Source organism: Mus caroli, unplaced genomic scaffold (genome assembly GCF_978045245.1).
Source record: "Mus caroli unplaced genomic scaffold, Mus_caroli_1 scaffold_3, whole genome shotgun sequence".
Lineage (NCBI taxonomy): Eukaryota > Metazoa > Chordata > Mammalia > Rodentia > Muridae > Mus > Mus caroli.
Window position 1 is genome coordinate 124,278,093 of NW_028227258.1, and position 70,598 is coordinate 124,348,690.

At 43.4% G+C, this 70,598-nt stretch overlaps 1 pseudogene; it reads left to right on the forward strand.

The window, feature by feature from the left end:
• Positions 1–36,415: 36,415 nt before the first annotated feature.
• On the forward strand, positions 36,416–36,515 carry LOC115030792 (small nucleolar RNA SNORA17; annotated as a pseudogene).
• The last annotated feature ends 34,083 nt before the right edge of the window (positions 36,516–70,598 follow it).

The following is a 70,598-nucleotide window of genomic DNA, read 5'->3' on the forward strand; positions in this document are numbered from 1 at the left end:
CAGGATTTTCCAATACACTGTGGTTACCAGTCCTTTGCTAGATAATTGGCTCAAAGCCCTTTCTCAATCGGTGGCTGTGTCTTTTGACAAAGGGCCTTACTTTATTTTCTTGATTCTGTGGCTGTTGCCTTACATGGCAGATGTTTACTTTTAACAACTTTACCTTCTGAAGTAGGAATAAGGTCTGCTCCACTGTAATTCTCTTCTAAGTTCCGGTGGGGAAACTTGCCTCCTTTTATATTGACCTCAGATTCTCTACCGTATCTTTGTAAATCTTGATGCCAGAAATATAAACAATTCTTCATCAAGATTCCTTGCTTTTTATATTTTTCTGTGAGTCTTGTAAAGATATTACCAACTTTAGCCTCCTAAAACAGACCAGACCTTCACTATAACATTGACTTTATAAATGAATTCAGCAGAATTCAAGGACTGAATCTTCTAGTCCATAAATGTGGCATTTAGTTAAGTCTATTTCAACAGTTCTCCATATTTAAAAGTTTACCAGATAGCAACATTGTATTGCTTAGCGACATCACTTTTCTGTTTCTTGTGACAACAGTAAATTGTAGTTGAGTGCTCTGGCCATCTCTATGCTGAATGATTCATTAGGTAGACTCGAGAAAAAGTACATGGTCATTGTCATGGCCACAGATTGAAACTACAGATGGGTATAAGAGAAACTCAAGCACATGAAACAGAGTCCAGGAGTCAGCGATTCTCTCTGAGGATTCTCACAGGGGATCCCTACCGCTCAGCAGTAAACCTTGAAGACATACTCAAAATCTGTGCAGCAGGGAAACTCATTAGAGAATCAGTAACTGCTGTGTGTCGGTCTCAGTGCACATAGGTTACAGCAGTGCATGCATGGATTGCATAGAACATACATAGATTACAGCAGTGCATGCATGGATTACAGTAGTGAATATATATGTATATATATTATAACACTTCACATATACATTATAATAGGGTATATGTGCAATCTTGGATTTTCTGATTTCCTGATGGCTTTCTTGCAGTAGAGAATTTTCATCTTTCCTTCAGCGGGGTTAAAAACAGCACAATGATTTCATCCAACTGTCATTTCCTGTGTGCTTTGGGTGTCAGGTACAGTATGGGAAGGGTCAAATATTTCTTTCCTCTTCTGAACTTACTGAAAAGGAAGAAGAACTATAGACACTCAGAAAAGCAAGCACACTGCATGCCCTACTGGGCCCCACACAGCTGGGTATCTGTAAGCAGAGACCTGGGCACAATCCTTCTAAATTTGGTTTGCAGCCGCTAGTAAATGTTCTCATCTCAACACAGATTGAGATGCCTGTTATTGACAAGAAAAATAATCTCTCAATCGCTCTGTGTGTGTGTGTGTGTGTGTGTGTGTTGTATGTACCTATTATTATGAGTATGAGCATATGTGCATGGTGTAAAGGTCAGAGGTCAAGTTATAACATCTTCCTTCATCACTCTTCATCTTATTTTTTTAATTATATTTGTGTGTGTGTGTCCCCCTGTGTGTGTGTGTGTGTGTGTGTGTGTGTACACATACAATGGAAGCATGAACAACCTCAGCTGTTATGATTCAGGTGCTACCCACACTGTTTTTGGAGACAAGGATCTCACTGCCCTGGCACTCAGCAATTAGACGTGCACACCAATGAGCCATGGGGATCTGTCTGTCTGCAGCTTCCCAGTGCTGGGTTTTTATGAGAGTTATGAAGTCATCTCCCCTAACAAGGTCAGCATTTATTTTTCTTAAGCCCTCTTATTGTCAGCCCTTAACACTCACCTTATTCTTTCTTGGTAATGTTTTTCTTTTTAAAAAGTTAACATTATTGGCACAAATTACTCAGATATCTTACACGGGTAACATAAACCAGCATAGCTAAAGTAAAAGGCAAGTTGTTCCTATGTAAGAACAGGATGCGTCATGTAGCTGACTTAGGAATTCTGGAAGCCATGACAATTCTCCAATCCCCTTCCTTTGCCTGTCTCCATGACTGCCTTTCTTTACCCTCTCATACCCAACAAAAGCCTCTCTCTAGCTGGATGGTACACATGAGTGAACATCTGGCCACCAAATCTCCTCTGTTCTAGTTTTTTGGGTTTTTTGTTTTGTTTTGTTTGTTTGTTTGTTTGCTTTGTTTTTTGAGATTAGCAGCCATTGGAGGGTTATTCACCTGTTTAGTCTCCCAAATAAGAAAAACATAATCTGTCAACAATCTAAATCATTGTCTAGCATAAAGCTAATCCTCATGCAGGTAGCTATCAGGATGAATGGTAGCAGTGGCCGGATGGAAACCTATGGCTATGTCTGTGACCACTTGTGAATGTCACCAGCCAGTTTCACCACAGGAACCCTGATCACAATCAGCTTTAAGATCCTCATACTAAAACCACCAAATGGGAAAGAGAGCTCTCCCTGTGATATGGCTTAAGAACTCAATGTGGCCAGGCATGGGAGCACACTCCAGTAACGGAAGGACTAGGGAGGCTTAAGCAGGAGGCTCACCACAAGTTCCAGGTCGTCCTGAGCTATATAGAATCACCCTGTCTCAAAACAAAGAACTGAAAGTGGCTGCTGAAAATTTTCAAAGCATAAAGAAACATACCCTTTGGGGTATGGACAAAGGCCAGTGGAACTTCTTTCCAATTTTGGCCAACAGGGAATTCCTGTCAAATTCCACCACAGGTTTCAGATATTTCTAGTTCCTATGAAGCAATCATTGATGTTATTTTAAAATACTCCTAGGCAGCCAGGTAGTGCAGCACTTGGGAGCAGAGTGGGCAGAGCTCTGTGAGTTCCACGCAGCCTAGGATACATACTGAGTTCCAGAACAGCCAGAGCTGCATAGTGAATCTTTGTCTCAAGAAGCAACCTGAGATTCCGTCTTCCTTTCCTCCTGCTAAGTCTACCCCAGAAATGGATCCAGTCTCAGAAACGTATTCTCTTGTCTCCATGTGTGAGTGGGACTCCTTAAAATAAGCCATCACATACTTGGGAGATAGAGGCAGGAAGATCGGGAAGCCAAAGTCATCCTCCACTACCTTGTCCCAAGCCAGCCTGATCTACTGGAGACCCCATTTCAAAAAGGAAAACTGAAATTACACAGAGCAGATGGGACAAACTTTATTCCTTCCTTCATGTTGATGGATGAGAAGGGGAGAAAGAGTTAGTCCAGCTGATACAGAGCCTCAGAATAGACAGCGATCTTTATTTTATTCCCCCCCCCCCGCATTCTGTCACAGAAGACCCCTCAAGTCCTTGTGTTGTGCCTACCCCGGGGTTAATCCCACATGAGATAAACTTGGGCAGTTTATAGCTCTGCTGGAGGTCTGGAAGGAAGCCCTTCCCCAGGGAGTTCTCAAGGTGAGATGTTTAAAACCTGATCCTTCTCAACACACCCAAGGTCATTTGGATGAAAATTCCAATATCCAAGCCAAGGGGATAGGATGGCCCTTAATCCTTCGGTGGGGTAATCATTTGATCCCTGGAAGTGTTGAGGAAGGTATCAAATGTTCTACAGGGCACAGCTCAGCAAACAGGAGGAGAGCAGAGAAAATTTGTCCTTGTTTTTAAGTTAGCCCATGATTCTGTGAAGAGACTTCTGTCACCTGAAGATAATGCTGGTTATCACCGCTGCTCATTGGCATCAAACCCACTGTACTTTAATGTTAAACATTTTATTAATAAAGTTGAATTCCGTTAATAGCAGCTTTTGCACTGTCAGAGATCTTCCGGGAAGGCTCAGTTTTACCCTCCTGCCTTCCACATGGCTCCTCACTGAAGAGCTATGTTATAAAATAAAATGGAAAATGAAGGAAACGACTTGGTGTGCTCAATGTTCTTTTTTTTTATTATTATTATTTTTATTACATATTTTCCTCAATTACATTTCCAAAACTATCCCAAAAGTCCCCCATAGCGCCCCCCACTTCCCTACCCACCCATTCCCATTCTTTTGGCCCTGGCATTCCCCTATATTGGGGCATATAAAGTTTGCAAGTCCAATGGGCCTCTCTTTCCATTGATGGCTGACTAGGCCATCTTTCGATACATATGCAGCTAGAGACAAGAGCTCCGGGGTTCTAGTTAGTACATCATGTTGTTCCAACAATAGGGTTGCAGATCCCTTTAGCTCCTTGGGTACTTACTCTAGCTTCTCCATTGGGAGCCCTGTGATACATCCAATAGCTGACTGTGAACATCCACTCCTGTGTTTGCTAGGCCCCAGCATCGTCTCACAAGAGACAGCTATATTTGGGTCCTTTCAGCAAAATCTTGCTAGTGTATGCAATGGTGTCAGCGTTTAGAAGTTGATTATGGGATGGATCCCTGGATACGGCAGTCTCTAAATGGTCCATCCTTTCATCACCGCTACGAACTTTGTCTCTGTAACTCCTTCCCTGGGTGTTTTGTTCCCAATTCTGAGAAGGTGCACAGTGTCCACACTTTGGTCTTCATTCTTCTTGAGTTTCATGCGTTTAGCAAATTGTATCTTAAATCTTGGGTATCCTAAGTTTTGGGCTAATATCCACTTATCAGTGAATACATATTGTGTGAGTTCTTTTGTGATTGTGTTACTTCACTCAAGATGATGCCCTCCAGGTCCATCCATTTGGCTAGGAATTTCATAAATTCATTCTTTTTAATAGCTGAGTAGTACTCCATTGTGTAAACGTACCATAATTTCTGTATCCATTCCTCTGTTGAGGGACATCTGGGTTCTTTCCAGCTTCTGGCTATTATAAATAGGGCTGCTATGAACATAGTGGAACATGTGTCCTTTTTACCGGTTGGGACATCTTCTGGATATATGCCCAGGAGAGGTATTGCTGGATCCTCCGGTAGTACTATGTCCAATTTTCTGAGGAACCGCCAGACTGATTTCCAGAGTGGTTGTACAAGCTTGCAATCCCACCAACAATGGAGGAGTGTTCCTCTTTCTCCACATCCTCGCCAGCAACTGCTGTCACCTGAATTTTTGATCTTAGCCATTCTGACTGGTGTGAGGTGGAATCTCAGGGTTGTTTTGATTTGCATTTCCCTGATGATTAAGGATGTTGAACATTTTTTCAGGTGTTTCTCTGCCATTCGGTATTCCTCAGGCGAGAATTCTTTGTTCAGTTCTGAGCCCCATTTTTTAATGGGGTTATTTGACTTTCTGGAGTCCACCTTCTTGAGTTCTTTATATATATTGGATATTAGTCCCTTATCTGATTTAGGATAGGTGAAGATCCTTTCCCAATCTGTTGGTGGTTTTTTTGTCTTATTGATGGTGTCTTTAGCCTTGCAGAAGCTTTGTAGTTTCATGAGGTCCCACTTGTCAATTCTCAATCTTACAGCACAAGCCATTACTGTTCTATTCAGGAATTTTTCCCCTGTGCCCATATCTTCAAGGCTTTTCCCCACTTTCTCCTCTATAAGTTTCAGTGTCTCTGGTTTTATGTGAAGTTCCTTGATCCACTTAGACTTGACCTTAGTACAAGGAGATAGGAATGGATCGATTCGCATTCTTCTACATGTTAACAACCAGTTGTGCCAGCACCATTTGTTGAAAATGCTGTCTTTCTTCGAATGGATGTTTTTAGCTCCCTTGTCGAAGATCAAGTGACCGTAGGTGTGTGGGTTCATTTCTGGGTCTTCAATTCTATTCCATTGGTCTATTTGTCTGTCACTATACCAGTACCATGCAGTTTTTATCACAATTGCTCTGTAGTAGAGCTTTAGGTCCGGCATGGTGATTCCACCAGAGGTTCTTTTATCCTTGAGAAGAGTTTTTGCTATCCTAGGTTTTTTGTTATTCCAGATGAATTTGCAGATTGCACTTTCTAATTCGTTGAAGAATTGATTTGGAATTTTGATGGGGATTGCATTGAATCTGTAGATTGCTTTTGGCAAGATAGCCATTTTTACAATGTTGATCCTGCCAATCCATGAGCATGGGAGATCTTTCCATCTTCTGAGATCTTCTATAATTTCTTTCTTCAGAGACTTGAAGTTTTTATTATACAGATCTTTCACTTCCTTAGTTAGAGTCACGCCAAGATATTTTATATTATTTGTGACTATTGAGAAGGGTGTTGTTTCCCTAATTTCTTTCTCAGCCTGTTTATTCTTTGTGTAGAGAAAGGCCATTGATTTGTTTGAGTTAATTTTATATCCAGCTACTTCACCGAAGCTGTTTATCAGCCTTAGGAGTTCTCTGGTGGAATTTTTAGGGTCACTTATATATACTATCATATCATCTGCAAAAAGTGATATTTTGACTTCATCTTTTCCAATTTGTATCCCTTTGATCTCCTTTTGTTGTCGAATTGCTCTGGCTAGGACTTCAAGTACAATGTTGAATAGGTATGGAGAAAGTGGACAGCCTTGTCTAGTCCCTGATTTTAGAGGGATTGCTTCAAGCTTCTGACCATTTACTTTGATGTTGGCTACTGGTTTGCTGTAGATTGCTTTTATCATGTTTAGGTATGGGCCTTGAATTCCTGATCTTTCCAAGACTTTTATCATGAATGGGTGTTGGATCTTGTCAAATGCTTTTTCCGCATCTAACGAGATGACCATGTGGTTTTTGTCTTTGAGTTTGTTTATATACTGGATTACGTTGATGGATTTCCGTATATTGAGCCATCCCTGCATCCCTGGGATGAAACCTACTTGGTCAGGATGGATGATTGTTTTGATGTGTTCTTGGATTCGGTTAGCAAGAATTTTATTGAGGATTTTTGCATCAATATTCATAAGGGATATTGGTCTGAAGTTTTCTATCTTTGTTGGGTCTTTTTGTGGTTTAGGTATCAGAGTAATTGTGGCTTCATAGAATGAGTTGGGTAGAGTACCTTCTGTTTCTATTTTGTGGAATAGTTTGTGAAGAACTGGGATTAGATCTTCTTTGAAGGTCTGATAGAACTCTGCACTAAACCCATCTGGTCCTGGGCTTTTTTTAGTTGGGAGACTATTAATGACTGCTTCTATTTCTTTGGGGGATATAGGGCTGTTTAGATCATTAACCTGATCTTGATTCAACTTTGGTACCTGGTATCTGTCTAGGAACTTCTCCATTTCATCCAGGTTCTCCAGTTTTGTTGAGTATAGCCTTTGGTAGAAGGATCTGATGGTGTTTTGGATGTCTTCAGGATCTGTTGTTATGTCTCCTTTTTCATTTCTGATTTTGTTAATTAGGATGCTTTCCCTGTGCCCTCTAGTGAGTCTGGCTAAGGGTTTATCTATCTTGTTGATTTTCTCAAAGAACCAGCTCCTTGATTGGTTGATTCTTTGAATAGTTTTTCTTGTTTCCACTTGGTTGATTTCACCCCTGAGTTTGATTATTTCCTGCCGTCTACTCCTCTTGGGTGAATTTGCTTCCTTTTGTTCTAGTGCTTTTAGGTGTGTTGTCAAGCTGCTAATGTGTGCTCTTTCTAGTTTCCTTTTGGAGGCACTCAGAGCTATGAGTTTTCCTCTTAGAAATGCTTTCATTGCGTCCCATAAGTTTGGGTATGTTGTGGCTTCATTTTCATTGAACTCTAAAAAGTCCTTAATTTCTTTCTTTATTCCTTCCTTGACCAAGGTATCATTGAGAAGAGTGTTGTTCAGTTTCCACGTGAAGGTTGGCTTTCTATTATTTATTTTGTTATTGAAGATCAGCCTTAGTCCATGGTGATCTGATAGGATGCATGGGACAATTTCAATGTTTTTGTATCTGTTGAGTCCTGTTTTGTGCCCAATTACGTGGTCAATTTTGGAGAAGGTACCATGAGGTGCTGAGAAGAAGGTGTATCCTTTTGTTTTAGGGTAAAATGTTCTGTAGATATCTGCCAGATCCATTTGATCCATAACTTCTGTTAGTTTCACTGTGTCCCTGTTTAGTTTCTGTTTCCATGATCTGTCCATTGGTGAAAGTGGTGTGTTGAAGTCTCCCACTATTATTGTATGAGGTGCAATGTGTGCTTTGAGATTTACTAAAGTTTCTTTAATGAATGAGGCTGCCTTTGTATTTGGAGCATAGATATTCAGGATTGATAGTTCCTCTTGGAGGATTTTACCTTTGATGAGTATGAAGTGCCCCTCCCTGTCTTTTTTGATGACTTTGGGTTGGAAGTCAATCTTATCTGATATTAGAATGGCTACTCCAGCTTGTTTCTTCAGACCATTTGCTTGGAAAATTGTTTTCCAGCCTTTCATTCTGAGGTAGTGTCTATCTTTTTCTCTGAGATGAGTTTCTTGTAAGCAGCAAAATGTTGGGTCTTGTTTGTGTAGCCAGTTTGTTAGTCTATGTCTTTTTATCGGGGAGTTGAGTCCATTGATATTAAGAGATATTAAGGAAAAGTAATTGTTGTTTCCTGTTATTTTTGTTGTTAAAGTTGGCATTCTGTTCTTGTGGCTGTCTTCTTTTAGGTTTGTTGAGGGATTACCTTCTTGTTGTTTCTAGGGCGTGGTTCCTGTCCTTGTATTGGTTTTTTTCTGTTATTATCCTTTGAAGGGCTGGATTCGTGGAGAGATAATGTGTGAATTTGGCTTTGTCGTGGAATACTTTGGTTTCTCCATCTATGTTAATTGAGAGTTTGGCTGGGTATAGTAGCTTGGGCTGGAATTTGTGTTCTTTTAGTGTCTGTATAACATCTGTCCAGGATCTTCTAGCTTTCATAGTCTCTGGTGAAAAATCTGGTGTAATTCTGATAGGCTTGCCTTTATATGTTACTTGGCCTTTTTCTCTTACTGCTTTTAGTATTCTATCTTTATTTAGTGCATTTGTTGTTCTGATTATTATGTGTCGGGAGGTATTTCTTTTCTGGTCCAGCCTATTTGGAGTTCTGTAGGCTTCTTGTATGTTCATGGGCATCTCTTTCTTTAGATTTGGGAAGTTTTCTTCTATAATTTTGTTGAAGATGTTTGCTGGTCCTTTGAGTTGAAAATCTTCATTCTCATCCACTCCTATTATCCGTAGGTTTGGTCTTCTCATTGTGTCCTGTATTTCCTGGATGTTTTGAGTTAGGATCTTTTTGCATTTTCCATTTTCCTTGATTGTTGTGCCCATGTTCTCTATGGAATCTTCTGCACCTGAGATTCTCTCTTCCATCTCTTGTATTCTGTTGCTGATGCTTGCATCTATGGTTCCAGATTTCTTTCCTAGGGTTTCTATCTCCAGTGTTGCCTCATTTTGGGTTTTCTTTATTGTGTCTACTTCCCTTTTTAGGTCTAGTATGGTTTTGTTCATTTCCATCATCTGATTGGATGTGTTTTCCTGTTTCTCTTTAAGGACTTCTACCAGTTTGGTTGTGTTTTCCTGTTTTTCTTTAAGGACTTGTAACTCTTTAGCCATGTTCTCCTGTAGTTCTTTAAAGTCCTTCTTGATGTCCTCTACCATCATCATGAGATATGCTTTTAAATCCAGGTCTAGTTTTTCAGGTGTGTTGGGGTGCCCTGGACTGGGCGAAGTGGGAGTGCTGGGTCCTGATGATGGTGAGTGGTCTTGGTTTCTGTTAGTAAGATTCTTACCTTTACCTCTCACCATCTGGTAATCTCTGGAGTTGTTATAGTTGTCTCTGTTCAGAGGTTGTTCTTCTGGGGATTCTGAGTATCCTCTGTCAGCAGACCTGTACAGACTAAGTTCGGCGGAGTCCCGGAGCCAAGATGGCGCTCCCTGCAGGGCAGGTCACTGTTCTCCGGCTGGGAGGGTGTCGGATGTCTGCGGCCCCAAAAGGGTGCTGCCTCAGCGGTTCTGTGGCTCCCGCCTGTCCCAGAAGCTGTCTGCCTCTGTGGTCCTCACTCTGACCTGTACAGACTAAGTTTGGTGGAGTCCCGGAGCCAAGATGGCGCTCCCTGCAGGGCAGGTCACTGTCCTCCGACTGGGAGGGTGCCGGATGTCTGCGGCCCCTACAGGGTGCTGCCTCAGCACACAATTCCAGATTCTAAGTGACAACTTGTGACATTGGTTACCCTTTCCCCCATGACTGTAACAACCAGTGAGTTCAGACTGATCAGTCTGGTGACAGTCTGCAAAGAAAACACACAGCCCTGACTGCACAGGGAGGCGAGGAAGCCCTTTCTTCCTGGGTCCAGGGTGTGTGTGAACATGAAGCCAGTGCAGGGTCTGTCTCCATCATCCTTCAGCACGAGTCAGTGACTTCCTGAGAGAGGAAGGGCAACTTCCAGACCCTCAGCCAGTGTGGGACCAGCCAGCCTCACAACCTGCAGCTCACCACTCTGGCCCTCCTACAAACTGCCTAGTCTGATCCCTAAAAGCAGTGGCTGGGCATACTTATTGGTGTCTAATCCATAGCTGAAGGACCTCGCCTTCTCCCATTGAGGAGCAAGGAGGATGCTGACAGACCACAGGGCAGATAAAAGCAAACGGACCTGGGAGATCTCAATGGGCTTCCTCCTCATGGCTGGGAAGACAGCTGTCGGTACACACAGGGAAAATGTTAACCGTGGAATCAGAAATTAAAGTCTTGTCATTTCAGGATAAAAGGTACACAGTACCCCATCATTTTTCTCAAGTTTCTGTATCTAGAATAAACATTTTTAAGTTATCAGTCTCATGCTTTAAATTACATCAGACTAAATTACCAATCCTGAAAGGACAAGTTCAACTTTCAGCATAAAACCTTAGAACCTTTCATTAAAATGGATAGTTTTCTACCAAAGAAAAAGGCAGGGGTGTGGGGAACTAAGGTGAATTGATGGTTCTCTTACAGACTTGAAAACACCAATATCAAAACTTTATCTGCATATGTGATTTCTACCAGACTCTCAATGATATTTGCATTTTAAGCCTCCCCTGGCTCCAGAGGAATCTAGGAGCTATTGCTAAATGCTGAGGCAGGAAAAGATGATGCAGCCGACCTCATGCCAAACTGTCCAGATGTTTCAGGAACCCACAGTCATCCACCCCCACCCCCCACTTAACTGGTTCTCATAATCTTCATTCTCTTGTACTTGATATTCAGTAAAATATTTAAATATTGTTATTTTTTAAATATTGTTTTTTATTAAATGTTTTCTTCATTTACATTTCAAATGCTATCCCCTTTCCTAGTTTCCTCTCCAAAAATCCCCTATACTCTTCCCCCTTCCCCTGCTCCCTAACCCACTCGCTCCCACTTCTTGGTCCTGGCATTCGCCTATTGAGAGACATCTGGGTTCTTTCCAGCTACTGGCTATTACAAATAAGGCTGCTATGAACATAGTGGAGCATGTGTCCTTATTACAAGTTGGAACATCTTCTGGGTATATGACCAGGAGTGGTATTGCTGGATCTTCTGGTAGTACTATGTCCAATTTTCTGAGGAACTGCCAAAATTTCCAGAGTGGTTGTATTAGCTTGCAATCCCACCAGCAATGGAGGAGGATGCTGGGGCATAGAGTCTTCACAAGACCAAGGGCCTCTCCTCCCATTGATGGCCAACTAGGCCATTCTCTGCTACATATGCAGCTAGAGACACAAGCTCTGGGGGTACTGCTTAGTTCATATTGTTGTTCCTCCTATAGGGCTGCAGACCCCTTTAGCTCCTTGTGTACTTTCTCTAGCTCCTTCATTGGGGAGCCTGTGTTCCATCCAATAGATGACTGTGAGCATCCACTTCTGTATTTGCCAGGCACTGGCATAGCCTCACAGGAGACAGATATATCAGGGTCCTGTCAGCAAAATCTTGTTGGCATATGCAATAGTGTCTGGGTTTGGTGGTTGTTTATAGGATAGATCCCTTGTGGGGCAGTCTCTTGATGGTCCTCTCTTCAGTCTCAGCTCTGAACTTTGACTCTATAACTTCTTCCATGGATATCTTGTTCCCACTTTTAAGAAGGAAGGAAGTATTCACACTTTGATCTTCCTTCTTCTTGAGTTTCATGTGTTTCGCAAATTGTATCTTGAATATTCTAAGTTTCTGGGCTAATACCACCTATCACTGAGTGCATATCATGTGTGCTCTTTTGTGATTGGGTTACCAATAACCCTACTGAAAAATAGGGTAAAGAGCTAAACAAAGAATTCTCAACCGAGGAATACTGAATGGCTAAGAAGCACCTGAAAAAATGTTCAACAATCATCAGGGAAATGCAAATCAAAACAACCTGAGATTCCATCTCACACCAGTCAGAATGGCTAAGATCAAAAACTCAGGTGAGAGCAGATGCTGGCAAGGAGAGGAGATTCGGGTGGGATTGCAAGCTGGTACAACCACTCTGGAAATTTTGGCAGTTCCTCAGAAAATTGGACATAGTACTACCGGAAGATCCAGCAATACCACTCCTGGCCATATACCCAGAAGATGTTCCAACTTGTAATAAGGATACATGCTCCACTATGTTCATAGCAGCCTTATTTGTAATAGCCAGAAGCTGGAAAGAACCCAGATGTCCCTCAACAGAGGAATGGATACAGAAAATGTGGTACATTTACACAATGGAGTACTACTCAGCTATTAATGAATTTATGAAATTCTTAGACAAATGGATGGATCTAAAATATTCATTTTTAAACCAATGAAACAAAGTAAAAATGGTTAACAAAATATACTTTGTATTCTATCCATGACAATAAAATATGCGCTTGCTGAGAAGTATAGAACGAATGCCTTCGGAATGAGGCAAGTCTTCTAGACTCGGTCATATAAGCCTGCACACTGGCACTGCACGCTGTGCTCTCACAGGAAGCAGATGGACTACTGCTTGTTCATTTCATATTCAGAAGCATTTATTAAATACCTAGTGGTTACTATGAGAACATCCACAGCGCAGACCATTTTACTGGAGCTGTCTCATAGTCATCTGCCCCGTGTACTCAAAGAGCCCATCATCTTAACAGATGTTCTGTAGGAAAAACATTATCAAACAGGAAATACATGTGGGCATCAAGCAAGCTATACCACATCTTTTTTTAAAGGACATAAATGATGTAAAGGTATGAGTTACAAGTTAGAAAATATAGGGTTTTTTTTTTTTAAATAATATCACATGGGGCTAGAGAGAAGATTCCATGGTTAAGAGTACTTATGCTCTTGCAGAGGTTCTAGATTTTGTTCCCGGCACACCGATGGTAGCTCACAACCACCTGTAAATTCAGTTCCAGGATATCTGATACCCTGTTCTGGCATCCATAGGCACTAGACATGCACATGTTATGCATACTGGCATTCAGGCAAACCCTCATACCATAAAAGATAGATAGATAGGTAGATAGATAGATAGATAGATAGATAGATAGATAGATAGATAGATAGATAATACATAAAATAAATAACAGCAAGTTTGACTATCTGAATGACCAAGTTTTCTGAAAGAGATTCAGAAAACTTCGTAGGCCCTCACCACTGACACGAGTCCCCTGATCCCAGTGAACTAGGTGTAAGCGTCCCCTGATGACTCTGACTATCACACACCCTACCACACAAGGTGCTGCACATCTGTAGCACTAACAAATGGATATTATGCAACCTTATTACCATAGAATTTAATCCACTGAGAACAGACTCCAACCATGCATTATAAGGAAGGCCATGGTCACAGATAACACAGAGGATAGGAGGGCAGCTAATATCAGACAGAAGAAAACACTGTCACAGGAGACTCACCAGGACCCACAATCCCTTGGCTGAACACTGAAGGACACTTAGAAGCCTAGAATCTGCAAAGTGAAGACCGACAAATGAAGATTTCAAAGCCTGTGGACCAAGCTAGACTCAGAATCAATGAGCTGATGATCCAAGGATCCAGGTCCTGGGACACATGTGCCCCACAGCCAAGATCCTGGGCATCTATCTCCATAGCAGGTGTATCCATCAATTTCTCGTTGTTGTGAGAAAATACTTAATAAAAACAACTTAGGGAAGGAAGGATTTATTTTGGCTGTAGTTTGAGGGTCTCGTGCAGCATGCGGGGAAGGTACAGCATCAGGAGTGTTAGGCGGCTGGTCACATGGCACCCCACAGTCAGAAAGCAGGGGGAGATAAGTGATTCTGCACAGCTCCCTTTCTCTATTTAGTCCAGAACTCCAGCCCAGGAGAAGGTGAATCAAAGCAAGTCTTCTCTGCTCAGACAAGCTTCTCTAGAAACACCCTCTCGCACACATCCAGAGACATGTTTACAAGACGGCTCTAAATCCCATCAGTTTGACAATGGAGATCCATGGCCGTGCTATGTCCTGGGGAGAACCTGGAATGCAGAATTCTTCCAGTCCCTGGACACCAGCACAAAGAAATGCTAAGGAAGTAGGAGAGCAGAATTAACCTAGGCTTCCTTACCCAGCTGCCCTCACTACGTTAAGGTTAACTCAACTACGCTGCTCCATCAGCTTGAGCATAGCATATTGCCCACAGAAGAGAACAGTATCGAGTTTCACAAAGAGCCTACATTGGTAAAGATGTAAATTGTAATTCATGACAAAGGGAGAAATATTGGCAGCCAGAGAAGACTAAGAAATCGTGGGCATAAGCAGAGGAGTGAGGGGACATATCTAGCTAAGGGCAATCCAGGGGCAGAGATGGGGTTACATCTCCCATGTACACTCTCTTCTCAGTATATCCACATTGGTTCTCTTAGTTTCCTTTCCTGTTAATTCTGGCTCACAGTTCAAGGGTACAGATTATCATGGCAGGAAGTCAAGAAGCAGGAGTTCTCCTATGACAGAGTATTTACAATCGGAAAGCAGACAGGGATGATCACATGCTGCTGCTCAGCCCCTTCCCTCCCCCCACCCCCACTTTCTCCATTTATACAATACAGGATGCTGGCCAGGGAATGGTGCCGCCCACATTGGGCATGCCTTCCCATCTTAAATAGCATAATCAAGACAATCCACCACAGGCGTACCCAGAAGCCTGTCTCTGGAGTGATACTAAATTTTGTCAAGTTGAAAATTGTCACTAACCATAACATCTTGTAAAATGTTCTGATGCTGTGTAAAGTGTTGCGAAGAGTCCCCTTCCCAACTCCAAGGCTTTATCTCAGTTGACCAAACTACCAACATATGAGGGAGCTGTCTTCATCAATGGATTAATCAGCCTATTAATGAGCTGGACTGGGATATTAGGAGGTAGGACCTGGTTACAGGAAGTAGGTCACTGGAGGCATTTGCCTTTGAAGGGGACATCATGTTCCTAGGTCCCAGCCCCTGTTCCCTCTTATTCTTACTCTTTCCAGTGCTCTCTCTTTTCTGGTCTCCATAAAGCAATCAGCTTTCCTCTATGGTATCCTTCCATGTGATGTTTCTGGCTTGTCCTGGGCTAAAAGCAATGCAGCCAATGAACCATAGAGAGGGATCCTTGAAAGCATGAGGCAGAGTAAATCTTTCCCCCTTTAAATCAACCAACTTGGGCATTTTGTTAGAGTGACTGATGCAGAAAATTAAATACGCTATTTCTATTAATACAGGTCAAGCTGTGCTTATAATGAAATCTGTTCCACATGGAAACTAGTCACACACCTTCATATATGTTCTACATTCACATACATAAAATAGATTAGCTGGACAATCAGAAAACATATTTGCAAAGATGACTAAGAATTTCTCTGAGAAAAGAAGGACGTGAAAAAGACACACTTCAAGCCCTGACATATCTCTGCGATCACAGAATACATGGCACACTGTTACGGGTGAGACCTGCACTGCATCTCCTTCAGTGTTCGTTACCTTACTGATATTTCCGTTTTCAATGAGGAGACTGAGATGTAGGGAGGGTGAACAGGAGAGTAGCTGAACTGAAATCACACAAGGGACAGGGTGCCAGATGATATGACTAGAGGCAGCAGAACCCAGACCCTAAGAAGAAGTCACTGACAGATAACTCAGGGGATGCAACTGAGATCATGCAAGAGGAGCAAAAGACAGTCCCACAGATAAATCTCACAGGGAAAGGAGATAGTCACTGAATTCTCTGCAGTATTTTGGAAAGCCTGTCCTTCACGCTGAGTTCCACATGCTATGTACAGAAGCATCATGAGGCAGAAGTGACGAGAAGCTACCACCAAAGCATGCTGACTTGCCAATGAAGATCTATAGAGAAGAAACAGCACCGTGTGTTTATAAGGAACAGATAGATACATGATATGACATGTGTTCCATATGCTCGTGATGATGGTCCTGGTTAAGAAGGAGCTGCCTTCCATGGCAAGGGTGGCTGAAGAAGAGAGGGGGCTCAGCTTGAAGGACTTGACAGCCCAAGTGGAAAAATCACTTTAGAAAAGGGTTCCCATCCCCCCCCCCACATAAATTCATGATTAGCATGTCTTTCAGGAGCTCTAGCCAGGAGTCCACCTATTCAATCCATTTTAGAAACACCTGACATCCTCCATGGCCTCCTACCCCTGAACACATATTGTATTTAGAAACTGTTTGTCTGTTTGTTGGTCTGATTGTTATATGGAACATATTTTCCTGAATATTATTATATGATATGATTTTCCACAATCCAAAATATAATGCTGTCAGCTGCAAGCCCATAAAGTCATTGTTTTTGCACCTAAAGTCCACATCCATCTTTTTAAAGATAATGTCTTTAATCATCTTAATTAGTCTCTGCTGGTGTGTGATATTTTTAAGTGATTAATGCGGATTTTGTCCCAAACATCTCAGAATTCATTCAGTAAATCTTTATCAAATGTTTAATTGGTCAATGAACTGTAAAGAAGATTTAAGCAATAAATACAATTCATGCAGAAACTTAGAATCTCACAATTTAGTCAGCATGTCCTCTAAAGCTCTCGTAGGCAAAGCATAATTGTTTATAATATTTTATAATACTTATATTTGCTTTATGTGCATGCACATTCTGCCTGTGTGTGTGTATGCACCACAAGCATGTAGTGCCCACTGGAGTTCCTGGCAGTTGTGGAGTGTCTTACGGTGCTAAGAACAGAATCTGGGTCCTCTGTAAGAGCAGCCATTGCTCATAACCGCCGATCCAGCTTCCAGGGCCCTCAGGGAACCAATTTTTTAAAAAAATTAGCAAGCCACTTTTTCTGTCTCTAAAAGGTGATTGTTATTCCTTAAAAAAAAAACTTAACCATAATAAGAAATCTAGCCTATAATAAGACTTCTATTTCTATGACAACGGTAAAAATTATGCCTGATATTTTTTACTTTTTACTTTCTAAATGCAGCAATGATCTAAGTTTCTAAGGGGGAGAAACAATAACGGGAACACTTGCTTTTATGCTTTTTATTTTTTTAAGTGAAAATGTTACATTGTTGGTCACAATTTCCGTGGTGTCAAGAGCCCACTGGCTGGCATGTTCCACACTGACTGAACAACTCAAGTCTTTAAACCCACTTACTACAAAATGGAAATGTCTGTTTCTTCTTTCAGAAAAGAAACCACCACCCTGTGATTAAAACTCCCCACAGTTGTTCTTAAAGAGCTTTAACTGTTTTCAAAAAAAAATTTTTTTTCTATTTTTACCAGAAATTGTCCTCTCCACAGAATCACGGTGCCAAGCTCTATGAGCAGTTGGCAACTGAGTGACCGAGAGTAGTCAACCCTTCTCCCCTGCTTTTTCCTCTCTGTCCGCGAGGATAGGGGTGGATCGCTTTGAAGATTTCTAGTCTTTCCATAGTGACCTCCTTTTCAGCTGTGGCTTCCCTCAAAGGAAGTGACTGCCCAAAACATCCTCTCAGCCATGTAGTCTTTGCCATAGAATACTGAATTTTAGCTACTCTGACAACAGTAGGAGAATCATGAGTTCAAAGACAGCCTGAACTAAAGAGTAAGACCCTAAGGGCAAGGGTTGGGGAAGGGAAGCAGAAGGAGTGAGGGAAAGAGATATCGAGGCCAAAGAATCCCCAAATGGCTACAAATCTAAATTCTAGAGGCAGACGAATCCAAGACTGATGTCCTCAGCAAACAAGGGGCCTGTGCCTGTCTCAGAAGCGTTTTCTTCTCCTTTGTGTTCTTGTTGGGACTGGTCTGATGGTAACAGTCCCACTATGCTTCACTGTTGCAGTTAACCCCAAAGATGTGAGAAGAACGATCACTGACCCAAATCATCATGGCCAAATTAACGAAAGCAAGCAACTAGTTTGAGCAAACATTTTCATTCTTGTAAACGGGTGGCCAGATTTAGACACAAGGAAGACCAAGGTTTTTATACTTCAGAGGTAGGGGGGTTTGGTGGGCAAAATAGGCAGGGTCACAGAAGCAGAACAGAAGCCCAAGTCAGTCATAACCACCTCCTGATACAGGGACATGATTGCAAGGTGGCCCCTAACAAGGTTGTCATAGCAACAGGTAGATAGTCATAACAATAAGCTCCTCTTATAGGGGATGGCTTGAGCTTCTATTTGTCTCTTTGGAGAGGGTGTGAAGGTTTGCAATTAATTGTTCAGAGGCTGCCTATATGAAGCTTTACTCACTAAATCAAACACAGCAAGTCCAGGAGCCACTCTCTGCTGCCACTTCTTCCCTAAGTGAGAAAGAGCCAATGTGTTAGTCCAGATCCTATAACCCAGAGTTAGGACACAAAACTCAGGCTGAAGCAGGAAATCTGCTTATCATACCATTAGAGGCACACTTTAAAGTGCATTTACCAGCCTGTCTGATGCTTCAGTCTAGTGGCCAGTGATAACACCCCATTACACCTCATTAGCCAGAGACTTGCTGGAGAATCCTAGGACAAAATGATTGAGGCTGAAGGTTCCTCTGTTCTCCTACCTGCCTCGGGAGTAGTGAGTCCCAAAAATAAAATGCATCTGAGATCTAAGTTGGTATTTCCTAACAGAATCAGGAGGGCAGGAACACATTTTAATATCCAGCTGACACGGCAGCATAGTCTACAAGCACCTAGACAACAGCACATGCCCCCAAAGTCTATAACTGACCTCTGCAATCTCTTGGTCTTGTCTGCTTTCTGTATGCTAGCATTGCTACTGTCTGTGTAACACCTGATCCAGAAATTCATGCCACTGCTCTGGCCTGCCAAAGGCCCTGAGATGCCCATGCCACGGTTCAAAATATTTCCTCTTGGTCAGTGAGATGGCTTGCTTGGTAAAGTCACTTGGCATGCAACTCTGGTGACCTGAGTTAAATCCTTAGAACCTATGTACACACGGAAGGAGAAAACTGACTCCACAGAATTGTCTCTGACCTCCATGTGTGCACATATACACATATGCCTGCTCTCCTACAAACATCATAAACCTGGGCATGCACAGTTTTTAAACAGTTTGGTCTTTCTTCTTTTTTTCTTTTTTCTTTATTTATATTTTTACACTCCATATTTTATTCCCTGTCCCATCCACCTTCCAACTGTTCCACATTCCATACCTCCTCCCTACCCCCCTGTTTCCATGTGAATGTCCCCATCCCCCACCCCACCTGACCTCTAAACTCCCTGAGGCCTCCAGTCTCTTGAGGATTAGGTGCATCATCTCTGAATGAACACAGACCCAGAAGTCCTCTACTGTATGTGTGTTGGGAGCCTCATATCAGCTGGTGTATGCTGTCTATTTGGTGGGCCAGTGTTTGAGAGATCTCGGGGATCCAGATTAATTGAGACTGCTGGTCCTTCTACAGGGTTGCCCTTCTCCTCAGCTTCTTTCAGCAAATTGTTGGGTTTTGTTTACATATCCACTCTGTTAATCTATGCTTTTTAATTGGGGAGTTGAGTCCATTGATATTTAGAGATATTAAGTGAAAGTGGTTGTTGCTTCCTGTTATTTTTGTTGATAGAGGTGGGATTATGTTTATGTGACTACTTCTTTTTGGTTTGTTAAAAGATTATTTTCTTGCTTTTTCTAGGGTGTAGTTTCCCTCCTTGTGTTGGAGTTTTCCATTTATTATCCTTTGAAGGACTGGATTTGTGGAAAGATATTGTGTAAATTTGTCTTTGTTATGGAATATCTTGGTTTCTCCATCTATGGTGGTTGTTGGGTATAGTAGCCTGGGCTGGCATTTGTGTTCTCTTAGGGTCTATATGACATCTGTCCAGGATCTTCCAGCTTTCACCATCTCTGGCGAGAAATCTGGTGTAATTCTGATAGGTCTGCCTTTATATGTTACTTGACCTTTTTCGCTTACTGCTTTTAATATTCTTTCTTTGTTTTGTACAGCTGGTGTTTTGATTATTATGTGAAGGGAGGAATTTCTTTTCTGGTCCAATCTATTTGGAGTTCTGTGGGCTTCTTGTATGTTCATGGGCATCTCTTTCTTTAGATTAGGGAAGTTTTCATCTATAATTTTGTTGTACATATTTACTGTTCCTTTAAGTTGAGAATCTTCACTCTCTTCTATTCCTATTATCCTTAGGTTTGGTCTTCTCATTGTGTCCCGGATTTCCAGGATGTTTTGGGTTAGGAGTGTTTTGCACTTTGCATTTTCTTTGACTGCTGTGGCAATGTTTTCTATGGCATCATCTGCACGTAAGATTCTCTCTTCTAAAACTTGTATTCTGTTGGTAATGTTTGCATCTATGACTTCTGACCTCTTTCCTAGGATTTCTATCTCCAGAGTTGTCTCCTTTTGTGATTTCTTTATTGTTTCTACTTCCATTTTTAGATCCTGGATGGTTCTGTTCAATTCCTTCACCTGTTTGATTGTGTTTTCCTCTAATTCTTTAAGGAATTTCTGTGTTTCCTCTTTAAGGGCTTCTCTCTGTTTACTTGTGATCTCCTGTATTTCTTTAAGGGAGTTATTAAGGTCCTTCTTAAAGTCCTCTATCAGCATCATGAGATGTGATTTTAAATCCAAATCTTGCTTTTCTGGTGTGTTGGAGTATCCAGGACTTGCTGTTGTGGGAGAACTGAGTTCTGATAATGCCATGTGGCCTTGGTTTCTGTTGGTTAGATTCTTGTGCTTGCTTTTTGCCATTTGGTTATGTCTGGTGTTAGTTGGTCTTGCTGTCTCTGGCTTGAGCTCCCCACCACCACAACCCCTGTGGGCCTGTAAGCCAGTGTCAGCACTCCTGGGAGACCAGCTCTCCCCTGGCAGGACCCATGCACAGAGGGCTGCAGAACAGCCCCAGCTCCTGGGTGCAGATGAAGGCAGGAAGGACCCTGTCGCTGCTGCTCCACAGCTCCCAGCAGGCTATTTCAAAGTCATATTTTTCCCCGTTTCTGGACCAATTATGAGAAAGAAGAGGAAAAATCCCTACCAAGTTTCTGTTTCCTGAAAGGAACTATGTCCCCATAGGGTGCATAGGGACAGACAGGTGGCAGACAGGTTGGGGTTTCTCATCTTTACACAGATTCAGGACTAAAACCTTAAGATACATCTTAAGTATGTAATGTGGACATATTTGAACAAATGTCCAGTTTCCTTCATGTTCTTCAAAATGTATTTCTAGATGAGAGGGAAAGTCCATGAAGCACAACAGGAGGAAAGAAATTTTGTTTCTAGGGACAAAAATAGAGATGACTCAAACTCATTCAGTGTGCAAGTACCAGGCCAAAATACAGCTCAGGGAAGAACACTTGCCTAACATGAGCAAGGTTGTAAGGTGGACCTCAAAACCATATAAAGTAGTTACGCTAGCACAGATCTGTAATCCCAGCATTCCAAAGGTTGAGAGTCCAGAGAGGAGCTTGAGTTCAAAGTCATCCTCAGGTACACAGTTCAAGGCCATGAAACCTTTATCAGCCCCACAGTACACGACCCCCAAGGAGCAATATGAAGGAAACCATGGCAAGTCCTGTCCTTAAGGAAGGTGAATGGTTTTAGAGTAACAAAGATTCCATCCAGTTTTTACTGAAGAGTTTCTTGATAATAAAGTCTTTCTACAAATAATCTGTTCTGGCAACACAGTCACGTCTGAGAAGCAGGACAGATGGCCACAGGCTGTGGAAGGTTCTGGTAAAGAATGCTGCTCTTTGTGATTGAGAAATGAGGTCACTTTGAAATAAGTAAATGTCCTGAAATGGGGCTATTCAACAAGGAGGTATGGTTTTTTTGGTGTGTGTGGTTTGTTTTTTGGTTTTTGGTTTTTTTTGGACCTTCCAGGGTGGAGTCGGGGTTCTCTAGATTAATCTTTCTATTTGCTTCCAGAGGATTCATTTAAAAGTTGACACTTTTGTGCAAAGAACATCCTGGGGTTGACTGTGACAGGCAGGTGGCATTTCGAGAGATTTAGCAGCAGGCCATCAACCTGTGGGAAAGAGTCTGTGGCTGGTCCAGCCCCTTGCTAAGCCCAGCAATCTCTCCTCGTCCCCCACTCCCCCAAATTGGGAAGCTTGGAGCTAAGGGGAAAAAAAGAAAGGCTATGTAAAGTGTGAGAAGAAAGTAGAACAACATGGAAAATAAAAGACAAAAGCAGATGGGATATGCCAGCCAGCCATCTGCACAGCTGAAGGCTTTCTCGGCATTAAAAAAAGAAAGAAAGAAAAAAAAAAAAAAAGGGCCCCACTGTTCCTGAATCAATTGCTTCCTATTCACAGGCTCACTGTACAGGCTAAATTCAAAATGGCTCTTGGGAAATGCTTGCCAATCCTGTGGTCTCCGTGTAGGCCTTATTTTTCCTTTTCTTTTTAAGGCCGGAGGATGTAAGTATGCATCCACGCTGTAAACCTGCCAGCGCTCACTGGAATGAGTCAAAGAGACCTGGCATTAAATCACAGAGATTTGAGCTGCTAATAAATGCAGCAGGCCCCATCCATTGTTGATTAATTCTGACTGGAATCTAAACAGCAAACAACAATCCCTCCTCTGAACGGCTCTGGTACCCATTAGCTTGATGTGTTTATTAGACAAGGCTGTGTTCCTTGGAGCTTATTAACAACGGATTAAAAAACTGCAAACAAATCTAGGTTTCTTATTATGATTTAAGTGTGGGTACCACGTACTAACGTTCTTAGGGTTTGACAGTAAAGACAAACAAAGCTAAAACTTACCATTACGACAAACTAAGGTCTTGGTACAATAGTTGAAAGGTTATTGTTAATGCCCGACTCTCAGCCCTCAAACAAATAATCAAGATTACAGTTTAATTTTATAGGTTTAGAATTGCTACTTTTTTAGATTCATTTTATATCTATGAGGTTGTCTGTCTACATGTATGGGGGGGCTGTCTGTATGTCCACCAAATGCATGATTGGTGTCCTTGGAGGTCAGAAGATATCAGATCACCCTGAAACTGGAGTTACAAATGGTTGTAAGCCACCATGTAGGTGCTGGGAACTAAAGCTGAGTCCTCTGCAGGAACAGCCAGTGCTCTTAACCATTAAGCCACTGGAATTGCCACTTAAGAAAAGCAAAACCCAACAAACAAAAACTACCCTCCATTCTTGAGCAGGAATTTAAGCACCACAGTAGGCTTGGAGGTAAACTCTTTGCAAATAATACAATCTTTTGCCCATGTTTAAAAATTATATGGGGCTATCGAACTGTTTGCACTTCATTAGAGTCACCACAAATCAGAATCCCCACAGAAGAGTCTCCAGTGGAATGGCCATGGGCCAGTGGGATCTCTGTATGCTGCTTCCTTGTGATTATTTTGTATAGGCTTAGTTTCAACTAAGGGTTTAGTTTACAATACAGTGTGTGGTGATAGCCTGAGTTGGCCCCATAGTAAGAAATCAGGGACCAAACACAAGTACTAGCATTCAAACCTTTCCTTTGAATCCACACTGACCACTCAATCCTGGTGGACTCCTGAAGCCTGGTAGAAGCTATGTGCATCCCAATGGGTCTTTGAGGGCTGTATGTTTCAAATGACACAAAGAAACAAAGATGCAAAAGCGTATGTGTAACCCCAGGAAAACTCTCATAAAAGTTACTGGCCTTAACTCAAGCTACATAAAGACTATAACTTAATTATTCTGACTTATAGGTCATTATAACCAGTAACTATGTATTATAGCTATGTAAATTTCATATTCCTGAGATTTTTTTAAACACTGTTTAAAGAATATGTGAAGAGAGAAATTGTTCATATTTTGGCCAACTTGGAAAATTCTCATCAAACCTGGAAGTTTAGAAGACCATGGGTCTACTGAGGTGACATCTTGATGGGTACCTTCCCAGGTCCAGCCCCATCCCCACCCCTACCCCTGCAGCCCAGAGCTGTGACTTCAGCATGGAAGTACTCCCCAGAGCTCCTCCCAGACCAGAGCTGTTTCTTCAGCATGGAGGTGCTCCCCAGAGCTCCACATGACATTACAAAGCAGCTCAGTGGCTCTGAAATTAACTCATTCCCTCCCTCTAATCCTAAGCCATATCCCTTTCTGCAACATGTAAACTACTCAGCTTTTGTTCCTACCTTTGTCCCTCCACACCCCCCAGGAAAGCATTAAAACATTGATAGTGAGGATAAGTAAACAAAAAAAGTGAGTTATAAACCTCCACACAAAGATTTCTGCAATTACAATGATATTCATGGTCATAACTATGACTCATAAGCCAAGAGGGGTGTTTGATTTTCATGATGTCTGTTAGCTTTTTGTCACTGTAATGGAACAGAGAGGGGCAAGTAGAGAAAAGGAAAGATTTGGTTTGGCCCTTGGTTTCAGGGCTTTGGCCATGGTCAGCTGACTCTTGCATCTGCATCAAAGTAGGGCCCCATGGTGGCAGAGGGAGGAGGGGTCAAGAGCAAAATATATCAACCCAGGACATTCCATAATGACCTGCTTCTTCCCACTAGGCCCAACTCATCAAATCCGTTGATGAAGTTATAATTTCTATAATCTGGTCACTTCCAAATAGTGCCACCATCTAGGGACCAAGTCTTTTGTAATATGTATTTAGAGTGACATTTAATATCTAAAATGTAACAGAAAATCTATAAATGAGTCCTTATTATCAAAAGAGCATTATATTTAAAACACAGATTGTATGAAGTATATAGTATTATATCTTACATGGCAAATGTCAACAACTTCATTTAAAATTTGTTCCAAAAATAAAAATCATCATTTGATGTTACCATGAAAACTTATATTCTAAAAATAAAACTGAATAAATCAATAGAAACAGAATTAATAAATGCATGTCATCTACCAAAAATTAAGTCATGATGATGTAAATAACTTAAACAGGCCTACTCAAACAGTGAACTAAAAGCTGTCATTAAACCCTCCACTCAAAGAAAGCTCAGGACCAGACAGGTTCACGGCTCATCCTGTCAAGCTGTCAAGGAAGACCTCAGCCCAGTTCTTCATAATGTGTTCCATACAATAACAGGTGAAGAAACACTACTAAATTCATTTTATGAGGCCAGTATTCTTCTAATGCCAAAACCAGGGAGGGAGAGAGAGAGGAGAGAGAGAGAGAGAGAGAGAGAGAGAGAGAGAGAGAGAGAGAGAGAGGATAACAATACAATGGGAAGATGTCAAACTATCTCTATTTGCAGATGACATGATTCTTAAGTTATAAGGCCCAACTGAGTCTACTAGAAAACTCTTGGACTCAACACAATAAAGTTGCAGGGTACAAAATCAATATTTAAAAAGTAGCTTTCATTTATAGCAACCATGTACTCTCAGTGAAGGAAATTAGGGGGAAAATCCATTCAAAATGGCTTCTAAAAATTAAGTATTTAAGAATATATCTAGGGGCTGGAGAGATGGTTCCGTGGTTAGGAGCACTTGAGTGCTCTTCCAACGGTCCTGAGTACAATTCTCACGTGGTAGCTCACAACCACTTATAACAGAATCTGACTCTGCATTCTGATGTGCATGAAAACAGAACACTTGTGGTACATAAAATAAATGAATAAAGAAATCTGGGGAAAAAGATTAGGTAAAATCTATTTTAAAAAGGAATATATCTAACTAAAGAAGTAAAAAGAGACCATAGAAAATCCTAGACGATGGAAAGATGTTCTGCACTCATAGGCTGGAAAAATTAATTCTGTAAAAATGATCATACTGCAAAAACTAAGTTACATATTTGATGCAGTACCTATCAAAATTCCAATGTCATGTTTCACAGGCTTGAAAAGAATACAAAAATCCATTTAAAACCACAAAAGACCATGACTAGCCAAAGTAATCCTAAGGAGAGAGAACACAGCTGGAGATGTTACAAGACAGGACCTAAAATTTTACAACAGAGTTGCAAGGAGAAGGGCAGTCTTGGCAAGGATAGAAAACACTAAGGAAAACCAGTGGAGTAGGATAGACGATATGAAAAGAAAATGACAAAGATATTCCCACTTAATTTTTTGAATAAACGAAAAACATATATGGGGCAGAGAGGACAGTTTATCCAACAAATGATCCTGGGAAAACTTGATTTCTACCTGAGAAGAATAAAATGAGACTCTCAACTAAGGGGTAAAATACCTTAATTTTAAATCTGAAACACTAAAACTTCTAGAAGAAAACACAGTGGATACTTTCAAAGACATCTGGGGAAAGCAAGAACTTTTTGAATAGAATACCAATAGCACAGAAACCAGTCCCAAATATCAACAAATAGTATTTCATGAAAATAAAAAGTTTCTGTATAAGCTAATATCCAGGATTTAAGAAGAATTATAGAAATTAAATACCAAAGAAAGAACTGCCAATCAATAATAAATGGGCAAATGAACTGAATGGACAGTTTTCACAGAAACACAAATGGCCAATAACTATTTTTAAAGTGCCCTCTATGCTTTTGAGAAGTCTGAACTATTTAGAAGTCTCTCTGTCTCTGTCTGTCTGTTGATATCGAGAGAGAGAGAGAGAGAGAGAGAGAGAGAGAGAGAGAGAGAGAGAGAGAACCATGAGGAATAAGACAGGGAGAGTAGGGGCTTCTCTTACTAGATTCTGTCTTTTGATTGTTTCCATTAACTTAGCTGAAGTGATAACACCATCAGAGGCTTACAGCCATAAAGGCCTGAGTTATTCCCCAGAATCCACATTAAAAATGTTCTTAATTAAGAACAAATAAATAAACAAGCATAGTGAAGCACACATATGATCCTAGCACCAGAGACAGCAGATCTCTGAGGCCCAACTAGACTACTTGATAAGTTCCAAAAAAAAAAAAAAAAAAAAAAACAAGTAGATGACCCCTGATGATGACAGCTGAGATTGACCTATGTCTCCCACATGCAGGTCTCCCACATAGGACAACATGAACACTGATAGAAGTCTCCATCACATCCCCAAAGCACGATACTGCAAGCTAAGTCTTCAGTGCTTAGGCCTGTGGAAAGACTCAAGGTCCAAAGGTCCAACCCAGAGTACTTTTTCAATTGTGGTGCTATTCCAATAATCACTGTAGACTCTAACAACACATACCCCAGACAGATTACAGTCAATAACACAACGCAATCATAGACTATGTTCTATATTCTTTCAACAGTTGCCATGGAAGTAAAAATCCAGTATTTTCCTCTCACAGAGAGTGTCCCTGGAGAAAAGGCTGTGTTCTGCTAGAAAAGCATCTGGCAGCCATATTCCCTATGAGAACAGAAAAAGAACAGTTACTATAATGGAAATGAGAGTAAAGGAGGAGAGTCAAATAGTTAATAAAGCTGCGAGAAAAGTTGGAGTTCTTTAATAAAGATAAATTTGGTTCTAATGAAAACAAGAGGCCTTTGGGAGCTATTTTGGTTGGCAAAACCTTTTAAAGTGCTGATGCATAAATTGGTAGACTGATATCCCACCCACTCCCCATGCTCCTTTGGACCAAAATGCAAATTAACACACCCTTATGGCCATTAGGAGAAGACATACTACTATTATGCTGCTAAACGACAATAGCCAGAAGACAACTACAATTGGCATATTGCAACTCCCATAGATGAGAACATTATTCGGTTCTCAGAGAAACTGCTTCCTGCAGTAGATGGACATTAACATAGAGATCCACAATTGGACAATGTGCAGAGAGTGAGAGACTTTGGAGCATTCAGCCCTAAATGTGATGTCTTTATCAAACTCTTCCCCCCCCCCCAAGGCTCAGAGATCTATGAGGAAGAGGAGGCAAAAAGGCTGTATGAGCCAGAGGTGGTGGATGACTCTAAAGAGACAGTCTGTTCCAGACATGGCAGGAATGATGCACACATGAACTCATGAGACCGTGGGAACATGTCCCAGACCTTCACAAGTTCAAGCCAGACAAAAATCTCAGTACAGAGGAAGAGATATAGACAAAAATTCCTACTCATAGCCAAGAATCTATTTGTAGTTGATAGCTGCTAGGAGAGGAAAATCAGTTTTCGTCACTAGAGTAACACTGGGTGTAGCAAGCACACTCCAGGGCAAGCCACATGCTCTGAAGTAGTTGGCCAAGACAAGTCAGTCTCTGTTTCATTGTGCTACTTGCTTCTTCCTCAGAGAGAAAGAACATGAGTTTTGGAGGTGAAAGAGCATCAGGAAAGAGTTGGGAGAGGTAAAATAATATAATACAAATATATTTTATGAAATTCTGAAAGAATAAATAAAAGCCATGGCCTGGCCATGAAGACAAATAAAGTTTTTGTCCCCCAAGCACCTGAGTTCAAGCTCCAAAACCCATATAAAAAAAAAAAAAAGCCAAGCATGCATGGTGACACACAGTTGTCATCCCAGTGATGGGGACCTGTGGAGACAGAAGGACCCTGGAGCTTCCCGGGCCCCTAGTCAAACTACCAGATAAGTACCAAGGCAAGAATCCCTGGTTTGGGGGTTTTGTTTGTTTTTGTAAATCCCTACTAGGTTCTGGGATTGCAAGTACCCCGTGTAAGTTTCCTTTTGTTGCTGTGATAAACATAATGGCCAAAGTCAATGTATGGAAGAGTTTATCTTGGCTCACAGTTCCACAGGGGCAGTCCAAAATTCAGGGCAGGCATGGCAGCCCGCACACAGAGCAGGAAACAGAGCGATCACATCTCAACCACACAAAAGAAGTAGAAAAAATGAACTGGACGTAGAACCCAGCTATGAACTCTCAAAGCCTCCCAACAGTGGCACTTCCTCCAGCCTCCATGTTCTGGAACAGTGGCTCTCAATCCCAGTGGTTCCTTGTGTTGTGGTGACTCCCCAGTCATAAAATTATTTTGTTGCTACTCCACAACTGTAATTTTGCAACTGTTATGAATTGTAATGTCAATATGTAATATGTAGTATATTAATATGTGACCCCTGTGAAAGGGTAGTTTTACCCTCCAATGGGGTTGTGACCCCAAGACTAAGAACCACTGTTCTAAAAGTTTCATAACCTCCCAATGCAGTACTGTCAACTGGAGACCAAATGTTTAAATACAGGTGTAAGCTTATATTTTTCAAAACCTACTTTAATAAGTGTACTTAAATGCTTTAACCTCCCTTCTAGCCCACTATCCACCAGAGGTCATGGAAAGGAAAGGTTAATGGGGCAAAGGAAGATGTGTACCTGTTTAGAAATAGTTCTTTGGGGGCGATTCCAAACTCCATTGTCAGGATATCATAAGTTCAGTTCACACAAATCAGCAGCAGTAGCTTGATCCACTCACAAACACCATTCACAAATCAACTGAGAAGAAATGACAAGGTTCTGCCAATTGGCCCAAGTTCACAGAAACAGCAAGAGGCCACCAGAACACCATCAGAAGTTCTTTGGTGTGTTTTTCTCTAAGAAGTCACGACAAATGATGACCAGCAAAGAATTGCAAGGCGAACCAATACCACACAGTACTGCCCACTGTCTGTTGGGTTATACTTACACCCTTTCCAAACATCACATGTCCTTTCAAGCATCCACTTGAGCAAAATATCACATGCCCTTTTTCCAAGCAGCTTCCAGAAAAACACCACATGTCTGTTCCCAGTAAAACATCCTCCCACATGTCTGCTTTAGCAAAAACATCCTCTCATAAGACAGTTTAAAAACAAACAAACAAATAAACAAACAGAAAACAACAACAAAAAACCCATCACATGACACAACTGATTCTCCAAAGAAACCAGAGATTTCCATTTTACACGCAAGCCTATAGAGGTCTCATTCAGAACTCCACAGTCCCTGTAGTGGCTTGCTTATATGGTGTAAGGTCATACATAGTCCATCTCATTTGTCAGTGTTAATTACTTGTTGTTTTAGTGTGGCTATGAAAAACAAATCCTATCACAACTAACTGGTTATACATTGCCATCATAAATCAAATATCTATGCATAGTGTGCATCTCTCTGTCTTACTTTTTTTTTCTTCTTGCTATGATAAATATTCTGATTAAATCAACTTAGGGGATAAAGGATTTATTTTGACTTACTGTTCCATTTCTGGTCACACTGCATCCACAGTCAGGAAGCAGAACACAGGGAGTGAATGCATGCAGGTCTGTGCTCCGCTAGCTTCTGCTCTTACAGAGTTTAGGATCCCTGCCTAGAGAATTGTTCCACCCACATAGGTAGACTCTCACAGGCTTGCCCACAGGTCAACCTGACTCAGGCAATCTTTCACTGAGACTGGAGTGATTCTCCAGTTTGAAGTTAATAAGTAAAACTAACCACTACAACTTGTAAGCCATTCTTTCTTTCCATCCCATTCTTGTATTTGCTATATTTCTATGAGTATACTAGACTCACTCAACAATAATAGCTTTATAATAAGTTTGGTGTGTAGCAGAGCAAATCACCATTGGCACTTCTATATAAATATTAGAACCAACTTGCCAAATTATAAATAATATTCTGGAGCCAGTGTACAATGGCTCAGCATGTAAAGACAGGCACTTGTCACCTGATGATGCAAAACTCACAATCTGAGTTGGATCCCTGGAACCCACATAAAAGTGGAAAGAGAAAACTGACTTCTCAAGGTCATCCTCTGACCTACATAAGTGCACTGTAGCACATCCACGTGAATGCACGTGCAGACTCATGAGTGTGAGCGTGTGCATGCGCACACATACACATGATAATGAATACAAATTTTAAAATAATAAAAAAACCAAAATATTGCAGTTGACTCTTTTAATCCTTAATATTAATGTCTCATTTCATTAAGATATATGACGGATTTTTTACATAAGTCTATGTTTCCTTACAGTTCTTAGTGAAGTTTGTTAAGATATTTCTAGGTATCTGGTATTTTCAGTGTCACTAAAGGACATTTTGACTCCATTTGATAAGTACTCAACCTTGGTTGAGTTGTTACATATTTTATTGTGTGTGTACGTGTGTGTGTGTGTGTGTGTGTGTGTGTGTGTGTGTGTGTGTGTGTGTACCTGTGGAGGCCAGGAGTCCACATCAAGCATTTTCCTCAGTCTTTCTCAACCTTAATGTTTTTTGGGGTTTTGTTTGTTTGTTTGTTTGTTTTGAAACAGAGTCTCTCAGCAAACCTAGTAGTTCCCAATTTAGGGAGAGAAAGCAGTCAGCAAGTCCCAGCTGTCTCTCCCTCCCCAAGGCTGCGATTACAGGAGCACACACCACACTTAGGAGTGTTAGAGATGTGAACTAGGGTCCTCATGCTTGTACATCAAGTTCTTTACCAACTGAGCCATCTTCCAGGCCTCCCACCAAACAATTAATCTCTTAAATGATTTTCTATCCAGCTATCTTTTTGCATAATACTTTGTTAATACTTTGGGATTTTGCGCATGTGTACAACCTGTTTGGCTCATATTCACCAGCTCCTCCTCATATTCTCCCAGCTCCTCCTCCCATGCTGTAACCCACAGAGTCCAATTTAGCTGCCTATACATTGTCCATAGACTCATGCATGTAAGGGTGTCACTGGAGATCCACCTATCAGGAAGCACATCAAAAACAAACAAACAAACAAACAAACCTGTCTCCAGGTATGGCAGCAAATGCTTTTTATCCCAGCACGTAGGAGGTGGAGGCAGGTGGATCTTGATCTTGTCAGCTCTACACACATTTGGTCTACATAAAGAGTTCTAAGATAGAGCTACCTAGTGAGACCCTGTCTGGAGAGGGGCGGGGAGGGAGAGAGAGAGAAAAAGAGAGAGAGGGAGAGGGAGAGGGAGAGGGAGAGGGAGAGGGAGAGGGAGAGGGAGAGGGAGAGGGAGAGGGAGAGGGAGAGGGAGAGGGAGAGGGAGAGGGAGAGGGAGAGGGAGAGGGAGAGGGAGAGGGAGAGGGAGAGGGAGAGGGAGAGGGAGAGGGAGAGGGAGAGGGAGAGGGAGAGGGAGAGGGAGAGGGAGAGGGAGAGGGAGAGGGAGAGGGAGGAGAGGGAGAGGGAGAGCTGAGTCTCCTTCCCCTAGAAGCCATCCTCTGCCTGAGGTTCCTGGGCAGGCCTGTGTACACCTCCACTGCATGTGGTATCCAGCAATCTTGAAACGATTATCTGTGAACTCCTAGATTTTCCTAACTCATGCAACCAAAGCATTTTCCAAGCACAGCTCATTTTTACCTCCTTCCAACCTCTACAAATTGCAGTTCTTAGATGAGGGATATCTCTTAGCAAGCACAAGGCCCTGGGTTGGATCCATTGTATTAAGATTATAAAGCAATGTTAAAGTAATCATTTTCTTATTCTAAGTAGCTTTGGGATTGTCAATATTTCACAATCTAATGTTATAGTTAGTGAGTTTTTTTTCCTCAAATATCCTTTATCAATATTATGCCTTTAATTTATAAATCACTAAGTGCTCTTGCCATGACTGGATTCTGAAGTTCATCAAAGGCCTTTCTTTTTGAATTGATGGCTCTTGGCTTTGACCTGTAATCAGAAAAACAGAAATTCAACGTGGCCACAATTTTTAAAAATATATTGTTGAATTTGATTTAATTATTAATTCTAAAAATGTGTCATTTGAATTTATGAACTTTAAATATGTCCATTTGGGAGGGGTTTTGCTTTGTTTTTGTTGTTCACTTTCTGGTTTTTTAAATTTTTGTTTGTTTGTTTGTTGTTTAGTTTTGTCTTGATTAATCAACGATGTCAGAAACACAAAGTGAGTAACTGGTTTTCCTCTTTGTATGTTTTGGAGTAAAATGTGCCCGATCTGTATAATAACTTCAATGTTTGGAAGATTCTTCAGTTAAAGTAATCCATTCCTTAAGTTTTCCTTGTAGGAAAATGTCTTAGCTACTGGCTCAGTGTCTTTGATGGTTTTGCCACTACTAAATTTAGATTTTTTTTTTTTAAATGGAACTTAAGAAGATTTGGCCAATACTCCATCTGCGTCTATAATATGAGACACATGACCACAGAAGGATTTAAATTCTTTTATTCTCTCCTCTTGTGACACACTTAATAGCCATCTACGGCAGCCCCATGCCAAGACACCTGTGTCATAAGGGGCTCTGGTTACAGAGAAAGGGAAGCAGGTGAAAACGGAGTGTTTCTCTTGGCTGGGACAGCTGCTTCCTGTCACTGCCATGTGGCATGTCATCTTCCTGCATCTCCTCGCCTGATGCCACAGTGGTTATGAGCAATGGATGTGGGTTTCCCTTCCCAGAGACAGCAGGACCTCCTCAGTGTAAGGCATCACTCACTAACTCCCACCATACAACCTCCTAAGGAATGTCCACCTGCAGATCTTCTGCAAGCGCTGCTGTTGTGATGGCGGCAGACACACACCACAGAAATGCAGACTCTCTGCTTACAAGTCACACAAGCCACCCCATGTGTTGCACATCTCAGGAGGGTGGGACCTGATCAGTTTACCCAGTCCTCTAAACCTCTGCCGTGTTCCACTGCCAGAGCCCAGAATTGCCATAAAACAGGTTGATTTCAGCCTGGGTTGTGCTGGAAAACCGACATTTTGAATTCTTATTGGCACTTTGCAGAGAACATAGTCTTCTCCAGTTATTGTGCTCCTAGCACTAAAATATTGAGAAATAGACTTTCCATATGCAGTATAAGAAAAATAGCTAAAACCTAAGATGTATTCCCACTGCCTGTAATTTTTATTAGCTTTTTAAGAAACCTCAGTGCCCATCAGACCCAGCTCTTGTTATTTTTATTGATGCCGTATAGACAATCCATAATCAAAACCATGGGCAAAACTGTTCAGCCCCTCTGCTGCTGCCCCGAAATTGGCAGAAAATTCTCATTTAGAATTTGTAAGAAAAACCCAGAGGAAGCTTGCAGAAACCCTTTATGCCATATTTCCCAGCAATGGAATATTTTCCTGCCTTTGAAAGAGCAATTAAATTTTACTTGAGCAGAAGTGTAAATCCAGGTGGTGCGTGGGATACCATCCCCCTCAGGTTCTCCTTACAGACACAACAGCATGCGCATTTATAATAAGCAGGATCCTTTGTAAAGCATTGGTTTAGTTTTGTTAGTGTGTGTGTTAGTGTGTGTGTGAGTGTGTGTGTGTATGAGTGTGTGTACTAGTGTGTGTTTGTGTGAGTATGTGTGAGCATGTATATGTGTGTGAGTTTGTGTATTTCTAAGTGTGAGTGTATGTGTATGAGTATGTGTGTGTGAGTTTGTGTGTGAGTATGTATGTGTGTGTGTATGAATGTGTGTGGATGTATGTGTGTCTGTGGATGTGTGTGTGACTGTATATGTGTGTGTGTGCTGTGTGAGATGTGTAAATGCTGATGTGCATGTAACGAAGTGGGAGTCAGAGAGCCACTTTGTGGAGTGAGTCAGTTCTTTCTTTCCACCTTTCAGCTGTTTCCAGGAATCGAACTCAGGTCACCATCAGCCTTGAGCAGCGAGTGCTTTACCCACTTGAGCCAACCAGTCAGCCTAGTATCCCTTTCTAACCACGCTTTCAAATGTGAAGTCAGAGTCTGTGACTATAAAACACCTTCCTGTGGAGCATGAAAGGAAGAAGGTTTGGAGTAGAGCCAGCTTTGCAAGCCAGGACGGATCTCAGTGTGGCCTGGTACTTCCAGGACCCTTCTCTCAGTACTGCACTGGGCTGTGGGCAAAAACCACAGGACAGTTCAAGACACTGAACATGGCTCAGAATTACTTCCTGCAGGTGGATGGGGGAGGGTCGATGGCCCCATTTGGTCTAAAATCCAGATCTTCTCTCTCCACCTTGGGTTATGTGAGCACTGCTGAGTTGACAGAGTAAATAGACTGCAGCATCAGACGGGAAGCTGGATTCTTACCGGAAGGAACTGGACGTACAACGTAGAGATGCTCACACCTCGGAAACAGAGTGCCTTTGCCTGTTTAAGTAAAGACTGCACTTAAAAGTTATGCCCCCAATAACTTTTAAGCAAACATGAGAATATAGCATGGTTTGAAATTCAACTGTGAATCCTTTAAAAGGTCCCTTGGCCTCAGCGAGTCACGTGACCAACTTCTGGGCAGACAGCTTTACAAATGAGTACGGGATGTTCTGCGGAGGCACACGGAAAGTGGCGACTGAACCCCCACATTGTCCTTATGAACACAGGGGACATACTGATGAAAATGAAAGCCATATGCCTTTAATCCCAGCACTTGGGAGGCAGAGGCAGGCAGATTTCTGAGTTCGAGGTCAACCTGGTCTACAGAGTAAGTTCCAGGACAGCCAGGGCTTCACAGAGAAACCCTGTTTCGAAAAATAATAATAAAAAAAAAAGGAAGGAAGGAAGGAGAGAGAGAGAGAGAGAGAGAGAGAGAGAGAGAGAGAGAGAGAAAATGAAAGCCATAGTTTACAGGGAAGATGACGTACTTTAGAGGTTGGCAGGTTCATCTGCCATGAGTCTGGTATCTGAGCCCTTAAGAAGTGAGAAGACAGGTAGGCCAGAAATGCAAGCCTAGGAATGATGAGGGAAGGCAGACAACAGTATACCGGGGAGTAAAGAGGAAGGGAGGTTGTGAGGGAACCTCCAGAAAGGGGTTCGGTGGGAGAAAAGCAAAGAAGGGCTTTGTGGACCAGAAAGAGGGGGACCTAACACCTCATTCTCCAAACCTAGAGTCTGCCTTCTCTCCTCCAAGGTAGTTTTTACATGAAGAAAACCAGGGGAGAGTGGGCTAAGGAGAGCCCAGAACCCTAGAGGCATCATTGCAGAATTAGCATATGAAAAGAAATTTGGTCAAGGAGAAAGGTAGGAACCCAACAACCCCTCTCCCCTACACCACACTAAGGCCACACTAGGCCAACTAAATTGTTCTTTGCTGGCGTCAGTGAGGTACCAGTCTGTCTTCGACAGATATACATACATTTTACATATATATATTTACAATTGTGTTGGGGCCTCCTGCTGGAAGTCCATACAGAGCATAGGCACAGAGGTCCTTTGGTGTCTGAAGGTGACCTGTAGCTTATTATAATATTCAAACACACATCCCTGGGTGGAAGTTTAAGATGCTAAGAACATGTATGTAACAGACAAAGCAAGAGAGACAAAGTTTTGCAAATGACCCAAAAGCTTCCCCTCTGTGACATAAAAGCCCCAACTCATTGTACTATGGACCAATTCTGACGATAAGCTGTCTCTCTTTCCTCCAAACTGCTTCAACCCCTTGCTTGGGGAACTAAGAACCCGGAACACTGCCAAGGTGCCACCAAACCCCAATATAAGCTGATGTCAGAGGAATTCTCTTACTTTCCTTTCCTAAACCATCCCACAAATGCCCCGAGCATAGCACACTGTGGACACTAAAGGAGCCAATATCTACTACAAGTTAGTACCTATGATGCCGGTGACTAGCTGGGGCTACAAATCAAATTAGCTACCTCCTCCTAGAGGAGTTACAGGTGTGGCTGCTGCACATCAGAAGGTGACAGAGAAGAGAGAGGCTGTGTCAACACCTGAATGAGTAGTAGCCTAACACTCCCTGACAAAAGCAACCACCAGTCCAGCACTTCAAAGGTCTGACTGACTCAGAGGGTGGGGATCAAGACAGAGACTAGAAGAACCTCAGGTGGGTTCACCGGCCCCAGGCAGGAGAGAGCCCAAGACAAACAATTCTTGCATGAGGCGGCCTCTCAGGCGGGCCTGAGTGAGGATCGAGTTCTAGATAACCTTACCAGACCGGCACCGAGGGCCTGGACAGGGAGCTAGCCTGAGATAAACACCAATCTGGTGCCTCTTAGGCCTGCAGGGGAGAAGGAAAGGAGAAAGATGCCCAAGATGCCCAGCTCCATAATGTATGAGTGGGGCATAGCACTCCTGAGACCACTCCTGGGATAACCCCAGACTCTCAGAAACTCCAGGTGCCACTCAGAGGAACACGTAAGTGGAGGAGAAATGGAAGAGAAAGAGAAACAGAAGGATGTGGGCACAATGAAGAGAGACAGAACTGGAGACTCAAAGGTAGTGAGGAATAGCCTGATATGAGTAGCCAGTGATACCACCTAGAACCATAGTGGGGCCCTGGCCTGTGATGTCACTGGGGACCACATCTGTGTCCATGATCCTGCAACAGCAGGGGTGTGCTACCACCAAAGGCCAGCCCAGACTATGCTGCCACCCTAGGCCTCTGAAGCCTGTGCAAAACTGGCTCCACCCCTCACATGGGCATCATGGGAGAGCTGGACCTGAGGTTGTGAGAGAAGAGCGGCCCCACCCCTAACTACCCTAACTAGCTGCAGTACTTAGAAGAGTTAGCCCTGAATATTGCAGGAGCTGTGGGTGATCAGGCCCCAAGGATATGAGTGTGGGAGAGTTGGCCCTGCCACTCATCTCCTATGTGTTGGCAAGGATGAGAAAGAGAGAGCTTCCTTCTCCCTCTACCTTCAGCACCTGTGGCAGATAGGAGACCTGGCCCTGGACTCGTGAGAGCAGGAGAGCTGCCCCTGCCCCTCATCCGCGGCAACACTGAGGAGAGCTGACCCTATACCTCGCCTAGGCAGCAAGTAGATCTGCCCCTGGTATAGGGGTTGTGGGTCAGTCTACCCCCAGGGTGTGAGCATGGGAAAGCTGGCTCTGACTCTTGTCCATTGTGTAACAGCATTGGCAAGGGAGAGCTCACCTCCTCTCCTTTTGGCCACACCACCTGCAGTGGATGGGAAAGCTGGCCCTGACCACATCATGAGAGAAGGAGAGCTGTCCCTGACCCTCACCACCTGCAGCACTTGAGATAGCAGTCTCTGTACCTCATCATGCGCATCACAGTAGCGCTGGCCCTGATTGGGGGGGGAGGGAGGTGAACCGTCCTGAGGGTGTGAGCATGGGAAAGCTGACCCCAAAACTTGTCTGCTGTGTGATCATGTGGAGAGATGCCTTTGTCCACCCTGCCTCTTGCCACCTTACAGCTGTCTCTGGTGCAGCACTCAGGAGAACAAGCTGCACAGCACAATAGAGCTTGCCCTGGTTTAGGGGATTGCTGGTGACCAGACCCCAAAGGGCATGAAAGCAAAAAGAACCAGTGGACTGACGAGCTCAGATACCTCTCAGGCCCAGATCCAGGATTTTGAATTGGCCCACCCCAACATCTACCCCATCAATGAACTGCTGGGGTGCATGAAGGGGCTGGTCCTACAGATCTTCATGGCACAGGGTAACAACAGGATATCCAAGAGGAGTCCCAGTGAGGTTCCAGTATTGATAGAGTAACAAAAGTCAGAAGCCTTGCACCAGACCAAGGAGTCATTGCAATAAACTTTGCAAGCAAAGAAGTGTGGGCAAAAGGGTGTACTGTGGGACACATACTGTGGTACACTACAGCTTCCACAGTGAGGATTTTTCCCTCTCTGTTAGGGGGGGAGTTTGCAAGGGTGAAGAATGGGTATGAATGGAGGGGGAGGTGAGTAGGATTGGGGTGCATGATGTGAAATTCACAAAGAACCAATAAAAAGATTTTTAAATGGAATTTGATGACCAGTAAGTCAAAGGGTTAAAGTTATGTTGTCCCTATATAGCAATTAGTCCTCACTGTCAACTCAACTGGCTTTAGAATCACCCAGGTATTTACAGAGAGGCTTAACTGGGGATGGCAGACCCACCCTGAATGTGGACGGATCACGGACCAGGGACCTGGAAGGCAAGAAGTCAGCTGAGCATCAGCAATCATTTCTCTCTGCTTGCCGACCATAGAGGAGCACGCCTGCTGCCACCAACAGCCATGGTGGACTGGACCCTTAACAAGACTTTAGCAATGGCTCCAGTACTTGTCAGCATTTTCAACTGCTTTGTTTTACTCTGTAAAGTTTTGAAACTGAATCCACGTGAGTCAAAGCCGATGGGAGCAAGAGTAAACGTGAGCTGATGCACAGAATTCCAAATCTCCCTCAGTCCAACCAGAATAACATACAGCTCCCCACCCTCCCAGGTCCTCCCTCCTGTTCCCCTCCCCAGGGCTGTGTGCTGCTAACACTGGGTTCTTATCTTCTTCCCACACGACAGAAATCCTGACCCCTGGTTTCACAATTGCTGGTTGCATGGTGCACTGCCCTTCGAGGGTTGATCCAATTATCACTGATTAATTCAGCAAATTCCTCTAAAGAGGATTAATGTTATCCTGGATCTACACATAACCACAAACTGATTGCTTAAAGGAAAGAAAAGAGCCAGGCAGTTAGGCACCCAGTTATCTACCTGGTGACATACAAATGGGTTTTGGTCACAGGAGAAGGGCTCATTTCTCTTTCCACTATTTTTGTTTTTTGGTTTGTTTTTTTGGTTTGTTTTGTTTTTTTATTTCATTGGATTAACTCAGAATTGGGATGTCACAGAGACACAGACTGACAGTAAAAATCACTTGTCTAAAGCTCTTATAAGAGGAGCTGAAACTGTGACCCAGTCAGAAAACTGCTGCATCGGCAATGAGGACCAGAGACTAGTCTTCAGAACTCTCATCAAAAACACAAAAACAGGTACAGAAGTGCACACCTACACACAGAGACACAGATAAACAGATACTACACACACACACACACACACACACACTTATCCAAGACACGAGACCAAGCACCAGCGTTTGTGACTGTGTATCATGGTCTGACCCACCATCTCTCACAGCATTGCCCAACTGTAGTTCAAATAGTGTTGCTCTGGCCATTGTTCTGAACAGAGCAAATGATAGACCTTGGAGGTAACCCTCTAACACTAATTCTGCAGGAACACAGAACTTGTAAGTGATGGGGCCACAAAGGGCTCTACCCTCATGTCAGAATATTGCAGAGAGCCTAGGAGTTTAGGCAGAAAGTGCTACAGTGCCAGCTGCCACAGCAAGTCCCCATTAAGGCAGCACGGGGAAACTGGGTTCCCTCTTTTGTGTTCTTAGTTTTGTTAACAATGGATTCAGAGGGAACAAGGAAGGCCAGCTGAAAATCTTGAAGTCATATCCTTTGGTAAGCACCTACATGGCAGACAAGAGGGGGAAGAAAGAGCACGGAAGCCCAAAGTGTTCAGGAAAATATGCTTAGGAAAGAAAAAAAAAAAGAAATGGGAAATTATACTTCTCTAAATTGGGACTCAGGAAAGTGGGCAAGCCACATGGCACTACGTGATGGAAACTCGGTACACCACCATGTCAGGATAGGAAAGGTACATCTCATTAAGGGGATAATTATTCCTCCCTCCTTTGAATGACAGTCTCCTTGAAGGATGGTCTCTTGCCAGGTGGTTGATTGGCCCAGGTAGATTAACTCTTAATGGAAGACACAATGGTATGTAGTGTTCTAATCTTTGGAGAAGATCAGAATGCCATGTCTCTACCCAGGGCCAGGGGTAGATTCTATTAGAGGGGGGTTCATCCTCGATGGTCTTTAAGGCTCCTGTAACAATACCTAGTGAAACAATCGCAGTAGGAGTATGCCAAGATTCCAGAACTATAAAACCACCAGTTTGCAATGGCTGGGCAAGTGGAAGGCATGAGGTCCCAGCCCCAGAGCTGAAGCACACAGCAAGGTCAGGAAAACTATGAATTTGGAGCTTTTTGGGATCTGGAACCCAGTCCCTTCTCCCAGTGTATACCTTGTAGCTCGTGGACTGGAAAAAAATCTTTCTGGGGTCCTAAGATTTAATGTCTGCCTTGTTGAGGTTTGGTCTTGCATGGAGCCTCTCCTATACCTGCTGTGTCTGTCCTGTGCCTGACCCAATGCTGTATTTTTTCGAGCAATGGACTTTGCTTTGATCTCGCAAGCTCACAGCTGGAGAATAACCATGCTCCAGTGAATCATGCTTGAGTGTCTCCCAAGTCTGACTTCCCCTAGAGTCTGGTCTCTGGACATTTCAGTTGACTCTGAAACAAGTTAAGATTGGAGACTATTGGTTTAGAATGGATGGTTTTTACAAAAGAATGTGATAGAAGATACAAACAGACGCTACAGTATGTGTCCCAAGGGTTCACGTCTTACAAGTTTAGTCTTCAGTCCACGGTGTGGGGAGGTAAGACATTCTTCAGTTGGTTAGGTTATGAGGACTCTGCTATCATGAATGAACCACTACATCATAAGGGTTGGTTCATTTAAAATGTGAGTTAGGGGCTGTGAGATGGCCCAGAGGGCAAAAGGTTTTTCTGCCAAGATGACCTGAATCTGATTTTTATCTCCAGGACCCACATGGTCGAAGGAGAAAACAAACTTCAAAAAGTTGTCCTCTGACTCCCGTATGTTGGAGCACATGAGTGCACACATGCATAAACACAAAACAAATGTGTATCTACACATAGGAGGGCACATGTGTACCACTGCACACATGCAGAGGTCAGAGGACAACTTGCAGTATCTTTTTCTCCTTCCACCATGATGGATGGTCCCAGGGATTGAACTCAAGTCAGCCGGCTTGGCAGCAAGTTCCATAAACCTCTCAGCCATCTTGCTGGCCCAAGCTGCTTGCTTTTAAAATAAAGTTTTAAAGAACCAGAGCCAAGTGAGTGAAGCAGGGATGTTCAATTGCAAAATCAGTTGGTGTTGCCAGTGGCTACAGGACACAGGACAGACACAGCCCCATGCTGCAGCAACCAGCCTTCCTTTCAGAGACCTTAACTCAGGGGAAGCCTGGATTCTTGACTTGGTCAGAGAAAGAACTGTAGGCTGAGCCAGTATGAAGGAGAGATGGGCCTTATCATAAGGAAACATTTTAACATAGATTTGTGTGCAGTTGCTAGAAAAAAACATCCAGAGAATAAAACACAGAGGAGAAAGGGTGTGGGCTTCTCCAGCGAGAAGCATGCTTCCTTCCCTTCATAACAGTTGCCTATGAGATTTGGGTGGGTTCTGAAGTCACAACTTCAATGGGTTGCTTAGAAATCTAGGGGAGATTATGGGATGGCTCTTGAGGTGCAGGGCAGGATTGCAGCCAATAAGGTGAAACCAGGGGTCAGAGGGTTAGGGAGTTTTCACTGTGAAAAGTAATTCATCTTCTTCACCAAGTTCCCAGAGAATATTGAGAGAAGAGCAGGGCCAAGGTCAAGGCTGTTCTCTCGCAGACCTTAAACCTGCTCTGCCATCTTAATCCTCCTTGGAAAGTATTCCTTTACAAAAGGAATACTGTCTATAGGTTGACCCTGCCACAGTGCTTCTTGTTCATTGTGCTAGGATTCTGACTCTCAGCTGGCCAGAGGCTTCCTAGAGACCCCCCAGATCCCTTTAAACCTGCTCTGCCATCTTAATCCTCCTGTCTATAGGTTGACCCTGCCACAGTGCTTCTTGTTCATTGTGCTAGGATTCTGACTCTCAGCTGGCCAGAGGCTTCCAGAGACCCCCCAGATCCCTTTCCCTTGGTACAGCTCCTGGGTTCTCTTCTCTTTCCACCCTACCATGCTGTCTTCCTTAAACTTCTGCTATGATGCTCATTGTGAAGTATCTTTGTTCTTTTGGGTGTTTCTCTAAGTTGCTTCACTAGGGTTTTTCTAACCACGTTTTTGAAGATCTCTTTGATTTAGTCTGTGTCCAACCTCATTCAGGTCTTTCTAATCTCAATCTCACAAGACTCTAAAAACTTAAATTAAAACACAAGGAATTCATGTAATTTATATATAATAGATCATTAAAATTAGCATTTAGCAAGCAGTTTTAATGCTTAATAGATATTAAATGTCTGAAATATACAAGTACAAATCACAAGTTAATATTATAAAGACTCAAAGTAAGAGAATAGTCTCCATAGAAAGGATGATACCCCATGGTTTAAGAAAGGATGTATTAATAAGGACTGGCCAACCCCACAACAACCCATTCTCGAGCTCCTTGCCTTCATTGTACGACTTTACTGTTTAGTCTGGTCTGTCTTCTCATGGCCAGATCTCTGAGTGTGGAGAAATGCAAACTCAGTCTATACCTGCTGCTTGTGTGCTAAGAGTGCAGCCCCTTAGAAAGATATAAGTATCTTCCACACACGTGAGTTGAACTTGATGTTTTCTTAAAAGGCCAGCTCTCTTGATTCCATGTAGGTGCCCGAGTTTGCTTACTGAACCCACTTTCCCTCTCCTGCAGAGGCCTGTCGTACACGCCACCCCCAGGAGCCAGGTGTGGGGAGAGGTAGTGAACATGTGATGTCCAAATGTCAGTCCTAACCCCCAAGCTGGACGTCTTGGGGTCTCTGCGATCTGAGGTTGAGAGCAGTAGGACATCTCCATTGTTTCTTCTCCAGCCACGTTAGACCCCAGCTAAAGTCCTTTAAATCCTTCTTTTCATACCCAGGTGTGTTGTCAGACCTGCCAAAGGCACCATGTGCTTTAATGAGGCAGGTGACATCAACAACTTTTTCTTAGCTCATGCCATGGCACCTGAGTGGAAGTCGGGGAGAACTTGAATCTCTCCCTTAACCATGTGGGTCCCAGTGAACCAACTCAGGTCTTCAGGTTTGTCAACAAGTTTTGATACCCACTGATACACATGGTCAATTCCCAACAACCTTTAAGGGACATTTTTAAAACAAAGACAAGCAAAAACAAACCTTCAAGACCTGTCATCTGTAAGAAGTGAAAAGAAGAGACAACATTTCTTCCTAAGCTTGCTCCCATCACATGTATGCCACCTGCCTTGTGTTCTGAACCTACGTTATCCAAACCCAAATGCCCACTGCTTCCATCCTGGGCTAGTGTGCTGTGACCCAATATTACTCTCTCCTACAGGAAGAGATCTTGAGGATCTTTCATCTTAGTATTGCTGAGACCTATCACACAGTAGGCTTTGTGAAAAGAACTCATGAATGAGACCTATCACACAGTAGGCTTTCTGAACAGGACTCATGAGAATAACTGAACATTCTCAGTGCCCTGGGAAATAAAAATAGCCTGTTTTTACTCTAATCTAAATTCACTAGCATAAGAGTATGTTGACTTCAGGCCTTCCAAAGAGCTGTTTATTTCTCGTCCCCCCAACACCCAGTTCACACTAGAAATTCCAAAACAAGAGGCAGAAGGTCTAGAGCAGAGGCATGCTAAGCAGGGACCATGGGCTAAATTCAATCCACTACTTCATTTTGGAAATTAGGTATCATTGAGTCACAGTCTCGGGTTTGTTCACCTGGTGGGAAGAGGAACTGTTTTTTTATGGTTGCTTCTGTCTTATGATTCAGAGTTGAGAAGAGATGGTTTAGCCTCCCACAGTCAATAGATTTACTATCTACTTCTTTATAGGAAAAATTTATCCATCCTTGGTCTAAAGTACTGTCATTCTTCTTCCAGGTTTAAGACCAGCTCACTCTCAGACACAGACACACACACACACACACACACACATTTCTTACAATAACAGGTGAAGCCCTGGATTCTACCCCTTACAAGCAGCTGTGGCCCAACATTGCTAAAGATTTCTTATGTGGCACACCCAGTCTTCACAGCAGAAAAGCAGCCCTCTCAGCATCCTCTCATGACAGAAAGCCCACAGCCCTGTCTTCTGTAAGTGAGATCAGAGGAAGATGACAGCCCTGGAGGCCTAGAGGATAGGATCCCATTATGTTCTGCTAGGAGCTAATTGTAGCTGTTCGGCCTTTCTGTGCCTGCCCCAGCTCTGAATAATGACACAGAGACTTATTATATTTATTATAAGCTTTGGGCATTGTAGCTGGGCAGATTCCCAGCTATTCTAACCCGACAATACAGCCTGGCCTATGTCCTACCATTACCTGCTATATGTCTATTACCTGACCATCTAAGTTTCATCCTGGCACCTGCCTCTTCATCCACATCCAGATGGTGACCGACCACGCCTCCAGTTCCTACCCTGAGACCCTCTCTCTCAGTCTGGGACTCTGCTTTAATTCTCCAGTCCGGCTACTGGCCATTCAGCTCTTTATTTGACTGCTCAGAAGGGCACAGAGATCAATGTTTACAAAATAGTAAGGCAGGATACGCTTTATAATAATGACAGTGCCAAAGTCTTGCCTATAATCAGTTCTCTGGTGGCACAGAGATTAGCATTTGTTGAATAATACAAGGATCATCTTCACACGGTGCATAGAAACATCACTCCAACCACTAATAACACATTGAAACTCGGAGATGCAAACTTCTGAATAGAAGAGGAATGAGCAAACTCAAAACCTTCTGCTGGAAGGTTCAACGTGAGGAGCCCTGGTAACCTGCCAGGAGCAGGTGATCACCTAAATGCCAAAAACAGTGGTGCACAGCAGCAACCCAGCACTCAGGGTGCATGGTTTGTGTGCGTTCTGACTTTCTTATGGGAACTGAACCTTGTAGTAAATAAGTAAATAAATAAATAGTTCATAACAAGAAGGGTCTGATTTGGGAAGAAAAATAACAGTGATGGTTTTTGTGCCTTTTCTGGATCCATGGTCTGGAGCCCACTGTCCAACAGGTAGCCAATAGTCATATACAGTTCCTTAAAGGTAAAGTAATTAGAAAGTTTTACATTAAGAAACTCTCTGGAGTTGGAGAGGTGACCCAGGAGTTAAGAGTAGTTGTTCTTGCAGAAGACCTGGATTCAATTCCCAGCATCCACATGGTGGTTTACCACTGTCCATAAATCCAGTAACAGGATACACATGACCCTGACATGCATTCAAGCAAAACACTCATATACATAAAATAACTCTTTTTTTTTTTTTAGAAAGAAATTGGTCTCTTGAGGAGCCTATCCACCTTCCAAGTTCTTAGCAGCTCAGCAGGCTAGCAGTGGCCTTGTTGGAGCAGCCATGTCACCATGGAGATCTCTGCAGGACAGTCTACCCCCACAGCAAGTGTCAGCTCCCACCAAATGTTGGGTGTGAAAGTATATACCTCTTTGCCAAGAAAAGGAATCTGACTTGAATAAAGCAAAGCCTCTGGATCTAATTCCAGCTTATAGAAAACATGGAGGAGAGGGAAGGGTGTTTCACATCACCATGGGGTCCCATAGAGCCGAAGGCAAGTTGGGGAAAAACTTAACAAAATGGAAATAATGAGTATCTTCTAAACAACCCGATTGAAAGGGAAAATTTGATCATTCCAAAGATTTAATATACCAAACAATTAGAATTCATAGCCCCTACTGAAAGCCAGTTCAAATAAACTGTAAAACAATGTTACAAATTCTAAAACAACTCTGCAAGGTTGCCTGCTCAGTAAATACGTGCTATTAACAAACACTGGCTGCGGCTGAAGAGATCGCCACAGCTAAGAACACTCGTTGCTCTTGCAGTGTGCCAGAACTGGATTCCCAGCGCCCACATGATGGTTTACAGCCATTAATAGTTCCAGTTCCAGGGGAGCCAGTGTCCCCTTTGACCTCTGCAGGCACCAAGCATGCATGTGTGCACATACACACACGAAAGCAAAGCATTTATACATAAAATAAAATGAATAAATCGAATAAATTTTCAAAGAAGTGCCTGGGGGCAAATGAAGGAAGTAGATACTGAATAGCCTCTAGGAATAGTTTTCAAGAAACAACCCACATTTAATCTGAAAATCTGCATGATCTGGTGGGAAGATAGCCTCCTGCCACGTTTGAAAGGGTCCAAACCCATAGTTCTATTTCTAAGAAAGGGAAAGGAAAGGAGGCAAAGAAGAAGGGCGGGGGGGGGGGGTTCTTTTGAATAAAAATATGTTACTTAAACTTTGAACTGAAAGCAAATAGGAAACACCAGGTGATCTTTCAGACCCACCCTATGCCCCTGTGCGACTGGCAGAATGTCCTCTTCCTACACAGCTAGGAGGGAAGAAGTCTCTCAAAGCAGAATTGAAATATTTTCAATATTGTTCACCTATTCAATTCCAAGGTCAATAATCCCACAGAAATAGACAAGAAGACAGTAACCTCCATCCTGCTCTGTGGGTTATGAGCATCAGGGCTGCTGCTAGCACGAGTTGCTAAAGCTAACACCTCCCTGACTCTAAAACACCCATGCTTTACATGGAATTTAACCAGAATAGAAATGAAATGGATAAATAGATTATGTCACGTGTCAGCCAGCTTTTCATCCTTGTGACAAATAATTGATATAATCAACTTTTGAAAAGTGAAAATGTTTATTTTGGCCCCTAGCTCTGAAGGGTTCTGTCTGCGGTAGACGAGCCGTTGTTGTTTAGTGCCTGCAGTCAGACTGAACACTGTGGTGGGAAGCAAGGGATGGCACAAATCTGGTCCCTTCAGGGACATGAGACAAAACAAAAACAAAAACAAAATGGAGAAAGAACCAGGGTTCCACTGTGCCCTTCCTTCAAGGCCATTCTCCCAAAGGCCTGAAGGCCTCCCTATCTAGCTCTGAAAAGTTCACCCACCATCAAGGCATCGAACTTTCAAGGCATGGTAACGAGGGAGGTGTACATGACACTTGACAGTTTTAGAACCCAGGTTGCTGAGAAACATGAAGTGGGAACCAGCCTAGGGGTTGGGCCCTGACAGCCTTTACGCCAGAGCATGTCCGGACCAGCCTTCCAGATGTTTTGACTTTAACTTGTCTTAATCGCCAACATTTAAAAGTCATATAAATAGCAAGATTGGGAACGTTATTGACAAGTCAGGATCCCTGGCACTGTGGGTGCTCCACTCCCACGTGGTATCAATAAGCGAAATTGAGCCACAGATGCTGGTGTAGGGAGGTTCATCCCACATGCAGCCGCCAGCCTCCCCCTGCTGAGCTTCTGTGTCAGAGTTACACAGCTTTGGGGTTTGCAACCCCTCCTTGCCTCCAGAGGCATCCAACCTAGAGAAACCAATATGAAAAGCTTTCAACTTCACAAATACACAGCGTGTCAAAAACTATACGGAACACCGGGCCTTCATCCTTGCCTCAAAAGTTTCTTCTTGGGGATGACCCAGGCAGTGTGAGGGTTTGGAGAGCAGCCGAGGGTGCTCAGCTGAAATAGTTTTGTCATTGGTTACTACCGGAATAAACCTGTCAACAGACAGCTCTTCTGTGCCAGCCCCAACTCTAAGTCTTGGGTGGGATGGCAGAAGCTTAGGTTTACAGAGGAGAAGCATGCTGGAGAGATTACACCCTGATGCCAAGTTTCTTTCTGTATTGCCATGGCAGCAAGAAGAGAAACGGTAAGAAGGGAAAACTTAGAGCAGACCTTCTGCGAGGCACGGGGAGTGCCTGCCTTTTTTTGAACATATTTACAGGAAAATCACGACTACAGAAAACCCCTGGAATTAAGACAGCGGAAAAGAAGAAAGGCCATGCATTGTCTTCATAGTCCAAGCGGGGCTCCTGGGATTTGGGGCTCTATAACACTGGGGACATTATTAATAAGTGAACATCTGGATTGACTTGAACTTAAATGTAAGTGCCCTCCTGGTTCAATCAATCAAAGCTAGGGTACATTTTCCTACAACCACACTGTCCCTGTGTCCTTAGCTTGCCTTCATTTCTTCTGCCATTTTTAACTCATCCTGTTCTTTACAAATTCAGATCTTATTACACAGATGTTTAAGAAGCAACAATATACGAATTGGTATTGATTTCATTTCTTCTACTTATATATGGGCCCTCGGCATACTCTTGTTCTAACTGGGCTTATATCCTTACCCCACTTTCTCTAACTTTGGGGGATTGCTGTTGTTTTGTTTTGTTTTGGTGGGGGTTTTGAGGGGAGGAGGGGTTGAGACAGAGTCTCACTTTGTAGCCCTGGCTGGCCTGAAACTCACTTTGTAGACCAGGCTGGCCTCAAACTCACAAAAATCTATGTTCTCATCGGGCCTGGTAGGGTTTCTCTCTTTTATTTAATGCTTTAAGCATATCACCCCAAGATCGCTGAGGTTTACCAATACAATTTGAATTGAGTTATAATTAAAACTTGGGCCATTAATGGAGCTGTCTATTGACTCTGATTTTTCAATATGGAATGTGCCAAGGTTTGCCCGGTTTCCCTTGGTATAAGGGAGAAACACATAAAATCTGGTGGCACAAGCCAGATTCAGCCATGGCTATGGCCAAGTCTAACTTGGATTCTCAAATGTATTCAAAAAGCAAGGATAAATATAAAAGCAAAGACCAGCCAAGCACATCTGCACAAAGAGAATCGCAGTCAGCCACGAGGAGAACACCAGGAGTGGGCAACAGAGACAGCAGCCTGCATGTACCATGCCAGTGCCATGTGTACCTCGGTAATTCTCACCCCACCTCGAAGGGAAGAACTGGTCCGAGCCCTGGGCTGCTATTGCTGAGCCAAAGGGGTGTGAGCCAAGGGGTTGGCTATGCAGAGTCCCCACCCACGAACAGGAGCTAATCATTCCCAGGCCCCTGTGCCCGAAGTAAGATGCTTGTCATTTCCCATGGCTTATGTGAATAATAAAAAAGAAAACAAACAGGACAGATAACTACACTAAGGTAAAAGATAATCCCGAGGCATAACTGTTCTCTAGGAAGCTGAGTGCCACAGTCCGGCAAAAAAAAACCCGCTGTGATTTCAGGAACTGACATCTATTTCTAAGAGATTAGGCTGTGACACGGGCTTCAAGTCATGTAGAACTGTTCCCATCCCCCTAGGGCCCCCCCGCTATATTTATACGCAGGATCCCATATTATTTTTCCTGGTGTTATGGCAACAAGAACTTCAGTGTTTACAGAACTATCAAGTTCTGACAGGCTAAGCTGGGGACTTTGCACCCCTGGCTTGCATTAAAATGGAGTGAGGGAGCTCAGAGGTCTGAGCAGCCTGTGCCTGTGAGTCTGGAAAGGTGTGAAGCCAGCAAATGCAGTGAGCAACCAGGCCGCTTGGCCAGGGCAGGACAGCTCGCAGGCAGGATCCTTTAGGTTAGGAGATTCACAAAATATACAGAGCAAGTTATAGTGAACCCAAAAGACTATAACCAAATTCCAGCCACAACTTCATACTCCATGAGGATTTGGTGTGTGTGTGTGTGTGTGTGTGTGTGTGTGTGTGTGTGTGTGTGACGCACGTGGAAGTCAGAGGTCAACTTCATGTGTCCTTCACCAAGCACAGTCCACCATGTTTAATGAAGCAGGGTGTTTTCACTGGGACCTGGGCTCTCACTGGGGCCTCAACTCAAGCTAGGTTAGCTGGCCACGGTGACCTGGAGATCCCCCTGTGCCAAGCTCTCCCGTGCTGAGGTTATAGGCAGGAAGGACCACCCCGTGTGGCTTTTTTAAAGTGGGTTCAGGATCATCCGGTCCTCAGACTTACTCTGAAAACACTTCAACAACTGAACTAACCCCAGACCTCCATGTGTATTTTAAAACTGTGCTGGATACGGGAGATCCAGTGTGTTGTAATGCCTCTCAGGTGGTAGAAGAGGAAATTAAACGGTGGGAGGAAAGGGCCGGAGAAACCCTTCCTGTACCCACCACACCATATGCTCCACATCTCCGGAGCCCGGCCGAGGAGTTCACCGTTCACAGCATCCTCGGCCTCTGCAATTAACATGAAGCTGGAAGTGGAAATGTCCCAGAAACACCTCACAGACATGATTATTCTGAGAGCTTGCCATTTAGTCTGTGAAAATAGCTACATGCAAGCAGACCCTGCAGTCCAAAGCTCTTCTACGGGGAGGCTGTGTTCCAGATCCCAAACAGCCGCTTTAGGGAAGTCTGGGTTCCAGCTGGAGCAGGAAATAAAAACCACAGGCTCAGCCTCTGGTGCCATGAACTACCACATTTCAATCCCAGATCCAGGCTAAGAAAACACCAAGCAGGAACAGAACACAGCAGAGAGTTCACGTTGTTCTTCCTTACTGCTTCCTCCGTGTCTTCCTCTTTCCTCCTTTCTTCCTTCCTTCCAAACTTCCCAACTTCCTTCTATTTCCTTCCCTCCTTCTCTCCCTCTTCCTTCCTCCTTCCCCACTTCATCTCTCCCTCTTCCTTTCATCCCTGTTTTTCTTCTTCTCGCCTCCCTCTTTCCTCCTGTGCTTCTTCCTTCCCTCCTTCCGTCTATCCCTTCCTCCTCCCCTTTCTAACGTCCTTCCCTCATCTTTGCTCCTTCCCTCATCTTTGCTCCTTCCCTCATCTTTGCTCCTTCCCTCATCTTTGCTCCTTCCCTCTTCTCTCTTCCTACATGTGCTCATAAAAGCAAAGCCACATATTCCTTAATAACAGGTCACACTGAATATAAAAGAACTTTACAACGGCATCTTTTCTTTGTCTAATTTGAGCACTTTTAAGAGTAAAGGTACGTGTGCTTCTCTGTGCTCAGTGTGAACATTCCAGCAACAAAGGCTCACGAAACAGAATCCGTGCAGGACAGGGGACAGGATCTGCTTACAATTCTTGGGATGACAGGATCATGGCTTAGGATGACAGGAGAGGGTCTCAGGGCAACAGGGGCAGGTCTCAGGGTGAGAAGATCATGTCTCAGGGTGACGGGGGCAGATCTCAGAGTGACAGGGGCAGATCTCAGAGTAACATGGGCAGTCTCCAGATGACAGGTGCAGTCTCAGGGTGACAGGAGCAGATCTCAAGATGATAAGATCAGGTCTCAGTGTGACGGGGCAGTCTCTGGGTGACAGGGACAGATCTCAGGGTAACAGAGCAGTCTCAGGGTGACAGGGACAGATCTTAGGGTGACAGGGGCAGTCTCAAGGTGACAGGACAGATCTCAGGGTGACAGGGGCAGTCGTCTCAGGATGACAGAAACAGGTCTCAGGGTAACAAGATCAGATCTCTGAGTGACAGAATCAGGTCTCAGGGTGACAGGATCGCGTCTCAGCTCTATTACCCATGTCTCCCGAGAAATGATACCACTCTTTGCTATAGCTCCTGCTAGCAGTGACTTTGCTTTTCTCGCTGCAGTAGCGACTTTTCTATTGTTGGGACAAAACACTGTGACCAAAAGCAACTTAAGAAAGGAAGAGTTTGTTTTGACATACATTCCAGGGACACTGGAGTCCAGCAGGCAAGCAGGCTGACCAGCAGCAGAAGGAATCAAGAGAATGGAACGCTCTCAAGGCTAAGAGCACTCAGATCTCTCCTCCAGTGACATACTTCCTCCAGCATGAGTGCACCTCCTAAACCACCCCAAACAGCCACCAAGCAAGAACAAGTACACCTGAGCCTCTAGGGGACATCTTTCATTCAAACCACCAGGTTCCTCGAGAGCTGACTTGGCTCTTCAGCTAAACTTCCCCAGGGGTCCTGATGTGCATAGGTCACTTCTCTGTGCCTGGTCTTTTCAGAAATTAGGAAGCAAAGGCTTTCGATTAGAGCTGAGCTTCAGTGTACACTTTCCTTTCTGTTGTGAGAATCGCCTTGGCTATAATAAATAAATAAATAAATAAATAAATAAATAAATAAATAAAGGACGTCAAGTTGGGAGTGGGTAGGAGGTGGATCTGGGAAAAGTTAGGAGGAAGTATGGGCGGCAAATATGATCAAAATACATATGATACATGTATGAAACCTCTTAAAATTATAAAAATTATATATATGTACATGTTATATATATATGTGTATGTATATATATATATATATGTATGTATATATGTAAAATTTCTCTGGCATGGCTCAAGCTTGAAACCCCACTATAAACTAATTCCACCTGTTTGCCTCTGGCTCTTTTAGCTCCAAAAGAACCAGGACCGTCCTCCACTGAAAAAAACATATTTAACCTAGGAGGATGCTTTGGTAACTATTCTGAACATGCATGAAAGTAAATTGTCTCTTACACACAATCGATGCTCAGCCATGTAGGTCCTCCATCAGATCTAGCCACTCAGTGGATGCTAACATAGTCCTCTGATCTCTGGAATCTTTCAAAACTTCGATTAGGGTCTGGGCACACTTTTCGTCCTTTGGTTTTTTGTTTTTGTTTTTGCGACAGGGTCTCATATAACTTGGGCTGTCCTCAAAGTGTGAAGCCCAGGATGACCTTGAACTCCTGATTCTCTTGTCTCCACTTCCTAATCAGTGGGACTACAGACACGTGCTGGGGTTTATGTGATGTTGGGGATGATGCAGGGTTCTGTGTAGTTGGCAATCACTATGCCAACCGATGTTATCTCTGACCCCAAGCAATGTACATATTTGAGACACTATGTAGCCCTGGCTGGCTTGGACCTTTCTCTGTAGACCAGGCTAACCTGAAATCAGAGATCCACCTGCCTTTGTCTCCAGTTGCTGGGATCAAAAGTGTGAGCCACCACACCAGGCCAAGACAGTAATTTTTCTGTATGTAATTTACTAAGAAATCACTTATGAAGACTAACACAGGATGAATGAGGTCGGAGAGAAGAACAAGCCAAACAGAAGTACAATTTCATACACAGGCCTTCCCTTGTTCCTATTACAAAAACAAAAAATAAAAACAAAAAACAAACAAACAAAAGCCCAAAAACCTCCAGAACACAATTATATCTCAGGGTTTCTTTCAGGTGACAGCAAAGAAGCTGAACTTTCAAGCAATCTGCCCAGCCCAGTCCACACCAGCAGACACAGACTCTCCGGCACCATGGACCAGTTATGTTTAAGGACAGAACAATTCTCCCAGCCTTAGCACATATCATAGGGTGTCTGCAGTACAGGCTGTTAGGAGCAGAAGACCTCAGAGCCTTAGTCAAGGATGCAAAGATCTGGGAAAAACAACAGGGGCAGCTAAACTAATCCATTCATGTCACAGTGAGGTCACTGTTCTGTCATACCTTCTTCAAGATGGTGGCTGGTCACAAGTTTGAGGGGTAAAATATACAATAGAAAAGAATTCACCAACTACAACAGGTGCAGCTGAGACACAAAATACTCATCCAGGCTCCTTCTTACACTCACTGCAAACTACACACATACACACACACACACACACACACACACACACACACACACACACATACACACACACACAGCCAGCACTTCCATGGGTCCATCAGGTTTACCTGGAGAGGAAAACCAAACATTTATCCTTGAGGGCACAAGCCCCTAGTCATCATGTCCTTCCCAAACCACAAATGTTGTTTTTCCCCATTCCAAAGTCAAGCCTGCTGTAAGAACATCGTGATGGTCTTGATTGATAATTGGAATGCTTTGAGACATGCCTGGGACAGTAGTAAACTGCATCTGTGTGCGTGTACACTCATGTGTGCATTTGTGTGCGTGTACATGTTCATGTATATGTATGAGTGTGTGTGCATGTGTATGTGCATGTGTGTACATGCATGTATGTGTATGTGTGGGTCTGTGCATGTGTGTGCATGCAAGTGCAATCTATAAACATGAGCAGACTAAATTCTCCCTCCCATAAGCCATTTCTGCTGGGCCTCTCACCCAGCGACAATGGCACTAGCACTTTAGTCAATAGTAGCACAGTGGGTAATTATGGGCAACATGGTTAATAGATCCAGGACTCCAATTGCTACTTGTGTTCTATAATCTCAAATCGATCTGTGCAGATGGAGAGAGAGGCAGACAAAAGGACAGAGAGCCTTAGATATTGAAAATACATCATCATAAGTTGATAGTTGTTAAAATAATTATTTAAGCCAGAACACTGTTCAAAGTTGCAAATTGCTGTGCACTCCACTGCCTTGATGGAGGCTCTACTTTTTTCATGTGTCTCGGTCACTTTCTGTCTGTGTATTACCACCCGGTGCCCTATTCTTCACCAGCCTGACCCCATAAGATTTCAAGTTACTTAGCAACTGATCCACACTCTGAGTGTCATGACTTGTATATGCTTGGCCCAGGAAGTGGCACGATTTGGAGATGTGGCCCTGTTGCAGTAGGTGTGTCACTGTGATCGTGGACTTTAATACCCTCATCCTAGCTGCCTGGAAGCCAGTATTCTGCTAGCAGCCTTCAGATGAAGATGTAGAACTCTCAGCTCTTCCTGTACCATGCCTGCCTGGATGCTGCCATGTCCCTGCCTTAATGATAATGGTCTGAACCTCTGAACCAGTAAGTCAGCCCCAATTAAATGTTGATCTTATAAGAGTTGCCTTGGTCATGGTGTCTGTTCACAGCAGTAAAGCCCTAACTAAGACACTAAGTCAATGTGCATCAGAGGAGAAGCAATCAAAGAAGAAAGATGGGAACTAGTTAGACAGAGGAAGGGATCTAGCAAGAACAAACAGGTGCACAAGAGACAGTAAAGGGGGCAGATATAACCAAAGCACATTTTAACCCACCCAATCCCACTTCCTTGTCCTGGAATTCCCCTACACTGGGGCATCAAGCCTTCACAAGACCAAAGGCATCTTCTCTCATTGATGACTCACAAGGCCATCCTCTGCTACATATGCAGCTGAAGCCTTGAGTCCCTCTATGTGTACTCTTTGATTGGTGGTTTAGTCCCTAGGAGCTCTATGGGTACTGCTTGGTTCATATTGTTGTTCCTCCTATGGGGGTGCAAACACCTTCAGCTCCCTTGGTCCTTTCTTTAGCTCCTCCACTGGAGAACCTGTGCTCAGTACAATGGATGGCTGAGAGCATCCACCTCTGCATTTGTCAGAGCCTCTCAGGAGACAGCTACATCAGGCTCCTGTCAGCAAGCACTTCTTGGCATTCACAATAGTGTCTGGGTTTGGTGACTGTATATGGGATGGATCCCCAGGTGGGACAGTCTGGATATCCTTTCCTTCAGTTTCTGCTCCAAATTTTGTCTCTGTATCTCCTCCCATGGGTATTTTGATCCCCTTTCTGAGAAGGACCGAAGTATCCACACTGTGGTCTTCCTTCTTCTTCAGCTTCATGTGGTCTGTGAATTGTATTCTTGGTATTCCAAACTTCTGGACTAATATCCACTTATCAGTGAGATAAAAGATTTTTAAATGAAGGACTGAGTAAAACTCATATACTTCTTCATAAAAACATTTCCAAAAAATATTTAAAAGATGTCCAGAAATGTGGGCAATCAAGACGAACTCTCCAGACCCGAAGTGATGGCATTCTGTTAGGTGGGGTGATAGTTTTACGTATTCATATATTTCAATAATTTAAGCAGTGTGAAATGGCAAAGTCTTCCTTGAATTCTGTAGAAATTAGTGTGATCTCATGCTAGAAGAAGGCAACTTCACTCAGGGCATTGAGTTCTAACTTAAGACTGTCAAGTGACTGGGGAGCTGGCTCGATGGGCATTTGCTATGCGGGTGTGAGAATCTGAATTCCTGTCCCCAGCATCCACATGAAAAGCCAGAATGAACATTGCATGTCTGTAACCCTGGGACTGGAGGGCAGAGACAGGGAGCCCAGAGGCTCAGTGGACAGCTAGTTTAGCAGAAATAGCAGGCTCCAGAGTCAGGGAGAAACACTGCCTCAAAACCTACAGTAGAGAAGTAATTAAGGAAGAGACATCACTGTCAACTTCTGGCCTCCACAAGTATGTGTATGCATGTGTGCACATATGTTACTTACAAACACACACACACACACACACACACACACACTACTACTACTAAAAGACTGCCATGACAGCAGCACTTAGGAGATAATGAAGGATCAGAAATTTAGGGTCATCTTCAGCTACATATCAAGTTTGATGCTTGAGTCCAGGCTGGGGTACATGAAATCCCATCTCAAAAGAAAAAGAGGGAGGGAGAGAGGGAAGGAGGGAGGGAGGGAGGGAGAGACAGAGAGAGACAGAGAGATGAGAGAGAGAGAGAGAGACAGAGAGAGACAGAGAGATGAGAGAGAGAGAGAGAGAGAGAGAGAGAGAGAGAATATACCCAAAATAAAATACGTAAACCTTTTTTTGTCCCATTAAGTTGACAAAGATTTTGAATATGCTTCATGTTGCTGAATATCCACAAGGATTGGTGTCCCCATAATTTCTGGGGACATGTTGTCTGGTGTAGAGTACTTGTCATTATAAATGTCTCTTTTTCAGTGTGTACATCATTTAATCCGGAAATCCAAGAAATAACTACTGTGGACCACTGAAGCCAGGTGTTGATCATAAAAAAAGTGTTTAAAGGAAACAAGTGATAAATTTAGCAACAGGAGATACTTTTACGCAAAGATGTTGTGCCTGAAATCTCAACCATGGCAAGATATAGTCAGAGACTGGCAAGCCTCTGAAAGCCTGTTGGCCAGCTGGTCTGATCTAGGTAGTGAAGTTACAGGCTTCACCCACACTCATCCTCTCTCCCCCTCCCCCTCCTCCCTCTCTCTCTCTCTCTCTCTCTTGCCTATCAAGTGCTAAGCCCTGGGTTCTGGAGGGAAGGGGCATTCTAGAACACTCTAGAAGAGCTGTATATCTTCCCATTCCCTGGTCAACTTTATTCACCATGACTGATCCGATATGGCCTGTGGGAGCAATGGATTCATAATCATAAAACTCCTTTGCCACTCTACTGTGGATGCTTAAGTCTCTTTACATTTAACCAGGGAGGAGCAGAGATAAGCCCTTGAAGAGAAAAATACATTCCAGAGTTCTGTATACAGAGAATCACTTTAACTGTACATTTTTTTAAAAAAGTATAACTTTCTACATACCTATTTCTGAGCTCTGAGGAAATGAAAAACAAACTTTGCACATAAGATACAAAGACGAGGAATTCATATGATTCCACTTCTGGCTATGAAACCCACTGCTTGCAGCCAACATCACCAGAACACTCTCTGTGACGTGTGCTGTCCTGTGGCCCGAATCTATCATAGACTGGGGAAGTTGCTGTGGGCTTCTGTATTTGCTTGTGGAGTAATTCCTTTTCACATCAGCTCTAATTTTTCCTTTCTATCCACATAAGGGCATTACATCTAATCACCAAGAGTCAGATGGGTGGGAAATTCCAAAACTGAAATCTCCCCGCAATCCCAACGTTCCTGGGACAGACATTCCCTGCGCTCCTTGGTGTAGCTTGCTTTTTTATTTCATATACAAGGAGCCAGACTTTGACCTCACTCCTGTGGAGACTGTGAAGGAGACAAAAGAAGAATCAGAGCAGGGCTAGACGGCAGCAGGCTGAACAAGGTTATCGGAGGCTTTCAGAAGACATCAGGAAGGGAAATGCCAGGCACAGATGGAACTGTGCTGGACAGCACACAGCTGCCACCATGCCCACATCCATGCACTGTGCTTCAAGTGACTGTCAAACAATACCTTGAACGGTATCACTACTGCTACACTAAACTATTACTATTGCTATCACTATTTCTATTACTATTTCTATTACTATTATCAATTACAGAACTTTAGCATTTGGTTTTCTCCAATTTCATCTCTTGCTCATAAATCGTCCAAGCAGTCATTCATTAACTGCTCATAAAGACCCAGTACCTCATACATTGTCACTTAATTGTGCTGTGTGACAGTGGGCTCCCTAGGAGGCAAAGATTCTACAAAAGAACACTTATAAAGAAAGCCAAGGCCAACAGCCTGACTAAGCCAGTAAGAATAAAAATGGTTGCTAACAAGGAAACAAGAGTTGACAACTAAAGCTCTCAGAACCAATGGGGAAACCAACGGAGAAAATGAATAGCCGGGACATTTGAATTGTTGAGGGAAAGGATGTCTCAGATCCAGGCGAGGGGGAGGAACAGACATAAAACTAGAACTAGAAGATTAACCGCTAAGCTCAGAATGAATCATAGAGGGAAAAGATGGATTACTGAGCTCGAAGGAGTGAGTCAGGAAGCCTTGCACAAAGCTGCCTCAGAGGATCCTCCCTGCACGTCCAGAACAATAGAAACTTACCCTGTGTGCAGAAAGGCCTTGCTGGCAGAGCAAACTCTACACATAAAGAGGAAAGAACAAATGAAAGAAAAGATTATTCAAATTGCAGGGAAGTATTAAATAGAAGGACAGGGCATTTCTGTGATACCTGATGCTGTTGAAGGCTGGTCCTTACTTACACTGGCATCCATGAGGGACCTTCAGGAGACTCTGCTCACAGAAGCAAAAGTGACAAGATGGAATGTACGGTGAAGAAATGGAAGCAAAGCAAACATCCAGCAACTGAGAAAACTAAATCAATTTACCCCACGAAATACAAAGCTAGAACAAGTGAACATTCTTGTCATTTTAGAACAGGACAGCACCAACAAAATCCCTGCCCCTGGGTATATAGGTCGAACTTCAGGAACTGGAGAGATGGCTCAGCACTTAAGAGCTCTCACCGCTCTCTGGGTGGACATAGATTAAGTTCCCAGCACCCATTTATAGAGTGGCTCACAACCTTCTGTGCTCCAGCTCCAGGGAATCTGAAGGACTTCTTCTACCCTCCACAGGTACCCAAACACTTGTACAACACACACACACACACACACACACACACACACACACGTCAAAACAAAATAAATTTTCCTTGGATGTTGGAGCTCTCCAACAGTGGTACAGCACTACCTCTGGGTTCAGTTCTCAGCTGGGGTTGGGGCAGCAAAATTACAAAATAATTCTTTTTTAAAGTTGAATATTAGCCACATTTTAAATAAAAATCCCAAGATAAACTTTCAAAGCTAACCCTGTGAATAAATAAAGAGTCCCTCAGAACTGATGCCACTTTCGCAGTGAAGAAGGAGAAGTGGACGTGGTTGGGTACTTTTTAAAACTTAGTGGCAAAATACTTGAGAAAGGCAATTTAATCTGGGCTCATAGCTCAGCCCATGCCATGAGCCTTCCTTCCTGTACCTTGTGGAGAGAAAGAACCTTAGAGCAGAGAAGACCTGGTGGAGCAAAGAGGCTCAGAAGTGCAGGAAGATGAGAAACAGACAGGTTAACACCCCCAGGTGCCTACTTCCTCCAGTGAAGCTCCAGCTCCAGACGTTTCCACCATCCCAACATTTTCAACTCAAGAGTCTGTCTTGGACTAGCCATGGATGAAGTCAGTGCCTTCTTCATGCCCCACTCATTTTCTTGATATTGTGTTAAACTTATCGTTACATAACATTTAATTTGCGAATGTATTATTTCTGAGTAGCCTTAACTGGTATTTTCACACATCCTAAAATACATAAGTGGAAGGGTTTAGGAGGAACAGATTTGTGTCTTGTTGTTGCGGTTTGGTCTGTTGTTGTGCACTGTGATGCTAAAGAGTGGCCCTGGATGCCTCAGGGAGAAAGAGATCCTTAGTACAAGAGGTGCTACGTGTAACCTTGCCCCTCAAGATATAAGATATCCCTGATTGGTGAATAAAGATGCTACAGCCTGTAGCTGGACAGAAGAGAGATAGTCGGAGTTTGGGTTCCTGGGCTTGGGGTCTGAGACAGGAGAACATGAGAGGGAGAGGAAAAGAATTTATACTGGGTCTTTGCCTTTAGGCTATGTGCCATGCTAGCTCAGGTAAGGGTTCCATTGTCTACGAGGTCATTCACAAGCAAGAATCAAATAAATCACCTCGTCCTTGACAAGCATTCGCCCTCATGAAGGCCAGGGCCAGTGGAAAGAAAGAGAACATTAGTTTCCCATCACACAAATTACAGTATCACTTATTGTGAGCCAAATTTCCACTCAGTCTACTACCGATAGCCCTCTGTTCATGGAGGACACATCATATTCATGCCCTTAGGGACCTGCTGTAGTCCTTGACACCAGCTGAGCTCAGGTGGAGACTACAAAGCTGACTGTCATCTTGACCATGCCCATCACGGCAGCTCCTCAGAAGCAAAATGGCAATCCAGACCCATTGCTTTCATAATGACATTAAGCCAGCCTTGCTGAGAAGTAAGGGTTTTTATTGCCAACCTGGTGTTCTGGTACCTAGAGTTGAATTTGGGGGACGTACATCGCTTTACCTGATAATAAGCAGAACGCATCCTTCTGGACAAGCCTCTGGAGGATTGTGGACCTGGCACATTGCTGATGTATCCAGAATACTGAAGTCTTGCGGCCAGTTGTCAAATCTTTGCTTACAGAGATGAGAAAGGTTCCTTGGCCCTGTTTGACATGGCGTTGGGCAGCTGTGCTTGCTGTGATCACACACTCACTTCTCTCTGTGATAGCTCCCAAGGTCCTCAGTGAAGCCACCTCATTGTAGTGTCAGATGACATTCCCATTGTCCCTTCTTTAGTCAACACCACACTCCTAATTTGTGACTTCTCATTTGCCGTGGTGCTAGAGAACATACACATGTTCACGCCATGTGCGAGCATGAGTTGGGGTGCACTTATGTGTGAATGTATACATGTGGGTATCCCTAGTCTAGCATGTGCTCATTCATGCCACACACTCCCATGAACTGGGGGGTGTTTGTATGAATTTATGAACAAGTGGGCCGTATAGCTCAGCATACACCCATTCATTTGATGAGCAAGCATGAATTGAGGTGTGTTTACATGAATTCATGGACATGGGTATCTCTAGCCCACCCCACAAAGGGTTAAAAGCAACTTGAAAACATTATGCAATTAAAAAGATGCTGATTTCCGGGGAGAGTATAAAAATAGACAAATAGCCACAGGGAAATAATATGCACAGAATTCATCCCCATAGGCCTTTTCAATTACTAACATTAGGAAATAGCACTCTCGCCCCCCCCCCAAAAAAAACCAGAAAGATGGAGAGGTTGCCAATTAGTCACAGGATAATAGTGTGTAAATAAAAACAAGCCAGCTATTCAGAGAGAGAAAAAAGAAGAAAACCTAGCACTCTTAACATTCTTGACATGAAGACCTAAAAGAGTACTCTTCATGGCAGTCATTTTAAAAAGGGACTGCTTAGATGATGCCCTTGGTGCCATTTTGACTATTGCTGGTGTGACAGATTCCAAAGAGAAGCCTTCGGTGCAAACTGAAAGCAAAGTGTAGGCCACCAAATCAAACAAGTGAAAGTGGTGGGCTGAGGGTCACAAGGCGTTCAAAGGGACCATGAACATAGGGTTTTGGTCAGCATTTATCCCATAGAATGCTATCAGTACAGGCTTCCTAATAGTCATGTCCCAAGTGTGTAGGTCAGTGCACATTTTATAGGGTAAATCTTTTGTTTTATATAGAACCCATGTAGTGGGCGATGAATGGTCCTAACCATTATTACGTTCATTTTCCAGTTTCAGAACTGTAGCTGCCTCCCTTTCATGGAAAAATCTCACCAACTGATCTAGTCCATTGTGAACTTTCACCCCATCAGTAGGAAGATGACTGCCAGGTTTGTAACAAAAGTTGTCTAAACATGTGAACCAGGGGTGTATGTTGAAGATAGACCCGGCATCACACACTATCTAGGAGGTATGCTTTCCGCCTGCTAGGAATGAATTCAATCAAGTTTATTCTGAGAATTTCAATTCAAACTCGCCAGCCTACGTTACCTGTCACTGAGGGCCTCTCACAAATGGATTTACGGTGTAATGATGCTTGAATTCTTTTATCACACGGCATCTACTGCATGCGGAGAATGTTTGCCTGTTTGGGCTTTTGCAACAGGACAGTGAATTCTTCTACAACTCCCCAACACTGTTGCTCAGTTATTGAGCGAAGCTCTTTTTTGAAAAAAAAAAATCATGCTGAGTTCAAAGTTCAAAATTTATTCCTTAGCTTAATGCAATGCTATCTCAAGTGTGTTTAATGTATTCATTCTAAACGCCATCAGAGGACGGTGGTGTCAACATTTTGGCTTTGTTTGGACAGCTTTTGTGCCAGTACAAACACTGACTATATGAAATCTAATGAGATTAGGGCTCACTGCAAAATTAAAGGCAGGCAACCAAACTTCAAAGGCACTGCCGCAGTGCAAATCCCCACAATATTTCTTGGGCTATTTTGGCAAACTAACATCTAAGAATCAACTTTACCAAAAGATTTTCTTCATAGCAACCTTTTATTATGATACTGAATATTAAGGACCTCCTGAAGAATGGGTGACTCTTTCTCTCTTTCTTTCTTTCTTTCTTTCTTTCTTTCTTTCTTTCTTTCTTTCTTTCTTTCTTTTTTTGGGGGGAATTTTCTTAAGTCATCATTAAAGAGCATTATAGTTAAAGAGAATAAAATATAGAAAAGTAGGAATTAATCAGAAGGTTTCACAGATCCAGAATTAAGCATTAACTTCTTAGAAGCTGTGGATTTGGCTGGAATTAAAGATGGGTAACATCCCTGTATCATCTTGATTGGCTAGCATACAAGAGCACCAATGATCATACTCTGTAAAACTTTAAGGGGTTTGTAGCATGAGGCCCTGAGAAGTTAATTGCTGGTCTTGGAAATATTTGTCAGTCACAGATTTTAGTGAATAATAAAGCCCCCCCCCCAAAAAAAAATCTGTGGAAGTATTTGTTTTAAGCAATCTACAAAGAGGCAGTCAGAGAGAAAGTATATAATGTCAGGGCTAGAGAGATGGCCTCATCAATAAAGTACTCGCCATGGAAACAAGATGACCTGAATTTGATCCCAAGATCCTATGTGAAAAGCAAGGAACACACTTGTGATCCACCCACTGGGGAGGCAGTGATGCCAGCAGTCATGCTAGAGGTCCTTGGTCCCAGGTTCCTGCCTGCCTCAAAAGACGAGGCAGATGGCTCCTAAGAAGTGACCCAAGGCTGACCTCTAGTCTCCATACATATGGATATATGAATATGCACCTGGATAGACACCACACACACACACACACACACACACACACACAGCCTTAGGACTTTATTGTCCAAAGGTATGCATGAACACACTGGCTCTAGCTGTATGAACTCCATGCACAGTCTAAGCTTTTCCTTGTATGAGAAGCATCCATTTTTAAAACACAATGAACCCAAATGGCAGCTGTATTTCTAAACCTGATGCCATATATCTGTGAAACTATATCTGTCCAGACTGCAGAAGCCAGAGGCATGATACCTGTCACCGGAATGTGAAATCCCCCTCATATTTCTGTCAAGGAAAAAAAAGAAGAAATTGCTCTTCAGCCCTAGTACTCAGAACATTCACTATACGGCACCTCCCAGGTCTACTGCAATGGCTCTCCTGACACTCCGAGGCCTCAGAGAACCGAAGCAGCTGTGAGCAAGCCTCACTCTTCGTAGCAGCCACCCTCCAGCCAGGAGGCTGCAAAAGACAAGTCCAAGCCCCTGGACATTCAGGTACCCCTTAGTGTCAGAATCCAAGAGCCTTGCCTTTTCTGTTCTGAAGAGTGGATGTGTGGGTTCTGCTCTGTTGGCCTCGAGGGAGAAAGTCTTCCCCTCACATAGAGAATTGGCCCCCAGTACAAAGCTCTTTCTTTTCCAATAAAAGCAAGCAATTGTGTTTGGGGGAGAAGGGTTCTTCCACTTAATGTGTACCAGGGTAGGTAAGTCACATTACTCCTCTTGCTCCTTGAAAACAAGTACTACCAGATAACTCAGTTTGGTCCAACCTGCCAAATGCCCCCTTCAGGATCCCAAAGCCTTTAAAAAATAATATGTTGTTTTGTTTATTAAAAAAAAATAATAATAAAACCTCAGTGACTTCACACCCTAGGAAGATGTTCAGCACTTAGCTAAAGATTCGATGCATAGAGAGTTATTGGTAGAACCGAAGAAGGACCAGAGGTGTCTTTTCTCAGGCTGACAGCGGGAGAAGTACCTCTTGCTACTGTCAAAGGAAGTCTCATGTCCCCGGGGGGCCTGTCATCATCCCGGGAGGCAGTGCTGGGCAGCTGACCTGGTGCTTATGACCCTCGTACACTCACATAGACACACACATAAGAAAATAACTACTTCTTTAATTGTATACACATTGTGAAGATGTCGCATAAATGAGTGTAAGCACTAACCGTGCAGCTGGTGATAATGTTTTGGGAGGATGGAGTGAGCCACGAGAGCAAGCCTTGAGGATTATAGCCAGCATGTCCCTACCCAGGCATCTGCTACCTGTCTACACCACCAGGAGCCAGCTGCTACCAGCTTCTGTCACCAGAAAATAAGTGACCCCAGCCACCTGCTCTCCCCACCATTAAGGGCTGTACCCTTAGATTGTGAGCCTAGGAGGCTAAGGAACACCTACCCTACCTCCTCGTCTGTACTGAGTCCCACTCTCATCTCCACACCCCACTGCTCTCGTGAGCCTTTTCTGTTTCACAGCCCTTCAAGCTAGTGATAAGTTGGTCTTTTGTGCAATTATACGTTTAATAGCTATGTAATATTTATATGGCACCTCCTTCCGACACTTAATAAATTCTAAGACAGCAAGAACTGTCTTCTCTGTTGTTTGCCACATGAGCGTGACAGAAATATGCAATGTGATGCTCAGACGGCAAATCTTCATGGAATGTTCACACTATCCCATCAACTCCTTATCGCTTTGCTCTTTCTGGAGGTTCTATAGGATGAGGGCTGGGACTGTTTCCTGTCTGAGGCAAAAATTAAAGAGGACCGTACCTAGTAATTAACGTTCTTGATCTTTGAGTATGAAGTTAGGCGCTCAGTACTCCAGAACCCACATTTTAAAAAGGAAGAAAGAAGTTCCCACTCTTTCCTTCCTGGAAGCCCCTCCCACCGCTGCCTGCCCCTCCCACCGCTGCCTGCCCCTCCCTCCCCTGTCTGTACTCCACCAATGCTCCCCCTTCAGGAACCTAAAGGAAATCCTCGCAGTTCCCCAGCATGGCTGGATGACTGTCCTCCTTTATTGCTACTTTCTGGAAGAAAACCTAATGAAGCCTATAACTAAGAGCCCAAGACCCTATGTGCTCAGTGTCCGGCTGTTTCCAGTGGAGGACCAAGCCACCCTATGGAGAACAGTTATTGTTAAATTCAGCTTTTCTTATGTCCAATCTGGACCACAAATATCAAAGTTATTACTTCCTGACTCTAAACTATGATTTTTTTTTTTAAGGATTTGTTGATCAGAGTAAGGCTGTGTGCACACTGTGCCTTTATTTTTATGATTTCTTTGAAATAAAAATCAGGTGACTTTGCTTTACAGATAAAAGTGGTTTGCAAATGGCCATGCAACCATGTTTAGATAAGACCTCCACAAGAGGGGCCATTGTCCATTGTAACAGACAACGAAGTAAGATCCTCAATTCAGATGTTAAAGTGTTCATTCCTGGTACAACAGTCCCTCTCCATCATTCTTGTTCTGTAAACAGCATCAGTCTCAATAAATAAATAAATAAATAAATAAATAAATAAATAAAGAGGGGTTAGCCAGGATAACTAGACACAATCCCTGGAACCCAAATGGTAGAAAGAGAAAATTGTTTTTCTGACCTCCACAGTGATATGGAGACATGGACACACACACACACACACAAGTATGCACAGGCACTCATATCCACATGCACACAAAATGAACAAATGTGTGGGAAAAAAAATAAAACCTCTGGGCATGGTAGCTTGCTCTTGTAATCCCAGCACAGAACAGGTGAAGGCAAGTGGACCCCTGTGGCTTGCTGGCCAGCTAGTCTAGCCTGCTTGATGAGTTCCAATCCAGGAAGAGAGACCTGTGTCAAAAATCAGGTAGACAGACAACCCCTGAAGAATGATGGCTGAAGTTGTCCTCTGGCCTCTCCTAGCATACCTGCTCACATATGAACAGGCACACACAAAAACAGTTGAATGGGAAGGAAGGAAGGAAGGAAGGAAGGAAGGAAGGAAGGAAGGAAGGAAGGAAGGAAGGAAGGAAGGAAGACTGATAAGGGATCAGGTTATGGAGTGTGAAATTCAAGCTTTAAAACAGTACGACAATCAAAGCTGTCATGATAACACTATAAATTTACTCCAAAGGCGAAATACAGTATTGCTTCCAGGAGTCAAGGCTGAGGGAAGCAATCAGCTGGAAACCAGGCTAATCTACACGCAGGAAAAAGAAGGTCCTCAATTGCTGCGGTGGGTGGAGATGAGAGAGAAGGCTGGATTACAGCAGGTGGTGAGAAAAAGGTTGGTGAGGCAATAACGTAGCAGGACCCCAGACATTAACATACCTGACTCCATGACGGAAGCGCCATGCAGGCTGTAACTCTCAGCAATAAACAGCACCACTGGCTGACATGAGAAATACCTAATCCATTAAAGTCCACAGTCCTGGGAAAGTCTCTAAATGTATTAACCTTGCCTTTTGGTTTCTGTGCATCGTTTCTGGCTAGCTGTTCTTGGTAACTGAAGTATGCTAACCCGGGATATGGGGTTTTTGTGTTTAAAAGCTCACCCTGAAAAAGACTTGTGTAGTTGCTAGCTTGCTAATAAAGACTTTCTATTGGCTTAAACCCAAGTCCAAGCAGACTTCTCTATACTTGTGGTTTGAATATCCTTGGCCCAGAGAGTGGCACTATTAGGAGATGTGGCCTTGTTAGAATAGGTGTGGCCTTGTTAGAATAGGTGTGGCCTTGTTAGAATAGGTGTGGCCTTGTTAGAATAGGTGTGGCCTTGTTGAAGGAAGTGTGTCACTGTGGGGGTGGGATTTGAGAGAGCTTCCTTCTAACTGCCTGGAGGCCAATCTTCTCGTTTGCCTTTGGAACGTGATGTAGAACTCTCAGCTTCTCCAGCACCATGCCTCCCTCAGTTCCCAAGCTATAAGTTCCTCCCAGCAAGCTCCTTTTAACCACACAGAAAGCCTGCTTAGGGAATGGGAAACATCAGGTTTGCCGGGGGCTCCTTAGAGGGGCAGCTGATGTCAAGGTTGACCTGATGACCAACTCCAGTGATTAAATCGTGTGTACATGAACAATACTACTTCACAGGAAGGGCTTCACAGGGCTTCCAGTTTATGGAACACTTTGTGCTTCAGTCATCAACTGCTACAAGAACAGAAGCCACTGGCCCTAGGATGCTCTGGACGTCCATGTACCTCTTTACCTGCTGCTGCTCATATACCATCATAAGAAGCCCCCTGCAGCTCCACCTAAGGTTACCCGAATGAGGTAAGTTTTAGAAATGGATAGTGCTTGAGATAGATGCTCATCCTGGAAAGTTTTTGGCATTCTTCCAGCCATCCTGAGCTTGGAAACCTGATCTGTAGCAAGATCAGACAGAAGCTGTGGCTAAACCAGGACATATCACTTAGAACCGGACCTTAGCATGGGAGATTGAGACCTTCACCAAAGGTACCCTCCATCTCCTAATGTCAGACCCAGTCTATACTATAAGACACCTGTCACCCACCTGTCTGCTGAGAAATGGTTGATGTGAAAGAAAAAAAAAAAAACTTCAAAACTTTGGTGTGAACACTGTTGAGGAAGAACAAAAGAAAAAGGAGTTCTGTAGTCTCTTGAGAGGCAGAGAGTCATTCATAAACAAAGGACCTCTACCAAGCAGCAGAGCACAGAAAAGTCCTGGCAACCCCAGTGCATGCTGGGATGGCCCAAGATGACAGAGGCTATGGAAATGAGAGTACTGCAGACCCTTGTAGACTTATGTCTCCCTGTGGACAGGGGCTTGTGTCTATGTTGGGACAGAACTTCTGATCTGCCGTACATATATGTACCCTCATTATTTCAACTTGGTAACCAACTATAGGCAGTCCAATGGGAAGAGATGAGCTAAGAGCTTGTATTTCCTATTGAATCAAACCTTAGATATTGTGGCAAAGACCTGTGAGTCTGCTAGAGGTTACTTATTTCATCTGTCCCCCTCCTAAGTCTTACCTCCCCAGGACCACTTCAGAGCTGCCCAGAGGCAAACCTAGCCACCAGACCATATACCTCAGCAGCAGTCAGGGAGGCAGCCTAGCCCTGTCTTTGAGCTTTTCTGTTTGCCAGTAACTACCCAGTCTCAGGAAAGTGAATGAGCTGCATCTTTAAAAACTTCCCTCTGCCTCAGCTGAGACGAGAGCCTGGCTGTCTGTGGCTACACTATCACAGAGAGAGCCTGCTTCCTCTAGTGGGACGGTTGCCAAGGGCTCGATTGAATGTCAGTTCTCCTAGAACTGCTTATGGGAACACTGTTGCTATATGGCCTAAGCCAAACAATCCCAGAGTCACCTGACATCCTCCATCCAACATTTAGGAGTCATCAAACTTAATTTCCCCTTTGTGCAATAAAACACCAAGAGGAAGCTCTAATAGACTGTATTATGTAACAGTTCTATAAAAATAGCAGGCCAGCGCTGGAGCACTTCCTTCCTGGGGCCCAGTAACCTATGCTGAAAGGATACACACTCGTTACCCAGGCAACCATGAGAGATGACACTAGGGAGTAAAGGAAAGAAAGGGGAAAAATCACCAACAAAAGGACCCTTTCTTGGCTCAGTAAAATGAAGCCTGGTGTCAAGCTTGTGGTGCAGAGAGGAGCCCTTAGCCATTCCACTCAGGCTGCAGGAGCCTGGAAAGCCCTCGCTAGCCTCCCTTTTTGAGAGAGAAGGAAAGGGACCTTCCTGGGGAAATCCTCATCTCAATTTACAACGCAGCATCTTTCGCAGCAGCCAGGAATCGCTATTTACCATCTTCTTCCTTGTCCACCGAGCTCAAAAAAATAATATTAATTTCAGTGTCGCGCACTCGTCCTTGTTCATTTTTCTCCTAGTTTTGTTTGGGGTTTTGTTATGCAGGAAGTAAGTACTTTAAAGGCAATAACCTAATAAACAACCTCTACCTTAAGAAAGGAAAGCAGGGACACACGAACTGTATCGTGCTTTAAAAGCGGATGATACCTATCTCTGGGAATCCTTCCAGACACAACGGACTTCGTTTTCCTTCAGCACGGAATTCAACCCCTCAGTGTATACTGGCAATACTCCTATATTCATCGCCTTGTAAAATGGACTACTATTTTAATTTCTGAAGTTTGGTTTTTCCCTCTAGACAGGGCATAGAGGCAGATGGTACCTTTGTAGTCTTCCTCTCGTGAGGAAGAAATGCACCCTATGCAACTTACAGATACAAGTTGGAGCCTCTGGAAAAGACAACCCAGGAAGAGTCTAAAGAAATTAAATTTGGATCACTAATATAAAGCAAGAACAATCGCTCTTTCAACAGGATCCCTCCAATCCAGGCTCATAAACAGGCAATGTACTTTAATCCACAGATCTGTCTCCATCCTCATGTAATAATGAGTTACTGTAAGATGAGGCACTTGGCACAAAGCACACCCCCCTTGTCAAGTAGGAATGAGGTCTGTGGAAGCGAGGGATGGAGCTATGTGCAAACCCAAATCAACAGAAGCATGCCTAGCCCATGAGCTGGCGTGTGTAAAGGAAGACACGATAGATGATGAACTCTGATCTACAGGAGAGGTACCCCACCTATCCTGGCCTCTCTCGCCCTTCCCCACAACATCTGACCCTCACTTATGGACAGCAGCTGCTAGAAGGCAGTTAGCCAATAGCAAGTTCATCTCCCCCGACTCTGGGCGAGTGGTGGTGTGGGAAGTCATTCCTCTGATTTTATTAATCTGTGTTCTGAGCTAGAGATTCGAGCCTCCAAAGGGAACCACTTAAAGCCTATTCCAGCCTTTCCCTGGAGAGGTGGTCTGACCATCTGTATACCCCATACCTGGGCTCTCCTCAAGACAGACCTGGAGAGATTAATACTTCAGCAGCAGATGCTGTATGAAACACACATGCTCAGTTGCAAACCAGGGCTGATGCCGCTGTGCTGTAGAAGACAGTGTGCTCAGGGAAGGCAGGTTCTCAAAGCTACCAGCACTTAGTTTCCTTTTTGCTAAGGGTTTGATCAACACGATTAAGATGTAGACAGCCTGATTTTATCCACATCTTAATTTTCACTTAAAGTACTGAAGGGGGTCTGGGGGAGGAAAGCCTGATGAAATGAACACACAACATTTGCTAGAAGCTCTTTACCCTAGTCCTTGCCGTCCACAGGTAGCCCAGAGCAGATCGAAGGTCCCAGGAGATGGCTGGTTGGTACCTCATCTGCC